General features: G+C 35.8%; 3 protein-coding genes across 4 annotated transcripts in view; all 3 read right to left on the bottom strand.

Moving 5' to 3' along the window:
• Positions 1-984, bottom strand: part of TMEM267 (transmembrane protein 267) — a 5456-nt gene extending 4472 nt beyond the window's left edge. Inside the window, exon 1 of the mRNA XM_044657756.1 lies at positions 673-984. Coding sequence (XP_044513691.1) covers positions 673-984 — 312 coding nt within the window. The remainder of the gene's footprint in view (positions 1-672) is intronic.
• A 20423-nt stretch (positions 985-21407) lies between these two features.
• On the bottom strand, positions 21408-51030 carry C1H5orf34 (chromosome 1 C5orf34 homolog). The gene is made up of 12 exons (XM_044657755.1): positions 50836-51030; positions 50583-50672; positions 40137-40789; positions 38816-38905; positions 38287-38410; positions 35362-35453; positions 34165-34234; positions 29772-29927; positions 28341-28435; positions 25837-25938; positions 24128-24168; positions 21408-21938 (listed from the first exon to the last, which is right to left on the bottom strand). The coding sequence occupies exons 1-12, from the start codon at positions 51028-51030 to the stop codon at positions 21736-21738; spliced, it is 1911 nt and encodes a 636-aa protein (XP_044513690.1). The 3' UTR covers positions 21408-21735.
• A 12006-nt stretch (positions 51031-63036) lies between these two features.
• Positions 63037-72089, bottom strand: part of PAIP1 (poly(A) binding protein interacting protein 1) — a 52270-nt gene continuing 43217 nt past the window's right edge. For both annotated transcript variants that reach the window (XM_044664052.1, XM_044664062.1), the window contains 5 exons: positions 70132-70238; positions 69152-69269; positions 68728-68782; positions 66078-66171; positions 63037-64359 (listed from right to left, as the gene is read on the bottom strand). In XM_044664052.1, coding sequence (XP_044519987.1) covers positions 64266-64359; positions 66078-66171; positions 68728-68782; positions 69152-69269; positions 70132-70238 — 468 coding nt within the window. In that variant the 3' untranslated portion in view covers positions 63037-64265. The remainder of the gene's footprint in view (positions 64360-66077; positions 66172-68727; positions 68783-69151; positions 69270-70131; positions 70239-72089) is intronic.

Genomic DNA, 72089 nt, shown 5'->3' with positions numbered 1-72089 from the left:
CAAACACATTAATAGACTTTTGTCAGAACAATGAATTTGTCACACCATTATGGAAATTAATTTGGAACTTTATCCAAAAGTTACAACACATATCCTTTAACCCACATATACCATTATTATACAACAATATATTGATTTGATTTATTTCTCCATACTTATTGTTATGGAAAAAAGGCTTCTTAGGGGAAAGATTTAGTTAGTAGTGCTAGAAATGAAAAAAAAAAAAGAAATCAGCATCAATAAAACATAAAAAATACACAGAAGAATCTATAGAAGAAATTCAGAGACTAAAAAAATAAGAAATGCAGAAGCGACATAAACAGGATGATTTTATTACTACCTTGTTATATATTTTTTGCAACAAGCTTGCAATTTTATATACTATCTTCTACTTTGTTCTTTGTATAATGAAATATTTGTTAAGTTGATTATAAAAAAGAAAGTGATGGGGTTGGATTTTTAAAGAAATGGTTCTTTGTGAGTTTTGGGCTTTAGAAATGTTGTGTAATTATTGTTTTTGTAACTGTATCTCATTATTATAAAGTAATTGAAAAGGAAAAGACAATCAAAATAAGCCTTAAATTTTTGAGAACTGATGTGAAGAATACATAGCTGAGAATATCTGACTTAGGTAAAGGAAAGGAGAATAGGAAACTGAAATATGTTTCCTACCTTTAAAGATAGAGATCCAGCTAGAAGAAAGTGGTCCACATCAATAACGGAGGCTAAAAATCCAGCCAAAATTATTTCTCCAAAATCATTCCTCTTCTTGAGTCCAATTACTATTGCCCATGACCACATTCCAATTATGCCATGCACTGCATTATCCGAGAGTGCTCTAAGCCAGTCATTTTGCTGAATGAAAGGAAACTGAAAAAGTCTATCTGCTATAAAGCAGAATAAACCTAAACCAAGGCTAGAAATGATAGAAAGAGTGCTAAATGTCTGAAGGAGAGCAAAGGTCTTTTCCGTCTCAGTTGCCATCACAAATGAAATAGTGGTGTATTTTAAATGCCATCAGGGAACTTAGTAGAGTCTATTGTTATTTACATACTCGTGTAACCTGTAACAGAATATACAAAAAAAAAGGATTAAGACTTGGGCCAATATTCACTGCATACACACAAGATAATATTACTATGATAATTACACATGTGAGAGTAGCAACATGGTATAAATGGATAGAGGGCCAGTCGGGAGCCAGGAAGACCTGAGTTCAAACGCCTACCCCTTACATGTACTAGCTATGAGATCCTGAACATAAATTTAATCTTATATTTTAATCCCTCAATGCTTCCAGGAAATACTCTAAGACTATAAATTGCGGGGCAGTTGTTGGTACATACTAAGAAAAGAAATGTCCTCACTAGAAGTTCCCTTTGTCAATTAAATCACAAGTACAGTAAAATATTCATATGTATAGAATATTATACACCTACCAAGTCTCTCCATTGCCCTCTGAGCTACATTCATTTTTAATTCTTCAAAGATTGTTGTATTCTCTATTTTGCTGTCCTATTACAATTCTGGTTCTCAGCTTTCTTCTGGCCTGTAATGGCCCTCACTGTGATCTTGACTTTGGGCTCCAAGACAATCTTCAGTCAAGTGGTATTTATTGGGGTTTTTTCTCCCCAAACAGCTGGGATTCTTGGGCAACTGAATTAAAAGAAGAGCTGGCCGAGCTCAGAACTACCATTCAATCAGAGGGGATAGGGTACTTTGACTAAACAGCTGAGTCAGACAGAGATCTACAGTTTCTTCAACTATTCAAGCTGAAAAATATGACTAAGGACTACATAGGAAGAAATGTAACATGCTAGGAGTGTAAAGGCAGCAAAATAGTTTATAATCACGAAAAAAATGTCTTTACTTTCCTAAAACTCAAGAGTCAATAAAGGAAATTTATAATTACTCAAAGGTAACCTACTCTACTCCTTCCTTTTGTTCAATTCTAGGCCCAACTCATTATCCATCTATACTGTCTGTCCCAGATATGTATAATGATGGGCAAGCTTTACAAGTTGTCCATCTGTACACAGGCAATAGTCTTCATCTGCTTGGTCTCTCCTGTGTGGATTGACAGGCCAAATGATTATAAATACAAATAATTATCAGGGAATTTTGGTCACTCTGCAGCAATCAAGTACAGAATACAGTTTAGGAAGTACACTGAGACTAACATACTTCTGAGACGTTCTCTTTTTTTTAAAACCTGTCTTAGAATCAATACTGTGTATTGGTTCTATGGTAGAAGAGCAGTAAGATCTAGGCAATGGAGGTTAAATGACTTGCCCAGGATCACACAGCTAGGAAGTGTCTAGGGTCAAATTTGGACCCAGGACATCTCATCTCTAGATGTGGCTCTTAATCCACTGAGCCCCCAAATCTACTCTTAGAAATCTACCCCCAAAATGTTATTACAGAAAGGCAGTATAGCATAGTGCAGCATTGGAGAACCTTTAAGGAGTTTGAGTGCTCAGGGGACAAATTCAAGTTATCTGTGAGCTCCAAGATTACTGGAGAGAGTTGAGGGAGAAAGTGCTTGCTTTGGGCTGCTAGAGAAAAGGGTCCTTTGAAGCTGGGAAGAGGGGAAATGGTTCCCTGAGTATCGGCTCTGTATGCATGCCACATCTTCACCAATGCAGGCCTAGTGGATGGAGGTAGGGTGGAAGGGAAGGGGATAAGCATTTTTATGGTGTCTACTATGTGCCAAGAACTAATGCTAAGCAATTTTTTTTTTACAAATATTATCTCATTTGATCCTCCCAACAACCTTGAGAGGTAGCTGCTATTATTATCTCCATCTTATAGCTGAGGAAACTGAGGCAAACAATTTCTGTTTGTGACTTGCCTAAAGTCACACAGTTGGCAAGTGTCTGAGGCTGAATTTGAACTCAAGTTTTCCTGACTTGAGGCCCATGACTCTATCCACTGTGCCTCTGGAGTAGTAGAATTAGAATCAGAGAGATCTGAGTTTGAATCCTGTCTCTTTTTAGACCTATCTATGTGACTTAAGAGGTTTAGTAACACAGGTAAATACTACGTGACAAAAACTACTTAACTTGAGCCTCTAGTTTCATTATCTATAAATGGTAATAATGTTAATTAAATAAATAGTTATAACACCTGTGAATGGAAAATATTTCGCAAAACTTAAAGTGCTACATAAATATCCCTGGTATCGACACTTATTTTCAAGGACCATTAACTTAGGGTAAATACTGACAAAGGGCCAGTGGACACTTAGGTTTACTTTGAAGACTGGTTCAATTCCATCTAAAAAACTTAAGAGTTTGTAATCTCTTTAAATTATGTCACTGGCTTTTACTTTAATTTATAATTAAATCTGAAACATGAAATGTATATAAAACTAAGAAATTAATTAAAATTTCATTGCATATATAAGATTAATTTGAACCACATCTAATGACTCTTTCAATAGTTTCCAGTTAGTGTCAGTGCTATAATTACACATTTTTTTTCTCCAGAGACAAAAACCGTTTGAGTGATCGGGAAAGTGGCAGCAATAGCACCTTAATAGTAAGAGGACAGTTTTATTTAAAAGGGAGCTGAGTCAGGGGATGGGGAAGTTTGATCCCAGAGTTCAACTTGTGTCTCTGTGAAGGGAATGGGATTAGGGGTGAGAGAGGAAAAACGAAAGCAGGGATTTTATGGTGATGGGTCCCTGAGAATGATGAAGGAGGACAAATAAGGGAACATGGTCTTGCCAGGTTGCATAAGCCAGAACCATGAAGTTTGGGGACAGCACTGTTTTTAAATCATCACAGGGAAGAAGTGCTCTTCCTCCACGTCAGTAACAAGAGGCAAAGCCCCAGCCACCTAGTCCTAGTTAAATCTTTAATGTGTTAGGCAAAGCAATTAAAAAAAAAAAAGAAACAAACCTGAATGACAAGTTTTTAATGTGACTCTACATATCTGTTTCATCTCATCTTATTTTTACTATCAATTATTTAGCAAACCATAAAGCTTATAATACTAACCTTACATCTATGTTCAGGTGGCAAATGCCAAAAGGGTCTGGTAGCTGACGTGATGTCATGAAGGCGGAAATGAAAACATCATTTACCATAAGAAACTGAAACCCCGTTTAATGGGAACTAAAAAAAAAAAGAAGAAGAAGAAAAACATGAAAATGCTTATTTAGAAGAACTCATTGACAGAAGAGAGCTGTCTAGTATCTGTGTTTTATGGATAGAGATAGAGATGACTTTTTCTTGCTTGTCTTGAGTTTCTACAATGACTTTTGTGGCCACCATTAGGGTAAACAGAAATTATAGATTAGTATTTGGACTGACTGGATAGTTGTAACACCACATAGAACTTGTGGAATAAGAGGAAAGAGTTATTTTTTTTTATCCCTCTTGCGCTTTCTCTGTTCATGGATGGGAAAAATGAAAGATACATTCTATACAGGGAAATTTGAGGAAGGGGTCACAGAACTTTGTAGCTTCCAGAAGGTGTGGAATTAAAGCTGTTAAAAGAAGATCCAGTGAACTGTTCACAAGTCTATTTATGTATTTCACAATTACTTATTAAGTAGCTACTATCTGCAATGTACTGTTAGTAGCATATAAAAATAGCAAAAGGCAGGACTCCAGCCTTTAAATGCCTTATAATCTAAAAGTAGACCCTAAATATTACAACTACATATAATTACAACAACATATAATGATGATCTGCATTATGGTTCTCAATGTGGAGAAAAATTACCTTTTGCATCCCATTACTATCTTTTCTCTCTGAGATGGTCACTGGCTTTGATAGTCTTTTGTGGCTCTGAATATAATAAAACAAGATTTATAATGAGAGTAAGGAAATTTTTTTAAAAGATTTTAGTAGTGTTAGGATCTTGTCTACCACTTTTCTTTACTCTCATTATAAAATAAATCTTATTTTATTATAAGCCAATGTGCTTTACTGGCCCTGGGGAGGTTCCTACGTGGGTTTTATCATCTCACATCCCTCCAGGACAGTTCCTTATTTCATGAAAACCCCAGAGAAAAGCAAATTTATATGAGCAAATCTCTGACCCATGCCCCAAAGTATCAAGTATGATGATTTTATTATACACTTTTTGAAAGACCATTTATCCATGAATCTTGAAGATTTTTCCAAAAGATCATTTTACATGTGAAGAGAAATAATGGCTCATGAATTTTGCACAACAAAATAGCTAATCATTAACCATAAAATAGTAAAAATTAATTTTGTTTTTATTTTAAAAGAATTATGATAATAGCACTAGAGATAAAAAAAAATCCTTATTGCTGATCTGAATTCTGACTTCAGAGGCACTTAATTTGTCTGACTTGGGGGGGGGTATATGTTTATCAAAAAACAAGGTTAATGGAGGCAGCTGGGTAGCTCAGTGGAATGAGAGCCAGGCCTAGAGACCCGGTTCTAGGTTCAAATTTGACCTCAGACATTTCTCAGTTGTGTGACCCTGGGCAAGTCACTTGACCCCCCATTGCCTAGCCCTTACCACTCTTCTGCCTTGGAGCCAATACACAGTAATGACTCCAAGACAGAAGGTAAGGGTTTAAAAAAACAACAACAAAACAAGGTTAATACCCATTTCCTCTACTAAGAATTACCCTTGCCTTTTTCATAATAGTCTAGTAATATTTCCTTTTTTCTTCCTAATTTTTTATCATGCCTTTCCTCTCCAATTCCCTGAAAATAGAGGGAGAATCCCTCTTTACATACCCCGATTCTATGTAATAAAATGGTGTATGGTGTAAATGCATTTATGTTTCTTTTGTATGCTCATATTTACTTTACTGGGAAAGGTTCCTTAACAGAAACTATGATTTTCTTTTTAAAATGTACATAATATAAATCAGAGAGGAAAATTAGTTAGTTTTTACTACATTAACACAAAATCAACAGGACAAAATATCATGTAGGCTGATTTACTTTGTAAGTGAGTAAGACACTAACTGAAGCCACATTCGACTCCCATTTTCATGAGTTGCTATTTGGGAATATTAACCTTTGGCCTCACTCTTGTCATGCCATTTTTAAAATGTTGCTGACAAAAACAAAAACCCCAAGCCTAAATAACTGGAAGAATATTACTATCAAAATTTAAAAAACAAAAAGATTGCCAACTTCAGTAATAATGTTATTGTGAACAGGGAACTGGAATAGTAACTTATAAATGATGCCCTATTGACTTGAAATTACTATTCTTTTGTTCCTTTATTCAATAGGAAGCCCTCTCCTAGATACTAGGTAAAACACAAAGATAAAAAACAATTACTGCCCTCAAGGAGTTTCAATTATAAGAGGGGACTAAAATCCATAAAAGAGTATGATACTCAGGAAAAACATTAACAAATTGGAATGAGAGTCCACAGAAGAGAGATGATAGAAGACTTCACATAAGTGGTACTTGACTTGGGCTTTAAAGGATGATAAGATTTCATAAATGGCGACTCACTGAGATTGGGGTGTGGTGGGGGAATGGTAGAGACAAGAAGCAGAAAAACTAAATGTGCTTTTTGGCAAGGATGAGTAGTCAAACTGCGCTGGAACACAGAGTACAGGAGAGAAGGTCCAAGAATCTTAGGCTAAAGTGTTTGGACTTTACTTAGAAGATAATATGACTTTTAGCAATCAAGTAATATGATCAATCAATCAATAATCAAACAATAACCATTTATTAAAGGCTTACTATGTGCCAGAAACTTGTACTAATCACTGGTCAGAGATATACCAGAGAAATGCATCCCTCCTATATGTAGGATGGGGAACATAGGGGAACAGTGGGGAGAAAAATTAAGTAACTGAAATCATTGAGAAAAGACCACAAATTTAGAACCAGATGGGATCTAAGAGGACACTTTTGAGTCCAATTCCTTCATTTCACTGATGAAGACACTGAAACAAAATGGTTAGTGACTCATCCAGGGTCACACTGCTAGTAAGTGTTGAGGTGGGATTTAAATTTGGAATGAGGGGGCAGCTGGGTAGCTCAATGGATTGAGAGCCAGGCCTAGAGATGGAAGGGCCTAGGTTCAAATCTGATCTCAGACACTTCCCAGCTGTGTGACCCTGGGCAAGTCACTTGACCCCCATTGCCTAGCCCTAGCCCTTGCCACTCTTCTGCCTTGGAGCCAATAAAAAAAAAATTAAATTAAAACTAAAAAACATTTTGGAATGAATCTTCTTGACTCCAGGTCCAGTGCTCTGATCCATTTTTTTGTGATGCCTAAAGGCATGAACTAGATGGGTTGGCAGTGAAAACAAAAAAAGAGGAGATGGATACAAGAGATATTTCAAAGATATGATAGAAAAAAAGGTGGTGATTGATTATAGAGTTCAGGATCATTGTGAGGAAGTAATATTCAACTCAGGCAAAGGAGTAGCTGACTTGTCTAAGCAGAATTAAGTCAAAAAAGATAATTATTTTGTCCAGACTTCTGATCTCACTGGTATAGGGAATTCCTGGTGATGAAACTTTTATTACCAATGTCCATTTGCAACTCTTCAACAGCTTAGTCTTAGAGAATTGCTTAGGACACTTATGATGGAGATGGGTTGTGATGGGCAGTGATAGAAACGGGACCCTCATGTTCTGAAATCCAGGATTTTTCATGTTAGAACTAGTTAAGCATAAATTGCAAAATCTGTATTACTAATCAATTAACCATTCTGCACAATCACTCATAATAGTTTTGTCCTGTTCTATACTTCTATGAGCTTTGTGCCGTTGTGTATTATTAATTCCTTATATTGTTCTGTATTTACCTTAGTTCAGAACTGTTGGGCATTATTAATCACCTATAGATAGTGGTCTTGGACTGTACTGTGTCGAGACCTCTCCTATGCTGACAAATGATGGCAGGTGGGAAAATGGAGGGAACATGAGACATGCACACTAAGGATTCTGGCAGGCCAGGGGAATCCCCCCAAAATGTGCATGTCCCTTGTTCCCTTTTTGGTATCCTTAAGTTCACCTATGAAGTGTCCGACCCAAAAATATACCTCTGCCTAAATTTGTACCCATCTTTTCAACCTCCATTTTCACAGGTTTTCAACCTGTAATGCCTTGTAATGCCCAAGGGTGGGCTATTTTGGAAAAGGTGTAGATTTCCTTAAAATGGGAGGTGAGTAGCCTCCAGATCCTCAATAAATATGCAAACCCTGATCCACAGCTTAGGCTATTCCATCAGCTGAGGAGCTATTCAAACAGTCACAAGGCTACTCTGCCAGCCCTGAGGTTATTCTATCAGCCATTAGGTCATTTCATCAGCCTAAGTTATTTTCCTATCTTAAACTTCTTTTTTAAATAAAATTCTTTCAAAACTCAGTATTGAATAGAGTTTTGAGCTCCCATTCTTGGGGTGAGACTCTGCTATACATTTTCTCATAACACTTAGATGTTGAATGGTTTACCTAACTGAACCTGGGATCACAAAGTCTATATCCAAGTCCACATTAGAACCCAGATCTTTCTGACCCCCAAGCCAGCTCTCAGATGTACTATTCCATGATTCCCCTCTATGTAATGCAAAAATATTCTAAATTCTACATGAGCACTATAACAATGAATACTACTTATGCTTATTTTATCATTTTTGGAAATGTGTACTAACAAACGTACCTATCATATTTCTTTTCATCGGTTGGTGTGGCCAAAGAATTCATCATTTAATGGTTAATCTAATGGGGATAATACTCTCTCAATTTAACAGATGCAGTCTATTGCTAAGATGGCATCCCAAGCCTTTCCAACTTGCCAAGGCTTGGACTCTGTTTAACCTTTTAGAATCTAGGGTTACCTCTACACTATAATAAGGCACTGAATTAAGACCTGTATATGTTGTTACCAGAAAAAAAAGGCAAGTTTTCCACCTGGTCATAACAAAGATCCATAAAAAAATGAGCAAACCTGGTATTTCCCATTGCTTTTTCACACTCTCTTTTGATGGATTATCATCTAGGCCCTGCCTCCTGACCATTGCTCTATTTTGGTCTTTATATATATATATATATATATATATATATATATATATATATATATCCATTCTTTTGCTGATCCTAGAACTTCCCCTAAATCTAGCTCTAAACACTTCCTAAACTCCTTAAATCACCAAATGTTTATTGAATTATTTCCACTTGTATTTACCATTAGCATCTCAATTTCAATATGCCTAAAATGGAACTTCCCTGATAAAATGGCCCCTCAATTTTCCCTAATTCTGTTGAAGGGGCTTCCGGGTTAAGATGGCGGCAGAGTAAAAAGCAGTTGTTTAACCTCTCCTAACCGAAACATATAGGACTCCTCAAGGGGACATAAAAACAAATCCAGAGGAATGAAGGGACCTCACAACAGGGCAGCATTGAAGATATGTGGAATTGGGGCATTTCCATGCTATAAGGGGGTGAAATAGCTCTCACTAAAACGTGAGCTGAGCAACCCCCTCCGCCCCTCCTCCCCCCACCCTCACCACCTACAGGGCCAAAACCAGCACACAAGAGCTAGAGCAAATTTGGGGCATCCATTAAGTCCTTGACACCTAATTCTGTTGATGGCATCTTTCTGCTCATTCCAATCCATATCATCAAGGATATCCATAACTTTTCCTTTTCACTGACTCTCTAATTCAAACAGTTCCCAAGTCCTGTCCAGTGCTATCCTCTCTTGCAACTGCCATTCTTTTTTCTACCCTGGGGCAACCACCCACCTTAGTTCAAACTGTCATTATTTTTAATCTGGACTAATATAACAGTCTCCAATTGTTTCCTTGCTTTCATTCTCTCCCCATCTCCAAATCATTCTTTACATTGCTGCCAAAATAATTCTCCTTAAGGTAGAAATCTAATGATATCATATAGCCTTACTCATGAATAGCTTCCTATTGCTTCTAGAATAAAGCACAAATTCTCTACTGTGGCATTGAAGACCCTCCAAAAGCTGGCACTAGCCTCCCTTTTCAGACTTATTTCAATTATTCTTTTCCCCTTAGTCTACATTCTACTCAAACCATTCAGTGTTGTTCCTTGAATTTAGCACTCTTTTGGCCTCTTTGCCTTTACATGGGCTGTCCCTCCAGGCCTGGAATGCACTTTCTTCTTATATCTACCCTTAACTTTATTCAAAGTTTTGCTTGGTCCTACCACCTAAATAATGTTTCTCTCTCTTTTTTATCATTATTTTGTTGATTTTTTAACATTTAATTTTCTTTCTTTTTTTTTCCTTTAAAATATTTTCCCATGGTTACATGATTCATGATTTCCCCCTTCCTTCCCCCCACCCCCAGCTGACAAGCAATTCCACTGGGTTATACATGTATCATTATCCAAAATCTATTTCCATGTTATTCATATTTGCAGTAGAGTGATCTTTTAACATCAAAACCCTAATCATATCCATATCGAACTAGGTGATCGATATGTTTTACTTGTGTTTTTGTTCCCACAGTCCTTTCTCTGGGGTGGATAGGGCAATGATGTTTCTCTTGATCTCTCTAGTTTCTAGTGTGGAAATTAACTTGTGCTTATGTATATATTTACATATTGTAGGCTTCACTAAAATATAAGCTCCTTGAGGACAAAGAAGGAGGCAGCATACAGTATAGTGTAGAGTACTGGATCTATTGTCAGAGGACCTAGGTTTCAAACGATGCCTCTGACACTTATTACTTGTATGACTTTGGGTTATGCTCCCTAGATCTCAATTGCCTTTCTTGCAAAATGAAGGGGTTGAACTAGATGGCTTCTGAAGTTTTGGAGAATCTATTTTCCTATAAATGTTTTTTGTTTTTGTCTTTGTATCCCCAGTGCTCAATGCAGTGTTTCACACACAGAAGGTGCTCAATAAATAATTGGTGAATTTAAGTTTATAAATATCATTTTCATCAACTGTTTCCAAAGGCATCTGAGCCTGAACAGCCTGAAAGAAGGCTTTTGAATCTAAAATTGATAAGCAGGTCATCCATGTACCTTTACGAAATTAATCGGGGTGTCCCAAAAGTCTTTGTACAGGCTGAAACTTGAATAACCTAAAGTTGCACAAAGCTTTCCCAACACCTCATTTATAAACAGAACAGAGTCAAATACAATCCCTGGATATTCTCAGAGGGAACTCCTTCCCAAAAATTCCTACTTGTCCTAGCCTCCTTTCAGTAGTTTCCGGGGAGAATAACTGATGAAAAGGTTATTTATAAACTTTGTGAGATTTCAGGGTGAAGGAGATTGTTCTCAGAGTCAAATCTCCTGAACAGCAGTGAACTTCGAGAATAATGAAGTTTAAGGTGGGGGAGGGGGCTCAGGAGGTGTCGAGATTCAATTAGCATTTCCACTCCCAGGAGAAAGGAGGACTCTGGGGCTTCTTACTCTTCGCACTCAGCTAATTAACTTCCCCAGCTTCTCCCGAAGCCTGAAGGAGAAACACAAGGCTGGAGATAGAGGCTGGGGCAGACAATCTTAGAAGCGCTCCCCGAGAGGTTGGGAGGGGGAGGGGGAAGCAGGGGGAGACGCGGATCTCGGGCTCAGCTCCGTCCATGCTGGACAGCTCCCGGGGCCGCGGGGCGGGGACCGGGACGCGGGATACCGGGAAGCCAGCGCAGCCGGACCGAGCCGAACCGGACCGAAGCCAGATCGGAACACGACCTCCTCCCTAAGGAGGGGCGGCGCCGAAGGCGGGGTTGGGACGGCTCAGGGGCCGCCCCCGGCCCCAGTTTAGGGGATAACCCTAATTCCCCTCCTCCGGGGCGGCTCCGGAACCTGGCTCCAGCCTTTCCTCTACCCCAACCTTTCCCCCCGCCCCCGCCCCCACCAGCCACCTCTGCGATCATCCCGGACCCATCCAGCTCGAAACCGCCGGGGTCCAGGAGGAGCCACTACCTGACCGCGCCCACCGACCGAATGACTCCGGCGTGGTCCGTCCGCCGGCCTGCCAGTCCGTCCGTCCTCGGCCCCCGGGACGAGAGCGACCCAGTCTGCGTAGAGCCGAACCCGCGGCTCTAGAGCTGCGCACCAGCGAGACGGGAGGAGTCGGCTAGAGAAGCTCTAGCAGCAGGCTGACGCTGCACCGCCCAGGGGCCGACGGGATACCTGACTGCACTCCCGGGAGGCCAAGAGGAGAGGAGAAGAGAGGAGGGGAAGGGAAAGCAGTAGAGGAGGAAAAGGGAAGGGAAGAAAAGAAGTGAAAAAGAGAGGAAGGAGAGGAATGGGAATAGGGGAAGGAGGGAGAAGGGGGAAAAAAGGGAGGGGAAGAGATGAGGAATGGAAATTAAGGGAGGAGGGGGAAGGAAGAAGGAGGTGAAGAGGAGAGGGAGGTGGGGAAAGGAGAGGGAGGTTAGGAGAAGAGAAAGAAGGAGGAGGGGAAAGAGGAAAAGGTAGCCTGGTGTAACTGAGAGGCTACAAACTTTTAACTCTTGTTCCAAATCCTGAATTTTATTTTCCAATAAATTCTCCCCTAGGCCTGCCTTTGCATTAAAGTTTCTAAGTTTAGTTCGAAGAATCTTAGCATCTTTATCAAGGAATTGGCAAACACTGAAAATTCTTTCCCTCAACAATCCGACTTTTAGCTGGGGAAGAGTACAGCTAGCTCACAGAGCAGTAAAAATAGACACAAAATACAAATTAAAGCATCAGTGTTCTTCCTGGCGGGCTTGTTATGTGTAGCAGGGAATACTGCGGAGTCCCATGAAATGTTTCTTGTTTCCCGCGGCCTCTGAAGAAAGCAACTCTGCCAGCTCTATTGCATGCAGGTGCTCTAAGGAGAGAACTTGTGAGCCATGGTCACCAAGCATTTTTTAAGAGTCTTGCTCTGAGCAGGGCACTCTCCATTAACACTTAGGGATTCAAAGAAAAGAAAGCAAAAAGTCTTTTGCCCTCCATGGGGTTCAGTCTAAGGAGGGAGACTTTGTGCAAACAATTATGTACAGACAAGACTGTAAATAGGACAAACTGGAGATTTTTCGGCATTTCGTTATATTTTTTGTTACTTTTATGTGCAGGACAATATTCTTATAGTTTAGTTCTTGAAGCATATGCTGACTTCTTGGTTATGAGATAGGACAACAGCTAAATCAGTGTTTACAACTGTCTAAAATCTCTGATCGTAGCACCCCTTACAAGGATTTCTAACATGCTATCATCATTGTAGAGTGATTGCACAGAACTGAGAGCTTTTACATTTTTTTCTTTGCCTAGTGTCCAGCCTACTGATGATGAACATTCTCACACTTACCTTAGCTGGTCTGAGCAGGTGTCTCTCACTTACCTCTTCTGCAGGTTGACATCCACAGTTGCTCCATTCCTTTTACTACATGTTTTCCAGGCTGGTTATCCTTTTCCATATAGTTTCAAAATGTGGTTCAGAGAATTTGAACATCTCATATATCAGGGCAGAAGACAACAGAACTATCGTCCCTTTTGTTCTGGAAAACAATGCCTCTCAATGCACATTACCTGATAGAGAGTTCACATTCCTCTAAATCTTTTTTTTTTTTTTCAAGTGAAATGTCTGGTCCTATCGCCCCCATCCTGTTTGTGAAACTTCTTTGAACCTGAGTGTAGAACTATATATCTCTTCCTATTTCAATTTCATCATATTAGATTGTTTTTATTGCTCAATCCTTGCTGAGATATTTTTGGATTCTGACTCTGTCCTTGAACATGTTAACTATTGCTTCTAGTTTCATATCATCTGACAAGTATTTCTCATATGCCTTCATCTAAGTCATTGACAAAAAATGGATCGACAGTCCAGAGCTAAGGTGATGACTACTTATTGGATCCACTTAAGCCATTCCAAAATTATCTCACTATAGTATATGTCACCTAATCCACATCTTTTCTTGAAGTCGGGTCTCTGAAATGTTTGTCAGACAGATAAATCTTATTTAACATGAGATCTGTATAACAGTGACCCTGGTACCCTGACACCTTTGAGGTATTTTAAAAATCACATTTCACTTGGTCTGAGCTCTCATCCAGAAAACAGACCATCTATCATACAGTCCTGAAGGCTACCACTACCTCCTCTCTATCAAACACCCAGGCCACAGTCAGTCAATAAACATTTATTTAGCACCTACTACATGCCAGGTAGCCAGGTGTCTTTAAGTGGATAGAGGGCTAGGCCTGAAAGAAAGAAGATTCATTTTCTTGAGTTCAACTCTGGCCTCAGACACATGCTAGCTGTGTGACTCTGGGTAAATAATTTAACCCTATTTCCTCATCTATGAAATGAGCTGGAGAAGGAAATGGCAAACCATTCCAGTATCTCTGCCAAGAAAACTCCAAATGGGATCTTGAAGAATTGGACACAACTTAACAACATAAGCCAGGCACTGTGCCAAGTCCTGGGGATACAAATGCAAATAAAAACAAAGACAGTCCTAGCCCTAAAGAAACTTACAAACTATCAAAAGCAGTTTAAGGGGAAAATTCCAATTAGTGGAAACCCCAATCCACAACATATAAGGATATAATTTTCTTTAAGGATCACTTGTAGGCTGAATACTGACAGCCTTTACATACCAATCTTCAGTGTGTTACAGTTCTGGTGTTCTCTTGTCTGAAGGCTTTCTGCAGTCAAGTAGGGACTTATTCAAGGCCACAATCTCTTTGTTACTCCTACAGAATGACATTCAAAGTTCTTTTGGTTTGTCCTTGTTTTGTCACTGAGTTAGTTATGTGTGTCTGGGGAGGGAGAAGATGGTTGTAGAATTCCTGACCCTAGAGTCATCTCAGCCAGATATGTGCAGGTGATCTTTAAATTACATCCTATTTGATATGTCCTCCAGAGGACTACACCCCCATTCTGTGAGAGTTGCCAGGCCATGTTGGTTGATTCTCAATTGATTTTTGTGAGATTCTGGGGATATATCATGTAAATAAAATAAATGGAAACAATACTTTCCAATAACCACCTTGTAAAGACTTTATTCAGAAACTGAAATTTCAAGGTGGGGGGAAAACATAGAGAATATCTTGACCTACAGGTTGCTCATGCCCCTATTGGGGGAAGGATGACCTCTAATAAGGAATAGCAGCTGGCATACTAGGTTCGTACCCCAAAGAGATAATGAAAAATGTTTGTACAAAAATATTTATAGCCATGCTTTTTATGGTGGCAAAAAATTTGAAAATGAGGAGGTGTCCCTTGACTGGGGAATGGCTGAATAAATTGTGGTATTTGATGGTGATGGAAAACTCTTGTGCTGTAAGGAATACTGAACTGCTTGATTTCTATATGAACTGGAAAGACTTCCATGAACTGATGCAGATTGAAATAAGCAGAATCAGGAGAAGATTATACATAGTAACTGAAACACTGTGGGATGATCAAATGTAATAGACTCTGCTACTAATAGCAGTGCAATGATCCAGGACAATCCAGAGGAACATGGGAGAAAGAACGCTATCCACATCCAGAGAAAGAACTGTGGGAACAGAAACAGAAAAGAAAAACATGATTCATCACTTGGTTCGATGGGGATATGATTGGGGGTTTTGGTTTTAAAAGACCACTCTATTATAAATATGAATAATATGGAAATAGGTTTTGAGCAACAATACATGTATAACCCAGTGGAATGGCTTGTCAACTCCAGGAGTGGGGAGGGAAGAAGGGAGAAAACATGAATCATGTAACCATGGGAAAATATTCTAAATTAATTAATTTTTTAAAAAGACTAGGAGCTGGTATATAATTCATTCCTATCAGGAAGAAGAGGAAGTATTCCACCTTTCATCAATTACCTAGATATAGCTTATTTCTCTTCTGTGGGGTAGCTAGGTAGTGAAGTAGATAGGGTGCCAGGTCTGGATTCAGGAAGACCAGACTTCAAATTTGACCTCAGACACATACTTGCTGTGTGATCCTGGGGCAAGTGACTTAACTCTGACTCAGTTTTCTCATCTGGAAAATGAGCTAGAGAAGGAAATGGCAAACTGCACCAGTAATTTGATAAGAAAACCCCAAATGAGGTCACAAAGAGCAGAACACAACTAAAGCAAATGAACACCTTCTCTAGGGAGGGAAAAAATTTCTTGAAGTAATTCAGTAGAGTAACAAATATGTAGCTTTCTTATTCTTCAAGGCTAGATTCATTCTGGTCCATGATTAACATGAATTTCTTTACTTACCAGTCCAAAATTTGCCCTGAGAAATTCAGGCAAGCTTCAGGTTATCTTGGGTACAGAGATAAGGTGATTTCTTATAGAAGACCCTCTGAGCCTAAACCCCTAGGCCTTGGCCAGATTTATACTGGTCTTTGTGTCTAGGGTGTATATGTGAATTTTCATCTAGGGATGTACCCTATGCATATGCCCTTTTATTGCTAGCTAGACATTCCCCCACTCTCTCTACTCCATTCTAAGAGTGATTCCCTTTACTTTCAATCCACCCAAAGAACCCTACCATACCATAACTATAGATATAGTTATATAAAAGAGTTATATAATAGATATAACTTTTACGAAGTCACTACTGACCTCTAAAACTTGTTCTTTACACAAATCTGAATTTCTCTATCTTGGCCTGCAGGACTCTCCTTATTTGGTTCTGCCCTATTATCCAACCATACATGGTGCAGTGGAAAGTTAGAGGACATGGGCTCAAATCTTGGTTCTTTCAAAGAAGCTCCCTTTCAGCTCTTCCTCTATGACCTTATGATCAAGGAGTTTAATTTTCAGTATGTTCTTCAACCAGGTGAATTTCTTCATTGCCATAAATAGGCCAACCACAGTGACCTTTGCTCATATTATTTCCTTGACTAAGTAGGGTGTCTTTTTTCCTCTGCTCAACCAAATCCCAGCTAACTTACTAGAGGCAGCACAAATCACACCTCCTTTAGAAATCCTTCTCTTTTTATTCCATTTCTCAGTTCAGCAAGTATTTTATCATATTCCTATGTTCAAGGATTTATGCTAGATTTTTTTTTTAAATGGTACTTTAACGTACAAAATGCTTTGGAAAAATTTGATGGAAAGTTGACTTATAGTAGGGGGCGGGGGTGGTTAGGGAAGGCTTTCATGCAGGAATGACACCTGCACTGGGTCTAAAATGGAGAGAACTATTTCAAGAAGAGATGAGTAGAGAATGTGTTTCACATATGAAAGAGAGCCTGCATAAATCCAAAGTGGTGGAAAAATACAGAACAAAATCAAGAAATAGTTAATAGTCTAGTTTTCCTGGAATGTCAAAGGGTAATAGTTTGAAATGAGCCTGGAAAGCTAGGTTGGAACCAGACTATGGAAAATCTATAAATACCAGGCTAAATAAAAAAATATGCTATACACAATAGTTAGCCATTGCGTGCTTTTGGGTAGTAGAATGACATGATCAGATCCATGTTTAGAAAGATTATTTTAGCAACGCTTTGAAGGTTAGATCGAAGAGGGAGTGACTAGAGGCAGAAAGACCAGATAGGAGACATATTTGTATGGAAGAGAATTATGTGCCTCAACTAGGGTATAGGCATGGGGAAATCACATTTATTTTCCCTTACCAGCACTCCTACAGCACTTACAGTTTGCATCTCCTACCGTGAGAACTAGGAAGTGTACTGTAATGTCTACCCCTCTCCCTAGCTAGATTGTGAACTCTGCAAGGTCAGGGACTTTGCCTAACTTTTCTTTATCGCAGAGTGCTTAGCACTTAACACATAGTAGATACTCAATAAATACCTGTTGATCAATAGACAAATCCCAAGGGCAACTGTAAAAAAAAGTTGACCTACCCATATTTGTCTTGAATGTACTGCCATCCCTTCTTTCTAAAAGACAAAGAATTTCTACAGGCATGTGAAGAAACTGAGATTCAGAGGTTAAATGACAATAACAAATTCAGAAAGTGGAGGCAGATGCAGTACTTGGTACTAGAATCAGAATTTTAAGAGATGAAAGGGGCACTGGAGTGCAATATAATTACTTAAGAAATATTCATTTATAAGCTCTCCCCATTTGGCTGAATTTCCCTTTCAGCCATGAAATTTTCATTTACTGTCAAATCCTTGGTCCTTCATCAACAGATTAGTTTATTCTGGAAAGAAAGTCAAGCATAGTTTAACTCAACGTGAAAAGTTGAAAAAGATATTGGACCAAATGCCAATTTGGAATTTATTAAACCAGAGTACGTACAACTCTATGACATGTTAGGGATAAGCAGAGAAGAGCTAATTTATTGGAAAACATTTTATTTCAGTAATCAATTTGTCATTGGTCTAATGGAAACTTGGCAAAATCCATGTCATAATTGTAATGGTAAAGAGTCTGAAACTAGGAAATCCCAATTCAGTTTGGGTGTCTTCAAGTCCAGAATGGAGGCAGTCCATTATTAGACTTCTGGCCTAGTACCTAGATGTTGGGCTTGTCTGGCCCATGTGTGCCCTTTGATGTCTTCCTTCATCACCTAGTTACCTCTGTCCCCATCATAATAGCTGTAGTTATCACTCATGGGTTCTTTACATCCTCAAGAGTCTGTCCTGATAATAACTTTGGGAAATTTCTACTGCAGTGACAGTAACTACAAGGAAATTTTAGCATTAGGAAGCATGCCCAATTCACTGGAATAGCAGCAAGAACAAAGAGCCCTTTTCAAGGGTGTAGCAGATAAGCTGGTACCTCTGGTTACTCATTTTGGACCAGGGCACCAGGCCTAAAATTCAGATTACCTACTAGATGTGCTGATGCTATTAAAAAATAACAAAACTAAGACTTATTTATGAATATTGTTTTCACAGGGAAAACTGTGAAATTGACCTTTTACAAAGCTTACTAAAATGTTTCTGTGAAATTGACCTTTGAAAGGCTCACTAAAAATCTGTTTTGTGTCTATACTCAATCCAGAGGTATTTCTTGAGTCTACTTTGCATAGGGCTGATTTCTGATTTGTTTCATTATTGTTATTATTTTGTGGCTTTCTGATTTCTCCAAATTCACCTTGAAATTGCTTTTCTAAATCCAGAAGTCAACAATCTGTTTTTAAATAAGAATTTCCCTATGTATTTTGTTAGAGTTGTTATTCCTAAAGTTTTAGATATGGATAAAAACAACCCAATTTAGTAAAATGGAATATATGTGCCAAAAATCTAATTTTGTCAAAAATGACAATCTAATTGGAGTTAAAGGAATCTGTTACTGTGACAAAAAAAGTCTTTTTGGAAACATCTTATTGAAAGACATTAGAAATAACACAAATGAAATCATCTTTGCACGAGTATGGTATAATGCATCAACAAATATTAAGCAGCAATTAGTATGTGCAAGGCACTAGAGACACAAAGTCAAAAACGTAGAGGTGCTAACATTTTATTGGAAAATGCAACAGGTACCCAAGTTAAGTGTTACACAAGGTAATGCGAAGATGGAAAGAGTACTTAAAACTGGTAGGAGTGGAAGCTTCAGGAAAGGGCATACCTACCTTGGCTGAGCCTTCAAGGTAAACAAGAATTTGGAGAAGCAACAGTAAATTTATGTATAAACAACAGAAAGAAAATATAGGCAGCCAGGTGGTGCAGTGCCAGGACTGGAATAAGACATTTTCCTGAGTTCGATTCTGGTTTTGGACACTAGTTGTCTGATCCTACACAAGGCACTTAATCCTGCTTGCATCAGTTTCTTCATTTCTAAACTGAGCTGGAGAAGGAAACAGTATCTCTGTCAAGAAAAATCCCAAGTGGGGTCTCAAAGAGTCAGGCATGACTGAAAACAACTAGCTATCAAGTATCAAATCCAGGTATCTAGTTTGGCTAGAATACATTAAAAAAAAAAAACCCTCACACACCTTCTGTTTAGAATTGATACTGAGTATTGCTTCTAAGGCTGTAAAGTAGTAAAGGTTAGGTAATTGGGGTTAAGTGACTTGCCCATGGTCATCCAGCTCAGAGGTATCTGAGGCTAGATTTGAACCCAGGATAGACCTTCAGTCTCAGGACCTGATGCTCTTTCTACTGAGCCACCTAACTGCCCTGATTCTTTATTATTAAATGCTACTTCCAAACAAATAGAAACTATAAAATTCATTTTTGTCCTTCAGCATTTAGTAAACTAAGGCACACACAGGATATTCTTAACAAATACCTATTGCATGAATGAATGGTGGGTGGCAAATTAAAAGAAATTAAGTGATTCAGATTTCTCAAAGTTTTTTTTTTTTTTGGCTATTAAATAATTTATTTTTAGAAAAAATTTTCCATGGTTACATGTCATATTTTTACTTTCCCTTTCACCCCCTTAACCCCCCCGCCCCTCTCTGCTGTAGCTAATTCACATTTCCACTGGTTTTAATGTGTGGTCAGTCAAGACTTATTTACACATTATTGACAGTTACATGGGTGTGGTCTTTTCAGGTCTACATCTCCAATCATGTCCTCATCAACCCAAGTGTCCAAGCAGTTGTTTTTCTTCTGTGTTTCTACTCCTGTAGTTCTTCCTCTGAATGTGGGTAGTGTTCCTTTCCATAAGTCCCTCAGAGCTGTCTTGTGTCATTGCATTGCTGCTAGTACAGATGTCCATTACATTCAATTTTACCACAGTATATCAGTCTCTGTGTACAATGTTCTTCTGACTCTGCTCCTTTCACTCTGCATCAATTCCTGGAGGTCTTTCCAGTTCACATGGAATTCCTTCAGTTTATTATTCCTTTGAGCACAATAGTAGCTTCCAAATTTCTAAAGAAGCTAGTGGAGCTTAGGGATGAAATAAGATAGCAAAACCATACTAGTGGGGGACCTGAACCTTCCCCTATCAGACCTAGATAAGTCAAACCAAAAAATAAATAAGAAAGAGATAAGAGAGGTGAATGAAACCCTAGAAAAATTCGAGTTAAGAGATATTTGGAGAAAAATAAATAGAGACAAAAAGGAATATACCTTCTTTTCAGCAGCACATGGAACATTCACAAAGATAGATCATGTAATAGGGCACAGAAACATGGCAAACAAATGCAAAAAAAGCAGAAATAATAAATGTAACCTCAGATCATAATGCAATAAAAATAGTTATTAGTAAGAATACATGGAGAGGCAAACCAAAAACTAATTGGAAATTAAATAATATGATTCTCCAAAATAATTTAGTGAAAGAACAAATCACAGAAGCAATTAAGAATTTCATTGAAGACAATGACAATGATGAGACATCTTACCCAAACTTATGGGATGCAGCCAAAGCAGTTCTAAGGGGAAAACTGATATCACTGAGTGCATATATTAACAAATCAGGGAGGGCAGAGGTTCATGAATTGGGCATGCAACTTAAAAAACTAGAAAATGAACAAATTAAAAATTCTCAAATGAAAACTAAATTAGAAATACTAAAAATCAAAGGAGAAATTAATAAAATCAAAAGTAAAAGAACTATTGAATTAATAAATAAGAGTAGAAGCTGGTATTTTGAAAAAACAGATAAAATAGACAAAGTACTGGTTATTCTCAAAGTTTTTTATTTCTTGAAGCAATATGCTATTCATGATTACTTTAAAAAATGCATTTCCAAATTTTAACTTACATTAAGTAGCACACTGAAACAAAAATATGTATAAGTTGTATGAAATACATTGACATTAAACTAGAAAATTTTCACACTATGTCTGAACAGCTAGCTCAAGAGGAACAAGTTTTCTCATTTTATTTTAATGATAATTTTGTATACAGATAATTCTATTACGGATAGTCATTTGTACCAATAAAATATAACCTTAAGAGTCTGACACAGTTCAAAAACCTTAACTTTGAAAACATTTTTTTTTTACTTTTTGGAACAGGCTAGAAGAGATTCAATATCCCGGAGAATTTCAGAGGTTTTTTTCAATGCTATAGATACACTCTTTTTATTAACTTCTTCAAAAGAGCTCCAGGGTTCTGAAGATCTTGATCTGGAAACATCAGAAGATGACTGCTCAGTTTTCTTAATAGAAATCTGATTTAGGATGCTGTCATTCTCCAGTAAAACTTAGTTATTAAATTAAGGAACTTTTTCTTCAGTAAAAGTTTCATTTTTATGTTTTGTGACTAGCAAACTGCCTCTAAAATAGGGAGCTGAAAAAGGTCTTATAGGAGTATTAGAGCAAGGTATCAAACAGTAGCCCCACTCTCCCTCCCCACTTCCAGCCAGAACCAGATTAAAGTATAATTGGGACATATTTAACAAAATAAATAAAAATACAATAGAGCACATATAATGTTAATATGTGATTTTCTAAGTCAAAATGTAATCCTCAGGAATTCTTATATGTACACAGTGAGTTTGAAGGTGGCACCTTGTATAAGTCAAACTGATAATGAAATTCTGAGGGCAATGGAAACTTAAGATTTTTGTTTAATGTTATATGGTATAGAAACTTTAGGTAACTTTGAAAGAAGCTGAAAGAAAGCTATGGATTCTGCCTATAATTTGTATAGATGCTCTTTTTTCTGTTAAAAAAAAAACACCAAAATTTCAGATTAGTGACCTGTTTTTTAACAGATGTAAAGGTATATTCTTAATTAAATGAAAAAAAAAATGTGTAAAGAATGTATTTTAATTTGCATGATTAGTATCAAGAGTACGGGAAAAGAGGTTGGAGAAAACAAAATCTTGAAAATCAAATATTTCTGATAAGGATATGATATCTAACAATTTATCAGAAACAAACAGAAATATTTAAGATTAAAAAGTATTCCCTAATATGGATATAGTTGGTCAAGGGTATGAAGAAAAATAAAAGCAGTTCCCAAAAGAATTGCAAAGTATTTACAATCATATGGATAATTGCTCTAAGATTGAGGTTGGCAAACTACAGCTGGTAGGCCAACTCTAACTTTCTATTGCCCAGGAGCTAAGAACAATTTTTATATATTTAAATAAGTCACTAATGATGATAAAGAAAAATGCAAATCAAACAACCCTGAGGTTTCACCTTATACCCAACAAAATTACAAAATTAACATAGTATAATAATAATGCTGAAAATGATGCAGAAAGAGAAGCCCAACAATGTATTTGTTGGTAAAGCTATGAATTGGTACAACTATTCTGGAAAGCAATTTGAAATTATGTGAAAAGAGCAGATTCTAATCATTAAACATATACTTCAAAGATGTCAATGACAAAAATACTTATAGCAATACTTTTTGTTAGTAGCAAAGAACAAGGCTGACTGACACCCGTAGTTAATGGAATAGCTAAACAAATTGTGGAACATGAATGTAATGGAATATTATTATGCTGAAGAAAGGATGAATTAAATATGATGAAGACAGAGAAGCATGAGAAGATTTCTATGAACTGATACAAAGTGAAGTAAGCAGAATCAACAAAACAATATACAATGATCACAATAAGGTAAGTGGGAAGACCATTAAAAATAATTCAAACTGAATGCCACAAAATTATGATTGTGCTTAGCTCAAAAGAAAAGATATATGAGACTTGCCTTACAGAGTTGGAGGACGATAGTGAGGTAATCTACAGATAATGTCAGACTTTTTCCATATGTTGGTTAATTTTTTAAAAACTTTTCTTTTTAGAGCTTTTGTTACAAGGGAAGAACAGGGGAAAGGACATTTTAAAAAGGAGACTGTGTGCATTTACAGATACTAAAATCACTAAAGAATGAAACATTTGCAAAGGGGAAATGAGCAGGAAAGGGAAAAGAAGCAAAGAGCATGCCTCCATTGGACTGCTGTCATCATTAGAATAAAAATATATATGTGACAAGTTTACAGCAGAATTAATTTCTAACTGAGTGTCTGCTTAACCCTAACTGAAAGAAAGGTATGGCAGTATTTATGCATCTTCAATAAGAAGACAAAAATGTTTAAGGAAAATAGTTAAAATGTGCACTTTATAAATTCCAAAACTGTTTGCTTTTTTTTCTATCAAGTCTAGCAATGTTGTGCTGTGGAAAGAATATTGGATTTGGTGTCAGAGGATGTGGATTTGAATCCTAGCTCTGCCACTTATCTGTATAACAGGTAGTTTCCTCAAGATGAGGGAATTATAGTACTAGATGACTTCAAAGTCTTTTTTGGGATTATAAAATCCAATAAAATATTAACAATAAAGCATTAATTTCAGAGTCAGATTCATAAAGTGTTAATTCAGCCTAGTTTTAAAAGGTAGTAGAGATGTACAATAAGAATTTCTTTTGAAAGGATACAGTTAAATTTCTGTATTTTTTCAAGTTCAGAGGTAACAGACCTACAACAAAAGAGAAAAAAAGAATAAATTAAGATCAGGTGGAATAATATTTGTATAAGTTATTTTTTTTTAACTTCTGTGTAATTCTGCTCATAGGTGGAAGAGTGGTAAGGGTGGGCAATGGGGGTCAAGTGACTTGCCCAGGGTCACACAGCTGGTAAGTATCTGAGGCCGGACTTGAACCTAGGACCTCCCATCTCTAGGCCTGGCTCTCAATCCACTGAGCTACCCAGCTGCCCCCTGTATAAGTTCTTAACAGAGTAGTTGCTTAATAAATGTTTTTCCCTTCCTCTTCAAGTTTGCAACTAAAAATGGTTCTATCAATAATGTGTTTTCTCCCAATTTTACTTATATGAAGTTTCAAACACATTATTATTAAACTTTTCTAAGTTCATTTTTCATCTTCCCAAGTGAACTATATATATAAGTCCTGCAAGGTCATATTTTATATGCCCTTGTATCCTTAGGAATGACTCATGGAAAGGTTTGTCTGAACAATAAAATGCCTAATATCTGGGACCCTCAGGAAATGCACTGTTTTGAACAGTTAAATTTTCTAGATAGGTATCAAAACTTTAAGAACCTTTTTTTGATGGAAATCTTTCCTTTTTTTATTAAACAGAATCTATGAAAATCTTTTTCTTGAGCTTCTCAGGGTTATAAAGTGCCAACTACTGTTGTGCAATATTGATGCAAAGTGGGAGATACTGACTGAATATATACTGACACCAGTATCTAATGGAATTTGCTTTCTTAAAAAATTTTTAATTTCAGCTTACTATTCAGTTATATGCTGCTTCCTCATAAAGATGAATAGTGTATATGCTCTAACAAGGTGTATATAACATTATAGTTGCCTTTCTGTTAAACTGATGAGTGAGCTATATTATATGGGTTTATGCAGACTTTTCCCAAATGATTTTGCTCACCTTTCAGAAAGCTATGTGATCCTTTATAAATGATTTCCATATCACTACACTTGCACCAGAGGGACATTTTTGTCAGGTGGTATCTAACATTCTATCTCACTTGTATTAAAGCTGAAGGTAGAACTTGAAAAGGGAATCTCTTTACTGTCATTATAGTTTGTGCTCAGCTGTTTAGGGGTAAGTGGATGGATGGCTTTCACATTTTCAAGCAGTGGCATAAGCCATTCACTCCCAACTCCACATGTGAGCACAAACTATAGTAACAGTAAAGATATTGGCACATGTATAATGATACAGAAGTCATATTTAATGATCTGAATGATACAGGGAAAAAAAATTAGATGTGTATAGTCATGATCATAGGATGTAGATCTCAAAGGAACTGTAATTTCTGGTCTAAAGCCCTTAGTTTACAGATTGTGTTTTCATAATCTCTTAACTTTTGACATAAAAATCATAACATAGTGTGTCACATAGCTTTATGCTACCAAGCATTTTAATGTGAGGATTCCACTGCAAAGACATATTAAATGATAGTATTTTTTAACATTAATTAAATTTCTTCTAGGCTCAATGACCAGTGAAAAATGATGAAAACAACCAGACTTAAATTAAGACTAATTAATTAAGATAATTTACTCAGGGAAAGGAAAATAGTTCATGAATTCAGATTTTCAGGCTTTCACTAGTGCCTACATGCTCTAGACAAATAAAATAGATAGAAAATTAGCATGAATACCAGTTTTCTTCAGTAATGGATGATGATGGAGGACATGTGAACATCTCCTGTGGATTGGCCCGAGTCAGACTCCTACACCAATCTATTACTGCTTTCACATACCTAAGTTAAATATAAATGATTAGGAAAATAAAATTGGAGCGATTATAGAAAGGAAAACTGAATCAAGCTTTTGGCACTTCAGACCACTGAGATGGATGGAGACAGCGGCTGGAATGTGACAGAAGGGGCAGTGACAGTTAGAGTGAGAGAAGAGAATTGTGGGAGTAATGGCTAACTTGACAAACTCTGTCAAGTGCGGAGCAACGTCCTGGAGCTGTGGAAACGCCTTGCCTCCATTTTCCCTTGCCCAGAAGAGAAGGAAGGTTCTTATTGTTTTAGAGCCTCCATTAGAGGAAGAACAAACAACTACAGCTGCAAAGAAGGGGCTGATCCCTTACTTCAGGGGGTCACCCTGAAAATCCTTTCCATCCCTTGACCTTCCCAAGAAGGACACTTGCCACTGGTTAAGGTAGGAGAGAGACTTTCACTAGATAAGAAGAGGAGAGTTAAGTTGCAGTGGAGCCACTTTGGCTCAGCTGAAAACAAGAAACCCCAAATAGGGTCTCCTCTTCCCTCAAACCTATCCCCCTCTTGATTCCTCTATCCTCTCCCTTCTCCAGCTACCTTGTTCATCTACAAAATAAACCAATTCGCAGTCAGATCGAGAAGTCATTCCATGAGGCAAAGAGGGGAAAAGGGGCTTGAGCAGTTGCTGTGCTCAGACTCCATTTTTTCTGTAAGGAGAAGGTCCCTGCTTGATCAACCAGCATTACCACCCACCTCTCCAAATAGGGAAGCCTTCCCTTTAGCATCCAGGTTTGGCTCCCTTTCTCTGGACATCCACCATTCCAGAGAGACCTTCTCTGTTGTCTTTAGTAAAAGTAGAGTATTGAGAGGGGAGGTGACAGATTCACATTAGGTCTGTCACTCTTTCCAACATCAAACCCTCATAAATATATACATATATTTTTATATCACAAAATCATCTATTTCAGAGAAGGCAAAATATTCTTGCAGACCATTTGGGAAAAGACTGGTAATAAAAAAGCAGATAAAGTGTTAAGTAAGGAAAGTTCTAAAATTTTAAACTATACCTAAACCTAAATTTAAACTCTTATTTTTATGCCTAGATAATAAAAGAAGATCCTCTTTCATCAGTAAAAAATTAACTTGAAATATCTAACAAATTTAGTTTAGGAATAAAAACAAAGTTAGTACATGGATTCCTTGAAATAGAAAATCCAATTTCATTTGTAAGGTCATCCCTCCCAAACAAAATTAATTTCAATTTACTTTTTATTTTTGTGAGAGTTTTACATAAAAAACTAAATAAAGGCTTATTTGATGAAATTCAAAAATAAACACATTTTCAACCAGTGCACATAAAAATCAGCAATACAAAACTCGTTGAATTTAATGAATAAATGTGGAGATATGGCCTGAGATATTGTTTGGACAAGGTATCAATTTTTTTAAAAAGTAATAGCATCTGAAAGCAACAAACTTGAACATCAACAAATGCTAAAATTAAAATAAAGTCAGTAGAAAAAATAGATGAACATTCTTTTGTGATTACTTAAAATGTATATTTTTTTGAAATAGGAGAAAAATGTCGTCATATCCAATGGTATTATGTAGAATAAAATAGGACAAGCCACAATTTTAAGAAAGAAGAATCTTTTTCCATTGTGACCAACAGAAAAATAACACCTCATTGGCCAATTTAGCTGGAAGAAACCTCAGACCATTCCTTCCAATACCTACTTTTTCCATTTTTTTCTACAAAAATAGGCAAGCTGAATTATGTAAAGTTTTATTAATTTAGAAATTCTAATAAGCCCATTATTACAAAATGGTCAACTGATATAAAAGCACAGATTATTTATACCTAATAGGTTGATGCAGGCCATTTCTTTCTATTATAGGCAAACTAGTTAGAATTCATAAAGATTTGCTTTTAGCAAGACATCAGTTATATTATCTACTAACTGTAAAAGTGAAATTTGGGAAATGTATCAAACTACATTTCCCGCGGTCCAACGGGTTTCCGTTTCCGGTTTTTGGGTTTGGGAAGGCTTACGTCTTGACGCAGGGAAGGGTTTAAATCTCCTGGGTTAGGAGGGAGTGGCCTCTTTGCGAGTAGGCTCTGGGCCAGGAAACAGGAGACAGTAATGGAGGCAGCAGTTTTGAATGCTTACAAGCACGTGGTCTGATAACTTTATCTATAAACATGGCTTTAATTAAAATACTAATTTATATATTTATACCAGCCTTTATCATTTTTCATATTTATAACTAACACAAGAGAAAGCTTTGCTGCTTAATGAAATGCTTCCTTTTACCAATATCTAGTTTGGAAAGCTGTAACAATTGAATGATAAACTCTTGCTTTTGATAGAAAAGTAAAAGAATTATTAATATTTCATTTCCTAACACCAACATATGGGGGAAAAGATAAGTACCTTTCAAATTGTCCAGGATGTTCAATTTGAATTAACTGATCTTGTCCATCTGGAAGAGTTAATTTACACCAACCTAAAGTGACTCCTTGATTTACCTTAGGAAAAGGAGAGGAGAAAGAAAGAAAAGCCTCATAAATCTAAAGGTGAAAAAAATACTCTTCTACTTCATGTAATACAGAAATATTCAATAATTGAATCAGCAAAGAATTAGCAGATAATTTAAATGCAATTAATGTTTTTACCTTGGAATGTGGATATTATTGTTACAAATTATCCTTGCATTCAGATAAATTAACAAAAAGAACTGAAATGAAGTTAATATGCATCATTCAATGTTATTTTTTTCAAAATCAAAAAAGTATAATCCATGGCTCTATATATTTTATAAAGGAAGTTGAGTCAACACCACAATTTTCTCCATTTTTTTTGTATTCTGTAGAATGGACACTACCAATGCACATTTCAAATGTGAATATACATAATCCCAATTTATAACAATAATAAAGGTTGAGGTTTACAGAGAGAGCACTTTAAAATTTGCAAAGTACTTTACAAATATCATCTCTTGATTCTTACAGAACCCAAGTAGGTGCTTTTAGTATCCCCATTTTACAGATGAGGAAACCGAGGCAGAGAGCAGTCAAATGACTTGCTCAGGATTAGACTGCTAATAAGTGTCTGAAATCAAATCTGAATCTAGATCTAATGAAAGGATGTTTGGAAAATTATGTGGGAATTAAATACTGAAAATAATTTGCCATAGAAATAAGTTATAAAAAATGTTTAGGCTTTCAACTGACTTACAGAAGATTATTTAACCTGATGAATTACATTACTATACTTTCTCATATGGGAAAATTAATCCCCAATTATTACTTAGAACTTGGAATGTGATTTTCTCTTCTACTGTCTCAATTAAAAATAACAAACCAGAACACCAAAATTCTCTTCTCCCTCCGAATTAGAAGGCAGAATTGATTCTTCTTCTTTTTTTTAAATTCTTAACTTCTGTCTTAAAGAGAAGTCAGGGCTGGGCAATTGGAATTAAGTGACTTGCCTACAGTCACACAGCTAAAACATGTATAAAGCTACATTTGAACTCAGAACCTCCCATTTCCAGGCCTTGCTCTCCATCCACTAAGCCACCTAGTTACTCCTCTCTTCCTTCTTTTTTGCTGCTCCAGAAAAGTAAGGGGCTTTCCCCTCTTTTCCAATGTGGTAATAACAAGAGAATGAGAAAACTGGTTTCAAAGGCATTTCCTAAGGGCTGGGCTACAAAGGCAGAGGCTGGAGGTTTTTGATAGATTTCTATTCAGTTCAATTAGAGGTTTCCATTGAGAGATAATGATGGGGAAAGATGCTCTATATTTGTACACACATAATATCAAAATTCCAGAATAAAAAAGGCAGGCTGCCCTGAAATATATTTACCTGTCTCTTTCCAAAGTTCCAAATTAGGCTTAGGGAAATGCCATCCAAAAAGATAGCATATACTTTATCATCAGAGTATACAAAAAATCTTCCTATCATGGGAATAAGGGTTTCTCTCAAAAGTACTGGTATGTTCCCTTCATTTGATCCAGAAACCTAAAACCAAGTACATTGGGGAGAAAAAGCAGTTATTCATTAATGATGTTTAAATAATCAACAGTAAAATATTTTTGTCAATGAACTTGACAAAGTCTTGAACTTAACTTTTTATACTTCGATGGATCCATAAATCTCATTAGTTGTAGGTACTCTTCATTAATGCAGATTGCTACCCCTCAATGTCTTTTTTTTGTTTTGTTTTTTAAACCCTTAACTTCTGTGTATTGGCTCCTTGGTGGAAGAGTGGTAAGGGTGGGCAATGGGGGTCAAGTGACTTGCCCAGGGTCACACAGCTGGGAAGTGTCTGAGGCCAGATTTGAACCTAGGACCTCCTGTCTCTAGGCCTGGTTCTCAATCCACTGAGCTACCCAGCTGCCCCTCCTTCAATGTCTTTTTATCTGCTATGGTTATTGTTCAAATTATATCATAGTCTTGAAAGAAAAACATTTTAACTTTCTCAAAACCTTCAATGGACTCTTTTTAGTATCTTGTGAGACTAGCTTTCTTGAAGGTTATTCCCCTAAAACACAGACTGTATGCTATCTGAAGACCAATCCCACTTAAGATGGAGAGGCTTAACTGAAATGTACAAAAATGCTTATAGTAGATCTTTTTGTAGGTGCAAAGAACTCTAAACTAAAAGGATACCCATCAAATGGAGAACAGCTAAACAAATTATGTTAAATGAATGCAAAAGAACAATATGTATTGTGCAATAAGAAATATGAAAGGGATAGTTTCAAAGAAACCTAGGAAATCTTTGATGAACTGAGAAGGAAGACAGAACTAGAAGAATTTATACAATTACAGCATTTTAAAGATAAATAACTTTGAAAGACTTGAGGACTCTGATCATAATAGACAACTGTGATTCCAGAGAATTGATGAAAGTGATGGGGTTTAAGATGCAGGATGAAATACGTATTTTTAGAAGTAACAAATGTGGGGATTAGTTTTACTTGGCCCTCCATTTGTACCAGAAGTCTGAATTTTCTTTTTTTTTTTACGGGTGGTTATACTACCTTAAATGCATTTAAGAATTATTAAAGTTTTTAAGATATCTATTTCTAGCCTTTGTGTCATCTGCTGGCTTTCAAGTTCTTTACACACACTTCAACTTTTTACTTATTTTAACTTTAAAAAAGAAACTGTGTGCATTTTTGTGGTATAAAAGATAAAATATATTGATATTACACAATACCATCCATATATTTTATGCATTTCTGAGTCTCTATACTTTTTCTGTGACTGCTGGCCTTTGCATGTCCATCTGTGGTTTCTGCAAAACTCCCTCAAAATTCCCATTTAATCAAATCCGGCCTCATACACTTCCCAGCTGTGTGACCCTGGGCAAGTCACTTGACCCCCATTGCCCACCCTCACCATTCTTCCACCAAGGAGCCAATATACAGAAGTTAAGGGTTTTTTTAAAAAAAAAATTCCCATTTAATTTCTTAGGCCAGTGATGGTGAACCTATAGCACAAAGAGCATTCTCTGTGGACACATGTGCAGCTCCCCACCCCCTGTTTGTTACTAGAAAGGCAGAGGGACCCAGATAGAGCTTCTCCCTCTTTCCTCTAGAGGGGAGCAACTCCATCTGTGTGTGTGTGTGTGTGTGTGCGCGCGCGCACACGCACATGTGTCCTGGGAGAGTGGGGGATAAGGTGCATGCCTGGCACTCAGGGTTGGGGAGGGACATGGCACTCCATCTCTAAAAGGTTTGCCATCACTGTTATAGGCTGACTGATGATACACTGAAAATGCAATGGGGAAAATTGAGATGCAGAAAGTATATCTGCTTGTCATGACCTTTTTAAAAAAATAGTTTTTTTTTAACAATTTGTTTTTACGTTGCCCACAAAAATCAATTTTTTCTCCTTCCTATCTCAACATTGAAAAAGTAAAATCAAAACCCTTATAACAAATGTATATTCAGGCAGGAAATCTAAATTTCTGCATTGGCCATGCCCCCAGATAGTCCATCATTGGTCTATCAAAAGCTGGGTAGCAGGCTTCTTCACTAGTCTTCTAGAATCGTGGTTGGTCATTGCATTGCACTGGACAGAGCTCTTAAGGCCTTCAAAGTTGTCTACTTTTACAATGTTGTTACTGTATATATTATCTTCTACTTGATTCACTCTTTATCACCTTATATAATCTGTAGTGAGAGGAAATATGTAAATTTAGCATAACTAACTCCATTTTGTTTTAAACCTCTATTTTATGAAAGATGTTTTGACTAAGTTGTTTTGCTATTAGGTTATTTTTCAATAAGTAAAGACATTGTATAGTAGTTAGGTAAATAATGTGTTTCATAAACAACTAACACGTGAAACTCCAAATATAAAAAGCTACCAATGAGAAAATATTGTAAACAACTTTGTTAATAGTTGATATATCTACCAATCAAAGTGTATAGTAAATAAACTAGGTAATAGACCATCAATCAGAACCTGAGAGGAATTAGTTAAAATCCATAGCTGGAACCATAAAAACAACCTTGAGGTCTCAGTCATTGGCCTACTCCTTGGTTGTGCTAAGACAAACTGCCTTCTCTGAACAGTAAACAATGCTGGCTTGAGGGCAGTACTCACTGATGGAGACTAGGCAGAAACCACCCCAGAGACAGATATACACACACAGCCTCTAGCTAGGCACTGAGACAATTTTGTCAAGAGCCCTGCTAGGAGACATGTTTACTGGGAATTTTAGGAATCAGGTTGGTGATACACTTCAAGAAGGTTTGTATTGGTGAAGAGACGATTACATGTTCTAGATTACTTAAGTTTGACTGTGCATGTTAAATTTGACTAAGTATTTCTGTGGGACTAAATAGTAAATGTAATGGTAAATCAGTTTTAAGCATGAATTGTAGGCTAAAGCTTCACTGAAACCATCCTTTCATCATTTTTTATAGTACAACAGTATTCCATCATATTTATATATCATAATTTGTTCAGCCATCCTCCATTTGATGGAATCTTAGTTTCTGGTTCTTTGTTACTCCCCAAACTCCTCTGAATATTTTTGTACATATTGGTCCTTTTCCTTTCTTTGATCTCTTTAGGGAATGGGTCTCATAGTGGTATTGCCTGGGGCATGGTGAGAAATTGCTTCTAGAATGACTAGACCAATTAACAGTTCCACTAAGTGCATTAATGTATCTCTTTTACTGTAGCCCCTCCAACATTTATCATTTTCCTTTTTCTTCAACTTCACCAATATGATGGGTTCAAAGCAGAAGCTCAAAGTTCTTTAGTTTGCATTTCTCTACTTATTTATAATTTGGAGCATATTTTCATATGGTTAAGTACAATAAAAGTCAGAAGGCACTGAATATGGCAAGCAGTAAACATCATCACAAAAATTTTCTATATTTTAACAGAAACAAGCTGATTGATTATTACTTTGGGAATCATTTCCATGAGCTATCTGTGTGAAGACAAGACTGTCAACTGGTTCAAGTTAAGATAAAAATCTTATCTAAATTGGGATAAAAATGAAAAGTTGCCAAGTTTGATAACAGTAGTTCCTATTCAATCTCTTCACACAAGCTGCAAACATTGAAAAATGGAAAAATATTCAAAAGTAAAGATATTACTACAAGTTCTCATAATAAGGGCAAAAGATCCCAAATATTGTCTAATATTTGCTCTTTTTGTCTAGTGGAGAGATGTAGAAGCCAAAAGCAATACACATCTGGAGCCCAAGATTATCTGCAAAACATTATGGAGGATAAGGACTGAAAATTATATCACCTTTAAAAAAGCACCTGAAAACGACCCTGAGGACAACTATATAAAAATCTAGCTAAATCACATTTACCTGAGATGATTGTGTATGAAACTAGAAGAAAAAATAATGTAACAGAAAACTGTTCCACCAAGCATTTCTATAGTATTCTTTTCTTTTTGGTAATGGAAATGATCATCACCAGAAATAGAAGCTATTCTGTACAGACTCTACCTCTTAGTATTTGATGTACTAGATAAGAAAATTATTATAGCACTTCAGAAGATAAAAAAGACTAGTGGTTAGACCTGACTAAATACACATAGAAGGAATCTGAATCAGAGAGCAAAACAGTTTTAAAGGTACTGAGAGATTTATCTGCAAAATATCACCAAAAGGGGAAGATTCTAAAAGAATAGAAAGGGTCAGAGGTGGTAGAAGCCACTTTGCTTGAGAAGGACTACTGAGGTAATATTTTGTTCTGCTGAGCCAAGTACATACCATTTTCCAGCAGCATATATTATAGTTATGGCTTAAGGAAAGTCTAGTTTTGACACAATGTTGAAGAATTCTGCAAATGTGAAAAAAACTAAGTTAAATACTAGCAATTAAAGTGGCATATTCTAGCTCTTAATAATAGCTTCAATCACAGGACCATGCAACATTTTAAATCAAAAGCAATATTCACTTGTATTAAGGTTTGCCATAATCTTTCTTCTCCCAGTGACTGATGCTTAAAGGCCCTGTGGGTGAGCCCTTGTTCCTACCCTTTCACCTAATATCTCAGTTGGGGGTGTTTCTCTTTGATTTCCTTGATTTAAAAAAATTTTTATCTGGGCCTGTGATTTCTTTAGTATGAGGAATTGCCAGCATAGAAACTCTCTCCAACAATAGGGAGTAGCTGTGCTACTCCTCTATAGTTATAGACTTGAACAGTTACCTGGGATGCTGAGAGGTTAAGCAGCTTATCAATAGTTACCAATAGTTTAACAACTTTTGTTAGAGGAAGGATTTTGAGTTAGGTCTTTCTGAGAGTAAAACTGCTTCTCTATGTCCTTTGCCTTGCTACCTCTCAAATCCCTAGGTCTAGACAATCAGACACCTATCTCTTCAAGGAAGAGCCACATAGATTAAGGGAAGCAGGAGCTGCTGAAGTGTAACGATGTCCAGAGACAGTGGCAAAAGTGTTCTCAAAGCACCTTTAGCCTTCCCTATGCTATAGTTTATTACATAAGAGATCATCAATGTGAAGCATAAAGAAATAGGTGTCTGAAACATGCATTAGGTTTTGGGTCTCTTCCTAGTTGAATAAAATGTAAAGATAATGGTTAAAAAGTATGCAGGACGAAATTTTATTCTCACTATGATTCCACAAATCAGTAAAAAGCTGTAATCACCAGTGACAAAGACATAAAAAGATACTGGAAGCACCCCCTCCCCCCATGTCTTTTTTCTACTGGCATGCCAAAAAGAATGTATTTTTTGTATTCAAATGTATCTGAAAATACACCCAGTCACAGAATGTTAGAGATCAGAAATCAGTGACTCCAGATCTTTATCTACAGCAAAAAAGTTGTTCACCTAAGTTTACACAATTTCAGAGTGCCTACCAGCTCATCTTATTCCCTAAGTAAAAGAAAATGTTGTAGCATTTTTACACACACGGTATTTCATAAAGCTGAAAGTTGTACAGCTCACCTGGTAGCCTGTATAATAAGGGAACGCACAGAATATGGACTACCTGGTCGATCCAGAGGAAGATTTTGTATTGAATACATTTTCTCTTCTCTCTGAAAATGTAGTTAGAAATAAATTAGTTCTAAATTGGTATAACTAGTAACTTTTATTTTTTTTTTAGATTTAAATATTTTATTTTTTTAGAAAAATTTTCCATGGTTATATGATTCTTGTTTTTACTTTCCCCTTCATCCTCCCCATAACCAACTCGCATTTCCACTGGTTTTAACATGTGTGATCAATCAAGACTTATTTACATATTATTGATAGTTGCATTGGTACAACTAGTACCTTTTAAAAAACATGTGATTATCAGGTCATCACTGCCCTCACTGTATTTTAGAGGAAATGAAGAATTTACCTTATTATTATATAAAGACAAGGCAATAGCTGCTACTTAATCTATAAAATAGTAGCTATGTCTAGTAGGTGTGAGCTGGTAAATGTTTAACAATTGGTTGTTGAAGAATTCACTGTAAATTAAATCTTCAGTATTACCATTTTCTTTACTTTTAGTTTAGACAGTAAACGAAACAAGAAATCAAACCCTGATTTGTAGTGTTGGCTGATTTCAGGGGAGTAAATGCTAACGCTGAAAATTTAAAAATTGGCTTTTATAAGCTGGTGAGAGTTTGCTCTAGCATATCCCTGGATTTATCTCTAATCACGGCTTATTTTATTATTTCAACTCTTTCCTTCTTCCTCCCGGAGCTGACAAACCATTCCACTGAGACCCTCTTCTCTTGCTACACTCTCTCAGCAACCTCACTATTTTCAATTTGAGTTTAATTATCTCTATACAGATGACACATACTTATATATCCCAATTTCTCCCGACTTACCCAACTGGACATCTGAAATTCAACATGTCCAAAATTTAACTCATTATCTTTTCTGCTAAAACTCATCCCTCTTCCAAAGTTCGCTACTTCTATGGAAAGCCTCATCACTCTTCCAGTTGGTTAACTCTTCCTCCTCCTTCAAATTCAAACGGTTGCTAATTCTAGCTGTTTCTACTACTACACACATAGCTGCCATCTTACCATAGCCTAACTGGTTTCCCTGCCTTAAGCTGCTCTCCACTTTTGTTCATCTAAGACACCATTACTGAAGTTTGACCACGTACTTCCCTAGTAAAACCAATTTGTCACACCCCTTTGTCTTTAGGATGAGATATAAAACTCTTCCATTTGGCTTTGAAAACCTTTTACAGCTGTGCCCAACCTATCTTTCTGGTCTATCAGATACCATTCCCCACCCTGCACTATGCAGTATTGTCAAAACAGCCTTCCCTCTGCTTGGCACATAAAATGCCCTCTACTTCCTGTCTCCATGCCTTTGCATCAGCCATCCCCATATTCATGGAATGAACTCTTCTTATCTCAGTCTCTCTCTTCCTTCAAGAAGTAGTTCAAATGTCAACTACATTAAGTTTTTCTTGATCACCCCTAATTGCCAGGATCCTCCCAAACTATCTTGTATCTAATCACTTTGCATCTATGTTCTTGAATAATTTTAAACATTGCTTACTTAAATCCAGTTATTATGCCAGAGCATTGTTTTCTCCTCATCTCATCCTATTTAAACACAAAAGTGAATTTAATGTATAGGGAAAAAAAATTTGACCAAAATTGCTTTGTTAGTTTGAGCTCTGCATAAAGGGGGAGACATTACTACAGACAAGAATACGGTTTCTATCTGTGGTAGGTAGGTGGTACAGTGGATAGAGTGTTGAACTTGGATCGGGAAGTTCAAATTCTGTCTCGGAAACATCCTAGCTGTTTGACTCTGACCAAGTAAATTAATCTCTGTGTCTGCTTCAGCTTCCTCATCTATAAATGGGAATAATATATGCTAAGTGCTTTGCAAGTTTAAAAGAGTATATAAATAAGAATATAGCTAATTGTTATTATATGTCCTAACATTTTTCCTCCATGCTTACACACTGCATGTTAAGATTGACTTAATTTTCAACTGTCTTGCCTGCCCCCTGGCTTAATTAAGCAATTATGCCATTTTTTATTCTATTGTAGATAGGAGGAAAAGTCTGTTTAGTACAATCTATCCTGCAAAGAAAAATGGGATACTATTATGATGTTTCTTAAGGGAGAGATGTCAAGTACCAGTACCCCAAAGTAAATTAAAGCCCATCGTTATCAAATTATGTCTAGCAAGTCAAATCACTTTGTTAATCTTCCATTAACCCTAAGCATGATTCATAGCATTCTTCATGCATCCATTTGGCCAGAAAATTTAAACTCAAAAGAGTAACATTTATTAATGTCTAAAAAATTATAACCAATTTAGTTATTAAGAAAAACATGATATACACTTTGAGCAAGTGAACAACAGAAATAATATGTGCTCAAAGTGCTCAAGTGCTATTGGCTTCAACTTTCTTTGTCAAAAAACTTTATCAATCATATACTGGAAGAAATATAGACTATCTATATTTTATTTTATTAAAAATAAACCATAGCTTCTATCTTGGAATGAATACTATGTATTGGTTCCAAGGCCAAAGAGTGGTAAGGATGAAGCAATGAGGGTTAAGTGACTTGCCCAGGGTCACACAGCTAGGAAGTTTCTGAGGCCAGATTTGTATCCAGGACCTAACTATATTTTAAACCAAGATTGCAAAGACAAATTGAGGACAGTGGGGTGAAAATACATTATAATGGAATATAGTATAATGAAACTTTTCAAGTTGGATAATAATGCAGTCTGTGCCATGACTGGGCAGTATATTATGATAATTGTATTTCAAATCAATTTATTTCATGAAGCATATCCTTGCAATTTGGAAGGCTAAACTAAAAGCATCAAAAACATCTATTCAACCAATAGTATTGTTGGATGGAGATTATATTATTATTATAGACCTACTTGTTCTGATCCTTTGTGTACTGAAGACAATGTGAAATAGTTCCCCCAAAAAGCTCCTTCTGATTTGAGAATGGATCCATCACCAGGGAAAATTTGTATTGAGTTCACAGTTTCATGAGTAAGTCTAGAAAAGAGCAATGTTAAGTTCAAACTGATTTTTTTTTTTTTTTGCTATGTATACGAATACATCTAAAGAAAACCATGTAGGGGACAGCTGGGTAGGTCAGTGGATTGAAAGCTAGGCCTAGAGACAGTAAGTCCTAGGTTCAAATCTAGCCTCAGACACATCCTAGCTGTGTGACCCTGGGCAAATCACTTACCTCTCATTGCCCAGTCCTTACCACTCTTCTGCCTTGGAATCAGTACACAGTACTAATTATAAGGTGGAAGGTAATGGTTTAAAAAAAGAAAGAAATTCTTTTATTCTGAGAATTTCAATACTCAGTAAGAATGAAATTTTGATTCAGAGGATGCTCATATGTGGGTAATGTTTTTTAAAAAAATAAACTATGTCACATGAGTTTCTTACCTAAATACAGTACCTTTATACCACACTACTTTTATTAGTTCAGGATAGGTGTATTCTTGTTCCTGTAAAGATGAATCAGAGAAATTCCACCTGTTTACAAAATAAAAACAAACATGGTATTTATAGTGGTATTTTGATGTTTACCTGAAAAAAAAAAAAAACAACAAAATACTATAATCATGGAATGATTCCTACCTCCAGTCCCAAATTTAGAGTATGAAAAATAAAAATAAATTTTTTAAATTCCAGTGGAAAAACATTTATCTAAATTGATCAAGTTTTTTTAATAATTTTTATTTTTTTAAATTGATAAACTTTTTTGATGGTTTTCTGCAATACTCTGATAATAAATACTAAAAAAATCATTCAGAAATGCCGATTCAGCCCAGTGTGGAATTTTAATGACTAAAATAGGCACCAAAGAGATCTGAGAATGTACCACCTTCCCTCTTTTGTAGAGGTGAATGGACTACATACAGATTTGGAATATAGTATCAGACTTGATTAACAGTGGTTCAAAATGGAACTTTCTTCCTTCTTTTGTACTCTTTGTTTTAAGGGATGACTCTTAGGCGTGGGGGGGTGGGATACTGGGAAATATAGTTGATGTAAAAACTAAAAGTATCAATAACTTTAAAAACATTAGTCCAGATTATTAAATTATTTTAAGTTTTTTAATGAATTCTTTTATTCTGAGAATTTCAAAAGTTTTGGTCCATTATTGTTATAAGTACTAACCAACATTTGGGGCATTAAAGTTTTGCCTGTATGTTTTCTGCAATGATGAAATTTCTTCAGGTCTACCATCATTTTTGACTCATATCTTTTAACACTGGTGATGGGTAGGCAATTCAACTATCTAGACATCTTTCCTCGTAAAAAAGAACTGGATTTAGATTAACATTGGAAAAATGACACTGAGATTCAAGTTGCCTCATCTGTAAAATGGGGGTACTAATACATGCACTATTTCAAATAACTGTGATAAGGATTGAACAGGACAACATGTATGATGCTTTATTTAACTTCACTGTTATATTTATTTGACATGAAACTGAGTTAGGGTCTGAGGCTAAGCATGAATGGTATGGGATAGTTGGCTGGTTTGGGATTTTTTATGTGTGCACACAAAACTAACTGGACTTAACTGGGAATTTGTGACTAAAAATGAATAAACTAAGAAACAGAGGTATATCCCAAAATTTCTATAAAAACAATAAATTCTATTATACCCATTTTAAGAACTGAAACAAGACTTTTTGAAAATATCTTTAATTTTGACAGTACACCTTTTCTGAAAAATAAATAATTCTTTCATTACCTGTGCAAATGTGGATTATGACAGCTGAGGGGAAGAGCTCTGGGAAGAACAGAAACCTCGTCACCCTCCTTTGAAATACCAGATGCTAAGACTGTAACCTGGCTAGCAGTCTGATCAGCTTTCAACGTGTTATTAAGTTTATGAAGAAAGTTAAGTGCCAGAGATAAAGGGTATTTCCATTCTTCTGGACAGGAGTCCACAGACCAGCACTGCTTCACCCATATGTACACAAATGTGTATTTCTTGTGATACAAAGGTGCCAGCTCTTTCCCTTCAGATCCATTTACAAATTTATTTGCCCCTAATACTTCCTTGGATTTGGTGATATGGCAATATGAATCATTTTCCTTATTCTTCAAACTCTGTCCAACAGGAGTTGTTCTAAACATACAGTTTTTGCTTGCTTTTCCACAGTGTTTATCCACTTTCTTTAAATTATTACTCTTCTCTTCTGATAGTACCATTAGTGAGTGAGACCTTTGGCTGATCTTGCATAAAAACTGTATAGTAAATTCATGTTGCTCTTTCGGTAGGCAAAGAGAAGCATAACCATCTAAAGATGAAATCTTCACCGTGCCATCATCCAGAGATATCACTGCATTATGAGTATCGTGACTGGGCCACCTGACTTCTGAGATATTAGTGAAGACAGACTGTTTAAAAATAAAATAAAATAAGGATTATACTAAACATTTTCTGCAAACAATTCAACTTTTTTGTTTATTTAGAGGTGGTAGTTTAAGCAATATTAGAATCAAAGGTTGAGAGACTAAAGATCTTGCCTCAGCAACAGTAGATTATCTGAGAGATGCTTATAAAGGAAGCACTGGTACTAATTCAGCTTCCCGTCTGAAGCCAGAGTCGCCATCACTGGTTAAATACAGGCCACTAGGAGCCACCTAAAACCACAGGGCTCTATATAAAGCTCTTTTAACTCTGACCTCTCCATGGTTTAAGATTACAAAATCCCTTCCTATACTATCATTCCAGTTGATCACAGTATTATTCCCAAACCTTACTGTCCCTCTGCTCACCTTATTTCTTTTGGATCCTCAATGCCAGCACATTCTTTCATCCTTGACCTTGTCCTCTTATAGTCCTCCCATTTTCTTACAGTGACTAAAATTATGATTTTCAGGAAATTTCTCTATTTCTCTCAGAACTTTACTGCCATCACTGATAGATAGACAAAGGAGCTAAGAGGAAGTGCTAGCACATTATTCACTCCCTCATCACCACTTCTAGAACATTATCCCACCACCATAATGCAACAACCTTTTCTTACATCAAATAACCAGTTATAAGTCAAAAGTGATCTAGCTTAACTTCCTTTATCTTGCAGATAGAAAACTGAGGACCCTTGAAAGTAACTTGCTGAAGGTAGCAACAAGTAGTAAGTGGTAGATCTGGGATTTTAACCTGGGTATTATGACTCCATCTTCACTATCACTGCATCACACAGGCTATTCACACTACTGATTCTACAACCCTTTCCCCAAACTTTGTTCCTGTCATCTTTTGCTCTCTACTCTCTCCCACATTTTTCAGTAAGCACTTAGCTTACAGTCTTCCTGTCCTTCTGAATCCTATCTTTTTCAATAACTAATATTCTCACTTCTAAGTCCCTTCTAATAATCTAGCCTTAACTTCCCCAACTGTTATCATCCCTACCCACACTCTACTTCTGCCACCCAGCATGTTTAAGGTATACCCTAGACTTCATCGTCACTCAAACTGCTCATTGCCAAGACTTTTAACTATAAAACTGCCTTTTCAGAGCATCATTTTGTCTAACTAGCCTGCAGCCTCAATTGTGAATCTATAGTTAACATCAATCATGAAGGCATATTCTCTTATTTCTTACCCTTCTCAGTCTAACACAGCTGCTCAGCTTCTCTTCAGAATCTTGACTATTTCAACAATATGCTCTTCTCCATTCTTAAATCCCTTATGCCCTGTATTGCCTCCTTACTGCATAACCAATTCCTTTTCTTCCACTATCAGGCAGCTTAGCCACTAGAGGTACAAGCCCATTCCTTCCTCTTTCATAAGAAATAAAGTTGGGACTATGGTCCTTATTTTTCATAAATTTTATTAGAATTTACTTAGATAGGTAAAGGCAGAGAGTTAGAGAGAAAGACCTATTCTATTTAGCCACATGGGTGGTCTCAATATGGCTACCTCAGCCACCTTTCTCTTGGCTGGTTACTGAAGTAAAAAAAAAAAAGAGCCTACTTCCATGTCTCCAACCTTTTAACCTCCCTCCCCTTTCCAGGTCAAATTGAATCACATCTGGGTCAAACTCAGTCACATAACCTTACAATAGATGATGTATGTAGGAGTGTAGGGATACAGGTAAGACCTCATGCATGATCCTGGGAAAGGGTTCTCTTCACATGATAATTCAAGAACCAGTGAAGGCAGTTGGGTGAGGATCAGCAGAGAGGAAAACAAAAGGTATATTGTTCTGATAAACTACTGTAAGGATGGGATTTGTGCAAGGGGGATGGGGACAAAAGGAGCCAGAGAAGGCAGTTGCTGACAGTTGCTGACAGTTGAGACCAGAGAGAATTCTGGGAATTTCTCTGGGGAGGAAGAGAGGAAAGGTCTTCAGTTGGAGGACTGGGAGAAGAGAGAAGTAGGACATCACAGCTCGGATCCAGTCTTGAGGGCTTCCTGAGGATCTTCCTTTGGAAATTGAAACCCTGATTCCCTGATCAAGGCCATTCCATCGCATCTCACCCATCAAGACTTCAACCAGTCAGCTAAGTTTTTGGACTCCATTTTGGGAGTGATCTCTTAGTCTCCTTCACTCATCACCCAACCTTGCTGAGAGACTCCGTTTCAGTCAAAACTTATAATTATAGAAAAGGATAGAAACAGAAAAATAGAAATAGAAACAGAAGGAGAAGGGGTGGGGGAAGAAGCTTAGGAGTGGGAACCCCAAAGGTTCCCTCCTAAGTAACAGACCCCATAGAAATAGAGAAGAGGGCACCCCAAAATCCCTCTGCCCTTCACCCCTTTCCCCAATCCCTGGATTATGAATAATAAAAGCCATTCATCAGTCAGATAGCGTTCCAGAGTGCCTGAGAGACAACAAGGGAGAGGAAAACCACAGCTTGGTCTGGCTGCCTCCATCTTGAAGCCGGACCACCCACTGTGAATTTAACTGATTGGAGGGAGGTTTGTGTGAACCTCTTCCTTATTCAGAATCAGATTGGGGTATCTCATACCTCATCTTATAGGGAAGTCTCACCCCCAGCTCCTATGGGGCGGTATGACCATCCAGTTCACCCAGTTTTGGGGTGAAACCCCCTTAAAGTCTCCCAGTGTATATTCCAGGGGAGAGCTGGAGGAGAGACGCACCACATAGACTTTCTCCATCTCCCTTCTAATATTCATTTCTTGCTGGCCCTTTTAATTGTTACACTACCCAGCCAGAAGAAAAAATAAATGAGTTCATTAAACAGATCATAAGGCTGCAAGGAGACATATAGTAGCAACTGGGAAAATTTACTTATCTGAACATCTGCTAAGATACTCCTTAAATAAAAGTCAATCGACTAATTTCCTTCAAATAACTGAGGAAATGGGGAAAGGAACAAGCATTTATTAAACACCTACTATATGCCTGTCCCATGCTAAGGAATTTACATACTACATATCTACATTATTCAATGACTTTGTGTATCCACTACTTTATACATCTATTATTAGATATACTATGTCATTTGATCCTTGAAAAAACCCTGGGAGTAAAGTGCTATTATTATTCCCATTTTTATAGTTGAAGAAAAAGAGACAGAAGTTAAATAACTTGACCAGGGCCACGCAGCTAGTGTCTAAGGCTGGATTTGAACTATTCTTAACCTGCCTGAACTGCTATTCTCAGATCAACAAGGAAAAACTGGTTGATAAAATAGAAACAATAAGAATAATTGAGGAAGAAGGGGAAAATGATCACATGATCTTAGAATTCATGACAGAAAAGGAAGCAAAATCCATGTCTGACATGTACCCTACATTATGGGAGAGTAGACTTCAAAAGGTACACTGAAAGGACAGTTAAAACTGCAAGGTATAAGATTCAACAGAGGAAATCAATGCAGAAAGAGTAAAAAGTTCTCAGGAATTAAAGTTGGGAATAAATGGAAATTTCAGTGAGGAAGAAGATAAGGCTATGCAAAAAAGGTATGATATGAATGCATAAAGTCACTGAACTTAAAACACAAAAAGAGGTGGATATAAAAGAGTGGAATGGTTCTATAAGAACATCTGGAGGGGGCAGCTGGGTAGCTCAGTGGATTGAGAGTCAGGCCTAGAGACAGGAGGTCCTAGGTTCAAATCCAACCTCAGACACTTCCCAGCCGTGTGACCCTGGGCAAGTCACTTGACCCCCATTGCCTATCCTTACCACTCTTCCACCTACGAGCCAATACACATAAGTTAAAGGTTTAAAAAAAAAAAAAAGAAAAAGAACATCTGGAATCTTAAAACATGACATGAGAAGTTAGTGATGAATTCAAAGAACAAAAAGTTGTATTGGGTTTTTTTCAAGTCTTATTAAGAAAAAGAGAAGGTTCAAAGAAGGGATAGTAGGAATTGTGGTGGATGTGATAATAGGCACTGAAAAGAGGCAGAATAACTTTATTTTGCCCCTATTTTCTCTCCCAAAGATCAAGATTCCCAGACAGGAAATGAAAGAACAAAAAAATGATAGAACAAAAATTCCTAATGGGTAACTCAAGATAGTTAATGAGCTATTGAGAGAAGACTGTAGCTAACTAACCCTAAATAAGTTAAAATTGTCAGGTCCAGATGAATTATATCCAAAGACACAGAAAGAATTGGTAAGAAGGATTCCTGAGCAGTAATCTTTTAAAAGACTTATTCAGAAGGCAGCCAGATGGCTCAGTAGAGGCAGAGCCAAGCTTGGTGACAGAAGGTCCTGGGTTGAAATCTGGCTTTGGACACCTCCTAGGTGGGTGACCCTGGGCAAATCATTTGACTCCCATTGTCTAGCCCTTATTGCTCTTCTGCCTTGGAACCAATTCACAGTTTTGATTCTAAGAGGAAAGGTAAGAGTTTAAAAAACCAAAACCTTCCAGATCTTTTCTAGATGAACTGCTAGCTAGACAAGTCTTTCTCATCTTGTACTTGAGATGTTTTTTAAACCCAAATGTAATGCTTCACATTTATCCCTATTAATTCTGTCATTAAGAACATTACAGCATTGTAGCTTTAGAGTTCTTTTGAATCCTGACTCAGTCATCTACTTCAGCTATCCAACCTTTTGTATCTTCTGTAGATTTAATAAGCATGCTATTTATGCTTTTATGTAAGTCATTAATCAAAATGTTAATCTCAAATCTGAAGTAGAGGCTTCTCTCCAAGCTGGTATTGAACCATTTATGACTGCTATGTGGGCCTGGTTATGTCATTAATCCCAACTGCACCTGTCTAGCCCACAACTCTTCATCTTTTCCATAAGAATTGCCCTGGAAATGTTTATCAAATGCTGTGCTAAAACATAAGTAATCTAACTAAATTTATCTAATCTTATCTCTGATTTAGGAGTCTAGTAGTTATAGTCAAAAAAAAGGAAATGAAGCAAGTGAGAACTGTTTTTGATGAAGTATGTTGGCTCTTGGAGATGACTACATTCTTTGCTAAATGCTCACACTAACCATCATTCTTTTAAGAAAACACTCTAGAGGGGCAGCTAGGTAACTCAGCTAGGTAAGCCAGACCTAGAGATAGGAGGTCCTAGGTTCTAGCCTATACCCACATATGGTAAAAATGGATATGATTTAAACATGAGTGATATTAAAAGTAAATTGTGGGGGGGGGGGCAGCTGGGTAGCTCAGTGGATTGAGAGTCAGGCCTAGAGACAGGACCTAGAGGAGGAGGTCCTAGGTTCAAATCCGGCCTCAGACACTTTCCAGCTGTGTGACCCTGGACAAGTCACTTGACCCTCATTGTCCACCCTTACCACTCTTCCACCTAGGAGCCAATACACAGAAGTTAAGGGTTTAAAAACAATTTTAAAAAGTAAATTAGGGGGAAATAGAATAGTTTAATGTCAGATTTGTGGAGAAGGGAAGAATATGACCAAATAAGAGATAGAGAACATTACAAGATATAAAACGAACAATTTTGATTATATTAAGTTAAAAAGTTTTTGTACAAACAAAACCAGTGCAACCAAGATTAGAAGGGAATCAATTGGGAAAAAATTTTTCATAACAAATTTCTCTGTAAAGTTCTCATTTCTCAAATACATAAAGAATGAAGTCAAATTTATAAGAATCCAAGGCATTCTTCAATTGATAAATGATCAAAGGATACAAATAGCTAGTTTTCAGCTATCAATAATCATATGAAAAAATACTCTAAATCACTCTTGTTCAGAGAAATGCAAATTAAAACAACTCTGAAGTACCTCTTAGATTAGCTAATATGAGAGTAAAGGAAAATGATAAATATTAGAGGGGATGTGGCAAAATTAGGAACTAATGCATTGCTAGTGGAGTTGTGAAATGATCCAATCATTCTGGAGGGCTATTTGGAATTATGCCCAAAATACAATAAAAGAATGTATACCCTTCCTTTTGATCCAGTAATGCCACTATTAGGTCTGTATCCCAAAGAGATTTTTTTTTTTAAATCCTTACCTTCCATCTTGGAGTCAATACTGTGTATTGGCTCCAAGGCAGAAGAGTGGCAAGGGTAGGCAATGGGGGTCAAGTGACTTGCCCAGGGTCACACGGCTGGGAAGTGTCTGAGGCCAGATTTGAACCTAGGACCTCCTGTCTCTAGGCCTGGCTCTCAATCCACTGAGCTACCCAGCTTCCCCCCCAAAGAGATTAAAAAAACAAGAGGGAAAGGACCTGTTTGCACAAAAATATTTATAGCTGCTCTTTTTGTGGTGGGGAAAAAAATTGGAAACTAAAGAGATATTCCTCAGTAGGGGAATGGCAGAACAAATTATGGTATATGATGGTGATGGAATACTACTGTGCTGCAAGAAATGATGAACAGTATGATTTCAGAAAGAACTGGAAAGACCTACATGAACTGATGCAGAGTGAAATAAGGAGAATTGGGAAAACATTGCACACAGTAACTGAAATGTTGTGGAACAATGAAATATGATAAGGCTTTGCTACTAAAAGTGATACAATGATCCAGGACAATTCTAAGGGATGTTTGAAAAAAATCTATTCCAGAGAAAGAACTGTTGGAGTAAGAATACAGATGGAAGCATATGATTTATCACTTCTTTATTTGGGTAGATGTTTTAGGGTTTGGGTTTTATAAGACTATTCACTCATAAAAATGAAATAATATGGAAACATGTTTTTTTGTTTTTTTTTGTGATAATACATGTAAAACCCAGATTGAGCTGCTTACCAGCTCCAGGAGGGAAAAGGGAAAAAAGGAAGAAAACAATTTGGATAATATAACTTTGGAAAATTCACGTGGAAATTTATTAAAATAAAAATTAGAAAATGAAAGAATAAAAAAAGGCTCTTCCGCCTTGGAACTGATACTTAGTATTGATTCTAAGATGAAAGGTAAGGATTAAAGAAAAGAATACTACAGACAAATCTGTTCTTGATTCTCTTCCCTTGGATTCCATAAATTTGCTGTCTTTTGCTTCTTTTTTTTTCTACAAGTTGCCTTTTCAATGTCTTTTATCTAATTAGTCTTTCTCTTCCTCTGGTTCTCTGTTTAGCCCCTCTTTTGTTCTCTGCTTTCCAAACTTGCCTGCTAGGTTTCAATTAACTTGATAGAGGTCATTCCAAAGTTGATTCTTACTACCTGGCCCTTCCTCTGAGCACTAGTTTTGAATTTCCAACTGCCTGATCTACCTAGATATACCTACCTCTGCATCTCAACACTGCAAATTAAATGACTGAAGCTGAGCTCACCTTTCCCTTAAAATCTACTCATTCCCTTACTATTAAATTTCTGTTAAAGGTAACATTCTTCTAGACACTTTGTACAGAAATCTTAGTATCATTCTTGACTCTTCATTTTTTCTCACACCTACACCTTCTCCTCTGAACCAATCTAATTTAACTGCTTAAAACCATAGTCAGGTCCAAGTCACACTGGCCAGCACTGTGGGAAGAGAGGTGGAAAAGAAAAGGAAGAACAACTGGGTTAGTACAGTGGGGTAGACTTGCCAGCAGAGGAGCAGGACCTTCAAGGTTCAGTTTCAAAAGGCCAGGCAAAGAGAGGGAGAAGAAAGAGGAACCTGCTATAAGGGGTAGAAGGGTTGTACAGCATTGGGATGGGAGGGGAACAGGATCCTCTAAGACAGTGATGGGCAACCTTTTGAGTTTGGTGTGTCAAAATTTGTCAAAACCGAGTATAACTTGGGTGGTGTGTCACTTCAAGAAAAAAAAAACACATAATTTTGCGATATTTATAAATAACAAAAATGCATAATCGTAGTATATAACTGTAATTAATAAACCAAAATAGGTAAATTAATATAAGTAGAATTGTCATCTATAATGCACAGAGTGTCTACACTACAGCAAATGTTTCATCCTTGGCATGGGGCCCCATACTTCTCTCTATGAGCCATGTGTCATTGAAATTGGCTACGTAGTGTCAGTGCTGACACGTGTGTCTTAGGTTTGCCATCACTGCTCTAGGAGATGGACTACTTGGTGATTCTGGATGTGAGAATCCTAAAAAGTCAGGAAGCACTGGAGGATAGCGGGGATGGGAGGTGGAGTTTGTGCCCTTGGGAAATTGCAATATGGGAGAACCTTGGCCTCTCCAACCTAATTACAGATATGACCATAGGAAATGTCCTAAGAAGCTTTTGAACAATTTTTGTCAACATAAGGAATAGCAGCATAAACAAGACAAGGAAAATACAAGGCATATTTAGGACACAGAGCCAGTCACTTGAACTGGAATGTAGATTGCATGAATGGGAGAAATAAGAGAAGTAAGAAATAATGAAGGTAAAATTTCTTCTTTTTCAGGTACTGATTGGTCAATCACTGTTACCTAATAAGCCAACTACAATATATAGCAATAATTACTCTAGAAATAATATCCCTGGAATGCTGCCTTTTAAGTTCAAATGGCCTTCCAGAAAATATATATTAAGAAACAAAAAAACCAAAAAAACACTAGCCTACATTTTTCTTTTGGCAGGCCCTTTTACATTTCACAGTACACTGTCTATGATCCATATTCAATTTCAAGGTCTCAAATCTCAAATTGAACTCAGCTTTGCCCCCAAATCTATCTTTTCTCCTGATCTATTTATTTACTCTTATACTTCCAATCACCTAATATTAAAAGGTTAATTACCTTTCTTTCTTTAACCTAACATTCCAAGGCTTCCAGAGTCTGGTTCTCACCTGGACTTCAGGATTCAGAAGACCTGAGTTTCAGTCCTAATTCTATTAGATACTGTTCCTCTGGGACCTTAGGCAAGTCAACTGATATCTCTGAGGCTCAGTTTATTCAGTTGTAAAATGAGAGGTTTAGAGTAGAAAAAATTTCTATAAGGGTCTTTTTAGGTCTATATTTATAATCTTTTCTAGCCCTCAATTCTAGGACATCATCTTCCTATACTTATCTCAGGCTATTCTCTTCCCATATTTTTTGCTTCAGACCATTCAATGAATGATTGAACCATTCAATCTTTTTAAAACTAATTGTAACCTCTACTATATGTATTTAGTATATGTATGTACTATATGTACTATATGTATTTAGATTGTTTCTTATGTTTGTAATGAACTTTTTCCCACCAGCACTTGTAGAAACTACTTAATGCTTGCATGACTCCTTCTTTATGAAACTTTTCCTTACCATTTCTCTGAACTCTCATGGTAATTTGAACTTTTCATACATTATCAGATTTTAATTTGTACTATATTTATTTGTATCTGTGTATTATTTCCCCTGTTAAACTGTAAGTTTCTTGAGAAAACAGATTGTATCTCATTTGTTAGCCTCAGGGCTAAGCTCAGTGCCTTGAAAATATTAATTGCTTTATGGGGGTTGAATTGAAACTGTAAAGTTAATACTTTCCAGGAAAATGTCACTGCTAAAAGCATTACATAAAGAACAAGAATTATTATATTGTAAATGGCATTTAAAAATACATATAATGGTTAAATGTCAAGACCTTACAATTTGCATAGATTTTAAGAACTAAAAGATAGTCATCCATTATAAAAAGTTTAGATTTGGTCTGTAAATAAAAACAAATTATCTAGTTCTTCTAAATATTAAAATATTCAAAGCTGTTATCACATGGAATCTATAGACTTATAAATACCATACATATGATTCTATTTCCTGGTGCCATAATAACAAACTAAAACAACTGGATCCAAAGTTATGATACATAGTTTACTTTTTCAGATTACATTTAAGAAAATTTGACACAAAGAAAAGTCTACCTGTTTTCTTTCAGAAGGTATGATGCTTTCAGGTAAAAAAGGACGACTAGAAAAGCAATTTCTAAAATCTAGAGCCCGCAGTAATTGTTCCTATGAGAAAGAAAAACAAAGAAAAATAATTAATTTCAACCATTTTTTAATCAAGAGAGAATGACAGTTATCCAGAGCACTAATTATTTTTCATCTTCACCAACCTCCCTCAATGATCTTTTCATATTATAAAAAATAATTGGAATATCACACACTCACGTACTCTGTAATTACTAATAACAAATTGGGTCCTTTGACGAACTCTTTCTGGTTGCTGCAAAGGGTGTGCTGAAATAGGAGGTGCCTTTTCAAATAGGTATTCAGAACCACATGGAGAAAGCTGTAATTTGGAGCCATCAACATAATGTACTTCTACAGAATCATCTTCATAAAGCACCATGCGAACTTCAATCTCCATTGCTAATGAATGTAAGAGTTTTCCAAAGACAACCCTATACTAAATAGGCCATAACATGGAATAGTTTTCTCAAAGCATGTTAGTCCTGTTAAAATAAAAGAACAGATCAATTTTACAAATTTAGAGCTATTTGGGACCTGAGATTTAGTCTAGCACCCTCAGTTTACAAATTAGGAAACCAAAGCCAGAGAAGTTAAGGGACTTGCCTGTGGGATACCAAAGTAATAAATTGGCAAAACCAGAGAAAAACTAAGTATTTGGACTCCAAATTCAGTACTATTTTCTGCTACATTACAGGTGCTACATTCAAATTAGGGATTAAAATTTTCCATGGAATTATTTAATCACTCAGTCTTTAACATAGAAATGCAGCAAGGAGGTACAATCTCTAGTCAGCTGGTCAATAAGCTGTGTCTACTATATCCTCTGCACAATGCTAAGTGTTAGGGACAAAAAGAAAGGAGTGAATCCTCATTAGCATGTAAGTTTACATTGTTACTATCCTTTTTTGTGTGCTCATTTTACTTCTAAATTAAAAACTCATTAATTTCTCAGTATGATAGGCAATTTTAAAAAATCACAATAACATTTTCAGAACATCATTTTTATCCTCCCTCAAACACTGTTATCAAAAATATTTTCTGAAATTCTGTATCCTTTTTCACAGAATTTATGGATATGTGAAATGATGTAAGCTATTTTCTCTCATGATCATATGCACTCAAGTGGTTTGTTCTTGAAACCCTGAAGAAAAGCTTTTTGAAAGTAACTATCATTTTGAGTTAGCTGACTTGATTTATTCCACAAAGTATACACTTTTCCCTTTGTGGCTTTTAAAAAAAACAATAAAACTACTGTTTAAAAAACAAACCCTGAACTATTATACAGAATATCTGTTTAGATTAGAACAAAATCTTTTGAAATTTCAACGATCAAGAAAAATACTGATCAGAAAGACATTTATAGGACATGTAACATATATTTCATACAAAGGCAGCTAAGTATGTTATTCCAAGGCAATCTCATTCCTGGGCATTTACTCCAAGGAAATCAAAGTCAGAAACAAAATTCAATATATATTAGCATGCAAACAAAGTGGAAGGCCTAATGCTTGGGCTAGAAAAAGCCATGGAATAAGAATTGTAATGGAATTTTATTGTGCAGTAAAAAATAATGAATTCGAAGAAACATAGAAGGCATGATGCAGTAGAAAATAAGTTTTAACAGAATCTAAGATGCACAACAATGTAAAAAATATCACAAAGGAATTCAAATTGAATTACTTTTTTTAAAAAATGAAGGTCATGGAGAACAGAGAAGACATACTTTCCCCACTTAAATAAAAGGACAGAGGCCTATTAGAATGGAATGTCATCTACACTGTTAAAAAGTTACAACTAGATTTTTGGCTTTTTTTTTTTTTGACACAAGGTAAGATTCAATTTAGAAGGCAAGTTGAAATCATGACAAGTAAAAGGCATCAATAGAATACTGAACAATAAATAAAATTTAATTTGAGTGTTTGTTGGGACTTGAACCTTATCACTGTTCCATCTGCTTTTCCATTAGGGCCAAAGATCTCTTAAATGAGGCAAATTCACTGGGGGGAAAAACTATTGCTTACTTTACCCTGGCAGTAGACTTTTACAAATAAATGTTTATATAGTATGACCTTTTACAACAGATGATTTCTATGTTTTCAGATAATTAGCATTTTTTTTAGTGCTCAATAAATGTTTAAAGAATAGCAATGAGTATCCACAGATAAAAGTTGAAAAAAGTCACTTTCTTCTTTAGAGTCAGTGTATAAAACGACAGAGTACAAAGGGAGGCCTCTGAGTGGGGGAAAAGAAGTGAAAGCTGACTTACTCACCCCTCTATGTAGCTGATGTCATCATTGTACAAGGATTTAACTTTTGAACAGTACAAAAGCTTTGTACACAGTTTATGTGTTGGTTTAGCTTGGTTACAAAAGGAATGGCTTGCTTGGTATAGGAGAAGAAATATATTTTGCAATGGAAGTTGCATATGCAAAAATATGATTAAAAAATTAGTGTTGAGAGAAACCTTAAGACTTTCCACCAAAAGCAATTAACAGATCACATGGAAAAAGCAAGCTGACAATCATGTCATTGTTTTTAATGTCTGTTCAGTAATATCTATGTTACATTTAGTAAAATTGGTCAATCTTTCTGGGTTGCATTTCCATCACCTGTAAATTATAAAATACCATACTTCATCCAAGGAGTTATGAGAATTAAATTAATTTCTCAGGCTGCTTTTTCTCTCTACACTTATTTTATGACCTGGCTTCAACTATTATATATATCTATGCACGTTTGACCCATTTCTAAATGTTTATTGAATAACTCCAAATGTATGCCCAACTCCTCCAACACTGCCACCTGCATTTCCTTCTGATTATTTCATTTTTGTCAATTGCATCACATTTCCAGCCTTATGGAGTAAAAACCTGGGAGTTATCTTTTCTTCTCAGGCATCAAATTCTAGTGGTTACCTCTACCGAATTATCTTTTACACAAATGTCAACACTACTCCCTCAGTTAAAGCTCTTTAACTCCCGCCAGAACGATTTTATTCATTTTCTAATTAGTCCTACTCCAATTCCAGTCACTCCTTATCTTGGCATCCACAGACCTTTAACCACAAGCTCTAATTTACCTTTCCAATTTTCCATGACTTCCTTTTCTCGTGCCTCAGGGCAGTAAATAAAACTCAATATAATTTATTAGTGTCCTGGGTTCAAACCCCTATCCTCACCCATACCACCCCTGGGAGCCTCAGTCGGCACCACGACAGTCCTTAGATAATAACTGCGGAGCTAGTTTATTTTTGGAAAGAGGATATAACTCTAAATAAACCAACGCAAGTTACTTCTCCCGCTTCCCTTTTACATGCAATTCCTTCCGGAGTCCAGTCAAGGCCAGGACCCCCTACAAATGCCTTCTCCTGCCACCTCCACTATCCTCCCCGTCAACAATCATTTCCGCTTAGGGCCCCCTGGTCGGCGGAGCCCCCTAGTCCTCCACGTCGGCACCCATATTATTCGTGAATTTGACTTTCGTGGTAATTCTTGCTACCGGATTACTTCGCAAAGGTAGATGGAGCCCTGCCCTCCCGCCCGCTCCTCCAAATTCGGAAATCCAAACTAGTAATTGCCAACAAGAGGAAATAACTGCAGCAACAGAGTCCGCCCCCGAGGCTCCCGGTACGGTTAGTCGAGGAAGTAGGTGGTGGGAGTGACCACGTGACTATCCTGAGCCTCGGTTTCCTTCCCCGCAAAGACAATGGCAGCCCTGCCTACCGTACAGGGTCTTCGAGAAAACTCCCGCGAAAGAATTTTGTACGCTGGCATAAATAGAAAGTACCAGAAATAGGAGGAAGATATAACCCGTAGAGGAAGAACACTCTTGAGCCCAGAACCCACAAGTTACTCCGATCTTCTTCGAAACGATTCAACAGTCCCGGGGTTGAAATGAGGAAGTCCCGCCTCCCCTTCGGAGACAAGCAGCTCATTGGTTAACTCGAACAAGGGGTGGGGAAACATCCCAAGGGAGGGGCCGTTTGATGGCGAGCAGGAAGAGAGGTGAGCGCCGGGAACACTAGGGGATCGGCGTCCTCCTTTCCCTAAACCCAATTTTATGCAGCTCCCTCGCGCCAGGCCCTTTCTTTATCTCCACTTGGGAGCCCCGAAAATTAACTGCAAGCGGCTTTAGCCGATCACAAGTGTTTAGTGTTCATGGGTGTATAGATTCGGCCATCCCACCGAAAGAAGGCTAATAACGTTAATAAATACAGCAAGTTTACTTTAAAACAATAGTGCATTTCTCTTCTAGGAACTATTTAATGTAGGCATTCTAATTATACCCTATTTGGACTTTCTTTTTCTGATTAAACAGCAAAACAAAATGCAGGCTTCTCTTTTTTCTTTTCTTCACTGGGAACAGCATCTACAGAAGTTTGAGGTTGGTAAAAAGTAGAACTCTTTAATTTGCCTCAGATGAACCCTCTTCCCAAAATTAAACAATTTGTTCAGTCGTTTCAGACTTTGTGACCCCATTTTGGAGTTTTCTTGGCAAAGATACCAGAGTGGTTTGCCATTTCCTTCTCCAGTTCATTTTACAACTGAGGCAAAAAAAGTTAAGTGATTTGTCCAGGGTCACACCAGCTAGTATCTTAAGCCGTATTTGAACTTGGGAAGAGTCTTTCTGACTCTAAGCTAGGTCTCTTTCCGCTGTGCCATTTAGCTACCCAAAATTAAACAATGCATTTAAATCAAATAAATTAGTAGGGCAGGTGCAAGGAAAAAGTTTTTCCTAATATTATAAAACTTCAATTTCTTGTTAATATTACATGGAGAAAATGAGGAAATCACCTAGCCTTGCTATTATCAAGACCTTCTGCATAAATTAAACTAGCTGCTATTATGAAGAAGACACCTAAAACAGCTCATTTGAAATATAAACAGTAGACCTGGGTTTTTATTAAATTTCTATTTTGAGATCAGATCTTGACTTCCAATTCAGAGCTGTAGGACTGGTCTATCCAGACAGGAAAAATTAAAATGTCCAGAGAATGATATGCAAGTTGGATAGACAGTTACTGGTGTTAGATTTATAGACACACATAAAAGCCCCACTAATAAAGAGGGCAGGGTTAAGTTGTTTGTTGTAATACTGGAAACCTTGGGACAGAGGATACAGATGTAGATGAACTGGACCCAACATTGAATTAATGAGTGTGACAGGCTGAAATTGAGAAATTGAATAAACTCCAGATTCTCTTCTAAATAAAAAAACTCATCTTTTAAATATCAGTAAGTAATACAGTGTTATGTGATAGTGAATCATGGAATAGAATTTCAAAGGAATCAGTTTTTTACCCAAAGGACAAGGTAATAAGAGCCACATGGTGGGTATAAAAAAGCTGCAGTGTATGTTAATGAAAAATTACATGTAAAAAATCAAACAAATGTGTGACAGGAAAAAGAAGTGGGTTGGTTCTGTAATAAGTGATAACAGGTAGATAGCCAGAATGCTATAAAATGATGTAAAAAAAATCTATAAAATGGGGATATTGATTCTGATGTAAACAAAGAACAATTAAAACACTCAAATTCACTATTTTTGAATTTCTGAATCTAAGTTATAAAAAATTTTAGTGGTCTCTTCCCTCCATCTATCAGAAACATTTGAACAAATGTATAAACATTTAGGTACAAGGCATTGTTTTTGGTTCTGTAAGCATTAAGAAAAAGAACTAATATTTATGTAATGTTAACAGTTTATAAGGTGCTTTATTTGTTTTTCTTTTTAAACCCTTGGATCTTCTGTCTTAGAATCAATACTGTGTATTAGTTCCAAGGCAGAAAAATGATAAAGGTTAGGCCACCAGGGGTTAAGTGACTTGCCCAGGATAATTTTTTGACTTTAGGTTATCAAGGGCAATGAAGTGCCCCCCCCCCCCCAGGTTAAAAAAATGGAGTGGAGTTTTGATATGGATTAAAAAACAAACTCAAATAGAAGGAATATTTAACCTTTGTTAGGAGGTTAATAAAACATGAAACAGTGTCACACAGGAAAGGAAGACCATTGCTCCCTTCAATTAAAAAACTGTTTCTGAAGCTCTTTTTAAAGAAGAGGGCACTGGATGCTCTATGAAAGAAGTGGGTCTTTGAAGCTGTGAAGTAATGGATCATTCAAAAAGCTTCTGAGAATGAGAAGAGTAGTGGTAAGGGTTATTCCCCTAGTGAAAGACAGTAAAAGAGTCATTAAAAAATTTTTTTTAGTTAGAAACATTAGAAAACTCTGTTGTCTTCCTAGATCTAAGTAGCCACACTATAACAGAAATTTTACCAAGACTTTTCAAAATTTCGGACTAATACCTAAGTCACAGACCTTGGAAAACAAATAACTATCTTGTGCAAGAAAATGAATGATAGAGATAGTGTTTTACTTTCTTCTGCCCTTTGAAGGCAAGGAAAGAAAAGAAAAATTTATTGAAAAGAATATAGTGTTTAAGAAAACAGTGACTGAAAGTAAGTTTTAGATTTCTGTACCATAGCTTAAAATATAGAAATGACAGGTTCCTGCAAGTAAGTGTAGAGAAAAGCCTACTACAGTTCAAATTGGGCCCTAGATTTTAGGAAAATGGATTTTTAAAGTGTTAAAAGAACTAAAAGTATTATGGTCACACTCAAATTACTTGAGACAGGTAGTATTATATTTTAATTTTGTGATAAATTTTATTGAGTTTTGTTATGGTAATACACGTGTGCTTCTGTCACTAGGCTGAATCATAATTCCTGACCTGGATGAGATGAAAACTGGATTGAGTTTGTTTCCCTGCCTTTAATTCATTCTATAACATGAGTGTATTATTTGGATACAGCCACATGCCCAAAATGGATAAATTATAATTGTGAAATAGTCTAATTAACCATTGGAAAACAAGCAAAGCCATCCAGAAGGATCAGACAGTTTGAGGTGTTGTTAATGATTCCTCTACATCAGGCAAAGGTTTCTTGGAGCTGGAGGAGGCAAGAAGATTGGGGGGAGGGGAGGTTAGGGGAGAGAATGACCCCTCATAGTAAGAAAAAATGTGGCCAAAATGATCCAAAGGCTAGAATTCTATAGAGTGAAAAAAGTAATTGTTACTGATGAAACTCAAACTCACTTTTTCATTCAAGGTCATATTAAAACCACTGTAACAAGTAGTTTTGAGTGAGCCTGTAACTTCTAGGAATCTTCAAATTAAACCATATAGCCCCCAAATATTTGGGAATGTACTTCTAGAGATTCTGAAAGTCTTGTTCCCGCTGAGGAAATTATGAACTCTGGCAAATATACTGATATACTGAGTATATAAATTCCTTAATGAAGTTGGAGTGCTACAAAATGAACTTAGACCATGCCACTCATTACAAAAGGTTTACCTAAAAGATAAGGATATAAATATGCTACAAATGGTATAGGGCAGTGATGGGCAAACTTTTTAAAGAGGGGGCCAAAGGAAAGGAAATGCTCATCTGTCAGTCTATTTCTAAGGCAACTCTTTCCAAGTTTCATTGTGTTGTATCCTACTCATTGTATTCTTCAGATTAGGAATAATATTGCGCAGCCAGATAGAGCATTTCAAAGGGCCACATCTGGCCCCCCGGCAGTAGTTTGCCCCATCACTGGTATAGGGAATTCATGTAATTTAAATCCTAATTGCCAGTATGAATCTAATTCTGACTAGACTCAGAAATACAATTTCATGATAAGGAATTTAAAAACTTGTCAAAGTATTGTAAACTTAGACCAAAATCATGCAAAACAAGTGATTGTAGTAAAAAGATATATTTAAAGTCAATTTTGGTATGTGCTACTAAAAACCACCCTCCTATGAAAAATCATGCTCTAAAATCACAAAGCTCATGGAGAAAAGGGAGTTAGAAGCAAAATACTTAAAATCTTTGAAACACATTTAAAAAATAATTTCCTGGTTATGTGGACAAGACAAAAGCTCAGACATTTTCTCTGATCCCCATGACTTCTCAAATCTCTCAGAAATTATGCAGCAAAGAAAAAAATATCTCCATGGTCTAGGGCAGTATTGGCAAACCTTATAGAGATCATGTGGCGAAACTGCACTTTCAATTTGCCTGACCACACCCCTCTTCCTGCATCAGCCCAAACAGCGGAGGAAGTACTAGCATTGGGCAGCTGGACGGAGAGGTGTGACCCAGGGAATTTGATGTTTGGTAGGTCTATTCATCCTATTCCAGGAGGGGTGAAATAAGAACTCCTTAAGGCAACTGGCACCTAGGGGAAATCATAGACCCAGAGAGCTTTTAAAGCAATTAAGAGAAAAAAGATAATGAGAGATATAGACCAGTGATGGGCTACATAATCAAGGACATGATGGGGGAGGGCCCCATACCATGGGACTGTGTCTTTTCTGACATCTGCAATGATTAGCATTGTTCTGGGAATAAGGAAAAATGGAAAGGGAAATCTAGGGGGCAAGCAGAACAAGGAGACTAGAATAGATACTTTGTAAAGTTTGATTTACAGAGAGACGAGATGATTATAGGTGTTACGAATCAGAGAATGAGTCTAGAATAAACAGAAATAGAGGATAATGAAAAGAATGAGAAAAACACTTTTTGAAAAGGGACACAATTGAAATTTATAAAATTTAAAAAAAGGACTAGTCAAAGGGGAGGAAGAGGAGATATTAATTTGACTGAGAGGAAAAAGGGAGGGACGGAATTATGTAACCAAATAAAAACAGGAAAGAAAACCAAAAAAACTTAAAGGTGAGATAGGTAGAAATGATTGGGCATGGACCAGCCCTCCTTTGCCCACAGCAACTATTGTACCAGAAAAGATACAATAAATATTGCACTTTACCTTGAAAAAGACCTGATGTTTGCTTATAGGCATGGGTGTCAAAAGGGTCATAGCTTTTGAATTATTATGAAGTGGTGCAGTTTTCTTCATTCTCACACTTTGTTGAGGATGAAATTGTACATTAATCCAAATTTCATGTTATGTTCTAATTGTTCTTAAATCTATCAGTCAATCACATTGGAATAAATTTGCATTTTCAAAACAAGCATTACAGAATGGAATGAATTAAATACTAAAAGTTCTTTAAAATACATAAGTTTTAAGGTTATTTCTAGTGATAATTTGAAATTGTTTGAAACAGGCAAATGTGGATACACATGAAACTAATCAACCAAGATTTAAAAATCATATAGTAGAAAGAGTATGAATTTTGGAGTTAGGATCTGGGTTCAAATTCCATCTTTTCTTAAATTTTAGTTTCTTCATCTATAAAATATGAAAGGGAGGTGGGACAGCTCAGTGAAGGTAAGAGCTAGGCCTAAAGATGGGAGGTCCTAGGTTCAAATCTGGCCTCAAACACTTCCTAGCTGTATGATCGTGGGCAACACTTTACTCCCATTGCCTAGCTCTTACCACTCTTCTGACTTAGAACCAATACACAGTATTGATTCTAAGATGGAAGGTAAGAGTTTAAAAAATAAAAATACAAAGGCTGGACTAGATGTTCTCTGAAATTCCTATACTCTATACTATGATTCCATGATTCTAAGATCAGGGACAGGCAAAAAAAAGAATAAATATGAATACAACACAGCCCTGAAAAACAGTATAAGAAATGATGAAGCCCAGAATAACCTGAAAATGGGGCAAGAAAAACTATAGCCAAAAAAAGTTTGTTTGTTTTTTGGTTTGTTTTTTAAATAGCTATATGAGAGAAAGAGGAAAGAATCAAACAGATAGGATTACTGCTTGGGTGGATAGAATGATAATTATAAAGAGGGAGAAAGCAAAAGCTGGTTCACTTAGGTTCATAATATAGTTAGAAGGGACTTCAGAGGCCATCTAGTCCAATTTCTTCATTTTAAATATGAAGAAACAGGCTTACAGAGTTGAATGATTTTGCCCAAGGTCACACACACAGCAGTGTCAGGACTAGAAATTGAATCTAGATCCTTATACTCCAGTCATAGCTTTTCCCTCTATACCTGCCTGACTTTGTTTTTCCTACTGAGAAGGACTTCTGCATTGGAAAAGATTGAACTGCAATAGCTAAAAGGGTGATATACAATATAAGAAAGATAGTAAGAATACTAAGTGGCCTTTGATGATTTTAGGTCATTTGGCCAAGATGGAACTACACTTGAGTAATTAAAGAATTATTAGATGACAGCTAAATTAACACAATATCAAAAAGATTGTAAGAAAATGGGAGAGATAAGGGCTAGGCAACTGGAGACAAGATAAAAACTGCCTGAGGACAGATTTGAACCCAGGCTCTCTAACCCTGTTCTTGACAGGATTACAAAGCTGGCAGGTCAGATGAATGCTAAAGATATTTAGTACATCTGAGGCTTCAGCCTCCAGCTGTCCCCACCCTCCCCCCACAAAAAAATTCTTATGAAAAATGTGGTAGAAATGTGGGCCAAAGCAATAGTATGATTAGATGGATACAGAACTGGTTCTATGGCTGGATTAAAAAGAGTGATATTTAAAGGTTTGATGTCAATTTGGAATATTCTCAGATGGAGTGCTTCAGAGATCTGAGCTAGGCTCAGAGTTGTTTTAACATAGTTGTCATTGGCCTTGGATAGTAGTGCCATTCTTATTAAATGTGCAGACAACAGAAAGCAGAGAAAGACAATCAATACAATGGATGACAATCAAGATTAATAAATCTAGTTAATAACACTATAATAATAATGTAGTAATAGACATTCTAGAGAATTGGGTTGACTTTATTTAAGATGAGACTCAACTGAACTAAGAGTAAAGTCCAATACTGATCTTAAAGATCAACTTTATAAGTACAAGGTAGGAGAAGAAGCATTGTTTCAAAACAAGTTTGTCTGAAAAAAGATCTGGAGGGTTTTGGTGACTGCAAGCTCAATGAGTTAGCAGTATAGATATGACAGCCTGGAAAGTTAATGAGATCTTGGGCTGCATTATGAGTAGTTTAATGACCATTGTTACAGAAGTACTGAACTCCTGCTATACTTTGACCTTGTTAGGCCATATATTGTGATACTATAGTTTTGAGTGCCTCATTTAAGAAAGGCATTGACAAGGTGGAAATTCTGATTTAGGAAAGAAAGAGTTTTATGAAGTGGTAGTGGAAACATTTTTTTTTTAAAAGTAAAGAAGGCAATGGATTGAAGAAATTTTTTCTGGCAAAGAATAAATGAAATAAGTATTTGATTGTTCACAGGGAGGGAATAGGGGAGAGGAAAGTTTTGAGGGCATTTGGGGATAGCCAAATTTAGTTTTAGACATTTTAAATTTCATCAAGTTCTATGGAACATCCAGGTAGAGGTAACTAGCATGTTCATGAAATTGTAGCCTGAGGGTAAAGTTGGACCTAGAGCTATTATAGTTAGAATCTGATGAACTAATGCTAAGGGAATTAAGAAGAACCAGAACATTATATATAGAAACAGCAACATAGTGCAATGATCAAATGTAATAGACTTTGCTACTAACAGCAATATGATGATCCAGGACTATTCTGAGGACTTATGCAAAGGAAAACTATCCACCTCTAGAGAAAGTAGAAATACAGATGAAAACATATGATTTATCACTGGTTTATTTGGGTATATGTTTGGGGGTTTTGATTTTATAAGATTATTTGCTTACAAAAATGATATGGAAATGTTTTGCATGATAGTACATGTAAACAGATTGAATTGCTGGATAGCTCCAGGAGGGAGGAGGGAAAAAGGGAGTGAGGCAATATGGATCATATAACTTTGGAAAACTTATGTGGAAATTTATTAAAATAAAAATAAATTCCTATAGTTAGAATCTTAGAAAATTATAAGTCATTTTAACAGATGCAATAACGCCAAAGATCTACTTGAAATGCTACACTTTCCTGTGTGCTAGTTAAGAGAAATACTTCCTTTATACCTAATACTATTAATTTACATTTTGAAACACTGTTAGAGTGCTTCATGTTTCTTTTCTAAGCTATGTGCTGGGGGTGGGGGGAACCCCCAGTTTTAACTAAAGGGTTTTCTCCCCATATAAAATTTTTGTTTTAGATGATCAAAATAACATTAAAAAAAAGGATTGAAAAGATCAATTTTGACTTCAAAGGACTGAAAGAGAAGCTTGCTTCAGAGTTAGTGGAATTATCAGTTTGGAATGAGGCATACATTGTAAAAACATGGCCAGTGTTTTGCTTAAAACTATTCTTCTTTGTTACAAAAGGGAGTTCTTATTGGTGGGTGATGGTCATGGTCTGGAGAAATAATTGGAAAGTAAAGCAGAGAATAAACATCAACAGAACATTTAAGAGATAAATAAAAATAAATGTTTCTCTTTGGTCAGTATAAAAGCTTACATTTGAGAATCTTACTTATTCTCACAAATGTCATAGGTGAGACAAACTTTGAAAGCAATTTAATAAATAAAAACCTGGTGACCACTACAAGACTTCATTTAAAGAGACCCAAATTCTTCTTTATTTAAAAAAATTATTTTAAACTAAGATGTTCAACAAATAAACAGGCAGAAAATTTAGTCAGAAAGCTAACTGTATTAACTGACACAAATGTTCCAAATGTATTACAGTGCATTATTAACATAACTATTTACATGCATATTTACAATCTTTTTTATACATTAAGTTTTTGTTTTTTATCTACTTTTAGGAAGCTGGAAATAAGTACAGATTCAAGTTTGGTAGGAATTTTACTTACATTACTCATCAATACAGAACCATACCAAAATGAAAGAAGTATTTGGAAAAAATGACCCTCTTTCAAAATTATAAAGCAGAAGAAAAATGAATCTAGAACTAGTAGGTAAATAAACCGGTTAAAATTCGCACGTACAAAATTTTCAATACTACAAAATAAAACTGAAGAAATTATATAAATTAAATCAAAGACAATGTTCCAGTTCTTTTCTGGAGGATAATCAAATTAGTGATGTGAAAAAAATTAAGTCTGTAGATCTAAAAAAAAAAAAAAAAGCTACAAAAGCAGCAGAAAATGTATGCTTGACTTTGTTTTTGAAATAATTTTTATCACAGAAGCACTATGGCTGTTTGAGCTTTCTCCTATAAAATGCTTTAGCTGTAATTTTCTTCCACAAACTAATAATTTTTAAAGACCTTGGTATCCTAAGTAATATTTAGTTTGTATATGTAACATCAGTTGTTAAGAATGATTTTAAACTCTGAATGCTAAAGCTTTTCTCATGATTATTATATTTGAGACCCAATTTGTTAGTGGATACTTCTTAACCTAAAATTGTATTATTCATAGCTAATAAAAGGGTGCTACATTTATGTAGTAATGTATAAGCTAAGGTTTATTTTTTTTCTCAAGGAAAATAGTATTTTAGTAAGATAAGCTTCTAATCAGTAAAATTTTCTTTCAACATGTCACTTATTTCAAATCAATTTTATTGCAGCCAAAACAGTTTATAATATGTACATAATAAACTATGATATATATACACAATTTAAGTTATATGAAATAAGTTTACTTTTTTTTTGGCAGATATTGGTTAAACAAAATTAAAGTTGCATACATTAGTAACTTAAACTCAACATCCTTAATTTGGTATAAATGTGACATGTTTCCTTGCTTCCTTCTATTTTGCTAATCACCATACCTAAACTGCTTTATAAAGATTTCTTTTTATCTAACTTTACTGTTTTCTCTTACGCTCTGATTCTAAACAAAATTTTTCATAGGCTTCTTCTATTTCTGGGTCCATCTCATCATCAATGTCATCCAAGTATCTGTAAAAGAAGCAATGATGATTCTAAATTATTTATATACCTATCATTTATTCAGAAAGTAGCTGCTTCAATTCTAAGACACTGAAACAGTTGGTTTTCTACTTCCTGAAGTTCTATGCATCTCAGATTCTAAGTATGGTAAAACCTAAACTGCATTAACTTTTAAGAATGTTTCAAAGAACTCTCCCTCCAAAGTGTTTTAAAAAAACAAAACCCATATGTATCTGAATTAATAACAATAACATAAACTACTATTCCAAACACAGAATTCTAGATTTACAATAGATCAGATTTAGCTCTGCCATTTGACTTTTAATATTTTAGTAATTAACATCTTGTACATATAAATATAATCCCATAAAAGACCATTCCACCAATGATATAGCTGAATTATATAGCATTTACTCAGAATCAGAATTCTAGGGCAAGAAGTAACCTTACAAGCATCTTAGATCATTCATTGGCCCAAACCCATTTTATACAAGTAAACTGAGGCCTGGAGCAGTTAAACGAGTTGGCCAAGGTCACACGACTTGTTAGTGGTTGAATAGGGCTAGAACTCATCTCTTGGTACCTACACTGTAGTGATCATTGTACTTGCTATACAATGCTTACTGTTATTTACTTTAAAATCTATCCTTCATAACAAATCTTAGTGCATAAGTACATTAAATAACAGAATATTATTCAAATTCTAGCCCTGATAATAGCTATGTAATCTCTGTGTGTCTCTGGAAACTCCCTAAGATTTATCTAACACTAAGACTCCTTATTTTCTCACATAGGGACACTAATGAAATCACAAATGCTTTGTATATTAATAAGATTTCTCTAAATAACCATTCTGCTTATTTTAAGTGTGAGACAATAGCTCTATGTATCTGTTTTATGCAATTTAAAAAGTATTAGGTACAGAAATATAATGTTCTTGAATGAACGCTGTTGGAGTAGAGGGGCTCAGATCTGAAGCATCGTGATTTTGACGGAACATTTGCCTTTTTCTAAATAAAATAAAGAAAGTGCTACTATCATATAATAACTAGAAAACTCTTATATATCTTCTGACCCAGTGAACCCAGTACTAGAATTATACTAAGGTAAGCTAATGGTGGGAAAGGGTCTCTTTGTACAACACTTTTTTTAGCAGCATTATGAGTGCTCACTAAAAACTAAGTCAAATGGCTGAGAAATGGCTGAATAAAATAGTGGCATATTAATGTAAAAAGCTACTATTTTGCCATAAAAAATTATAAACATAAAGAATCCAAAAGAATATATAGACTTACAGGAAATAATGCAATTGAAGAAAGCAGAATGAAAATAATTTACACACTTGCTACAAGTTATTTAGACAATAACAGCTATAAAGTCTGAAAATACAAACAAGATTTTAAAGGAAATATGGAAGCAAAGATGTTTGTCTTGTTAAAGTTACTTTTTTAAACAACTGTAAATGGGAAATATTTACAGTTTTATAGTTTGTTTTTAACTGATAATTACTAAGCTTAGAATTTTAAAAAATTGTATTGCGTCAAATGCCAGGAAACAAACAAATGCAATCAAAGTAATCAAAATATATGGCCCCTCAATATCTAATTTTTTGAACGACAAATTCATCTAGGAGAATGTTTTTCATAAGAATGATGGAATATTTTAAGAAAGCTCTGCCATAGAAAGATGTTTTATAGAAAGAAAAATCAGCTACAAATGAAACATACGGATCTCCAGCCCCTGATAAGTCTGTTCCATTTTCCTCATAATCTGGGAAGAAATTCTCTCTGTCAAGTAACTCCTGATACTTTTCTTGGTAATCTATATAAAAAAAAGAGAAATATCACAGCTTAAGATATTTTAAAAATTTTTTACATACAAATAATTCTATGTAATTTACCTATAATTTATGTGACCTACTGGGTTTCTTTTCCTCCTAATAATAATGAAAAATCTAATCAATTCACACCCTTTCTGCCCATCCCTTTGGTGAGTGGTCTCTAGGTCTGAGTCTGGGACAATGGAGTAGCAAAACTAAACAGCTTCTATGGGAAGAGAATTCTAATCCCAAGTTATTTATTATATCCATTTTTTAAAATCAAGAGAGCTAAGTGAAAAGGGATAAGATTTTGTTGATCAAAGATTATCTACTATTTATTTAATTCTGCTATTCAAATATGGATTATGTTAAATATAATCCATAAATCACCTCACTGAAGTCAATAAATAGTAGCTAAAGAAGAGGGACAATGATAACTGTGGAATTCACAAACCCAATAGACCTGGTAGACAATATTGCCAAGACTGACAAGGACTTCTAGCCCTGGGGTTCTTGTTTTTAATATTTTGATTATAGCATTTCAATGTAATTGGTTTCTCTTGTAATACTATATATTTGATGGATTTAAACTGAAATGGACTTAAACATTCAGAAATGGGATCCATAGGCTTCATCAGACAAATAGGTCTAGATCATGAAAAGGTTAAGAGTCTCTATAATAAAAAACGTATGGTCTAAGAAGCAGCATGAGAATAACGGCTGGTGATGAACTCGGAAGCAGAAAGCCTGAATTTGAATGCTGGCTCAGACACAAGCTTTAGTAAGTACCTTGGGCACCTCAATAAGGCTCAGTTTATCAATAAACTAGTTTCCATTAAAAAAAATTACTTCAGTTTCTGACATGAATGAACAAATTACTTGTCTCATCAAAACAAGCTACTAAATTCTGGAAAAGCTAAAGTGTCAAATGGGATGGGTGAAAAGTTTTTATTATAGTCTTTTGCTCTAGCTTCACTTCTTCACTTCAACCCTATACCGACCAATGTCCTAGGCTCAAAAACTATTTTTTCCATAAAGTCTACCTGATCCCTCAAAACATTTTGCACATTTCTCATTATGTTCCATTTTATTGTGTATTGTTTTATCCTTCCTTCTAGATGAGAGGTTGGTGAACTACAGTCTTTAAGCTAGATCTGGCCTGCTACTGGATTCTGCATACCACAAACGTTATTTGAAAATATAAAAACCATTTCTAGTTCCCAGACTGTACAAAGACAGGTGGTAAGGCTGGACTTGATCCTCAGACCAGTTTGCCAATTTCTGTTGCAGTCAATAAACTTCATGAAGGTAGAAACCACGCCTTATTCTCTCTTTGTATCCTCATAACTAACAGTGCCCTGAATTGTTTTTTGAATGAAATAATACATAGGACAAAAGCTATATTAAAGTGCATGACACAAAATAAAGATGAGAGAAGAGGATCTATTTAATAAGGCACCCTTGTGCTCCTAATTCCTGGTTTTTTGTATTATTATTGCTTTGAATGGATGGCCACATTATTTCTGCATCAGAGCAAACCTATACTCAAGCTACTATACCTACACTATGATATATGCCTACAGGTCTTAGTAAGAATCGGTTACTATTTTGGACTAGTTTTAGTTTACCAGTAATATAAATACAGCATACTCTACTTTCATGCACTTTAGTGAGTGGTTTACTAGTAGTCCATCTCTGAAGAAATAAAAAAAATAAAACATTATGTTGTAGTGAATAAATTTGAAGTCCAGAAGATTGGAAGCCAGGAAGAAATGGGTTCAAACCTTGACACAGACCTTTAACTAGCTACATAACTCTAGGCAAGTCACTTAATCTTTTCTGGCCTCAATTTCCTCAGCTATAAAATAAAGGAGTAGGACCTGATGACCTCTAAGGTCCCTTTCAGCTGTAAATCTACAATCTGATGAACATCATTTCCATCAATCCCAAACAACAGACCAATTAAGTACATTTTTCTACTGATCTCCACAAATTCTCATTCTTGCTGTTAATGGAACTCTCCCAAAAGTTAAGACTGTTAAGACAAATGCTTTTATGGCAGTTTAACAAGTGTCAAAATAAATGCACTTAAGTTATCTATCTGGCTTTGCTTTTGTCCCCCTGAATGCCAATGCAATGCAAAATAATTTTAATATTTGTCTTCTACAAAATATAACTAGTAAGATAAACCTGCATCTAGAATAGTGATAAATATTCTACAAAGACTAGCAATTCTTTTTATATTCTTTATTGTTCTCCTTCAATAGCAGGATTGTGTTAATGTATATATTCTTTTACATCTTACTAAGGACCAGTTAAAATAGGCTTATAAAATAAAAATTATAAAAACTAGCTACATATATACAATTTTAAGTAGTAATCATAACAAATATTGGAAGATCTTTGGGTTAACTAATAATGCTATCACTTCATAAGACACAGAGGTCCCATGCCTTCACCATAGATGATAGTTAAGAGTTCTTAAAAAATATTTGATTGGTTGATTTAACACATTTTATCATCTACTTCAGAGGAAACTTACTGTTAAAGCAACATACCTGGATCAGCAGCAGTAAAAGGTATGCCATCAGATGTATAAAATGTTGGTTCATTCTAGAATTAAAAGGTTAAAATATTATGGAATACACAATAATTTGTTGTTTTTGCTTCTTAAAAAAAATTGACTAATGACAAGTTACTGACTATCTACATTGGTAAGCTTGCAGGAGAGCACAAAAAAATCCATGTGGTCCATAAAAATGTATTGAGACTTTATAGTTCTGGTACCCCACAAAACTGAAGTATATTCCCCATATCTAGGACATTCCTTCTTTTTCATGTATGGTTTTGGTTGCTAAGTTGGACATAAGGAAGTAGCAACTGTTGGCGAGCATAAAATTTGGAAGACAAGCAACATAGCTAAATATAAACTTTTTGATTCATACCCCAAATAAAGTATTTCTATTTTGAACACTGTCATACCATAAAATAATTAGGATCATTTTCAGGTGTGGCTTCTCTATATGTGGAGGTGGAATGAACTCTGCCCCAGTTACTTGATCGGAGTTCTACTAGCTTCAAAAGCATCTGCTTTACATCTCTGCAGTAAAAAAAAAAGTTCATAAGTACATTAGAGCAATAATGGAAATTTTCTTGCAATACTAGTAACACACTGAGTTTCTCAAAGTCCTTAAAATTTTAGGGCTTTTATTTGGCCTTGCTGATCATAATCCTTACCTTGTGAATTTTCCAATATAATCAAATAGTTATCTCAATTTCTAATATTTGAATGAACATAAGGCTTAAACTAAATCTTGAACTCTGTGCTAGAATATCAACATCACTAGTTCACATTGATTACATTGTTTTTTAAGTCAAAGACTGTGTCTCATATATATATTGGCTAAAGCATCATAGACATTCAAATATGTGTTGTATGAATGGGAAATGTTTAGCTTATTTCCCTGTGTTACATATTTGTGAAAAATGTATAAGAATACTATTTTCTTGGGAAATTACATTTACTCAATTTCTAACAAAAGGTATATATCTGACTACTAGATATAACAACACCATCCTTGATATTGGCAAATGTGGTAGTCATAGACCCGAGAATAATAGAAGTTGCTAACTAAATTATTATAAGTCCAAAATTAAGTTATATCTGCAATAAGGCACTTTTACCTTGTTACCACCACATTAATATACACCTTACTCTGTATAGTCAGTTATCTATAAATCTTGAGTTTTTTAAGTGATTCTCTTATAGAAGGAATATAGCACAAAGAATTAAAGCAAACTGGCCAGATGAGTAAAAATCAATAAGGTAGTAATCATTTGAAGGAAATATTTCGGTATCTCTGCAAAATACTTAAAATAGGAAAACAAAACACCCCACAAATAGAAAACAGGGATGAATTGCATGAAAATCAGGCTGCTATCTATATCACTTCTCTTCCCACCTGCTGCAATTTGCATCTAGGACAACATTTTCAATTCTCTGAATCATTTCTTCCATATCTGTCTTTCCTTTTTCCTTCCATGCATCTTCCAAAACTGACCCTGTCAACTAAGAAAGCAAGTTATTAGTAAAAATAAAGAATTCAGTAAACTACAGAAATTCTAAAAAAGCAAGATTATTAGTTGCATTCCTAAAATTCTCTGACAAATATCATAGATTCAATGAGCTAGAAGCAACTTTTTACAGAGATGATCTAGCCCAATCTAATTTTATAAAACGAGGAAACAGATAACTTGAAGTGAAGTGGCTTGCCCAAGATGACATTGCTAGTTAATAGCAGATAAAGTACTAGTACTAATCTCCAGTGCTTCCATTACTTCCATTACTGCAAGCCCATTTCCCTAATTTCTTCTTTATGACTATAAAACATCTAATACTATTTGGGGATACTCAACTGGCTATGGTTCTATTTGTTTTAGAGAACAGCTAAAGCTCTCAACTTTAGCCAAGGCACAAATAATTAATTGTAAATATACAGTTTTGCTTTCATTTTTCTTATACCTAGTTTTTCAGGTCAGGAACCATTTTGAAAGGGTTAAATTTTTTCTCAATAAACTTTAAAAATGTATTTGGCACCATGAAAGGCATACTCTTTCAAATATAACCACAAAATTAAACTTCGTTTATATATAAATCCAAAAATTAAGTGTCTAGAGAGACCCAATTCTTATAATGAGAAAACAAATACATTAGATAGCATTTAATTAAATTTGGATGCACCTATACTCTTTAATATAAGAATGTATAACATGATCTTTTCTGTATCTTAAAATTTCTCCTCTACTATTTCAAAAAAAAGAAAATAGGTTTTCTATGTATATGAAAAACCTAAATGAAAAACAATTGGCACAAAGGTGAAATGTCCTTTCTGTATTTTCATTGATCTTTTATTTACATTGTTCACATCAAGATCTTATTTTGATAGAAAGGAACTAATTACTATTTGATAAAATTAAGTGTCACGATTACTTTGTGACATTTTACAGAACTACTGCTTGACAGTATTATGAACTGCAAAACTTAAGATCAACACCGTACAATTTAAATAAAATGAACAAAAATTAAAGAAAACTCACAGAACATTTCATTAAAGATTTAGAACCCTTATATTTGCTAAAAAGGAAGAGATGTTTTAAGATGTCTAAATATATAGATACACATATGTAACAGACTTATGTTTCTGAAGTTCATTTTAAAAGATGTCCCAAATATAATTTTGTTTCTATGGGAAAATTTAAGTGCTAGGTAAGTGCCTACTTGAGTCAACAAAAGGTCCTCCAAGCCTTTGTAAAGCAGCAATACCCTTATTTAACACAAGAAAGAATAGAAAAAATACTAGTAAAATAATAAAACAAAATTGAATAAAAGGTTTTTATTTTTCTTGAATGCTAGTGCTAGAGGACAATCAACTTTAATTGAGGAATGAAAAGGCACCTTCTGGAAATTTTTTAGTATAGATTTCTGAAGGGGATTTCTGGGATCTTTTGAAAGCTCAGGCTCTAAAGAAGGCTAATGGTATTAATTCTTATTCTAATTTGATTAGGCTCACAAACTGGATTGGCTCACAAATAGAAAAGAAGGGATAAAGAAATGAGATTTTTCTAAAGCAACACTACCTAAGGGGAAATACTGAACTACAAATAATACAGAAAAAAGAAGTAGGAAAGAAACAGGGTAAGACTGACTTTTTGGTATCTGAAGGGTAAGAAATGATACAGGGAAGAGGAGGTAAATGGGTAGGAAGTTCTCTCTGGAGCATAACTGGCTAAGTATAAGCTTGTTGTGTCTGCAGATGTTTCAAAGTGAAGAGGTTGTTAGGTTGATCCTATATACAGGATGTTCATAATCATATATTTTGAACTCAAGGGCCTATATATGAAAATAAATGTTTATGTTAAA

Source organism: Gracilinanus agilis, chromosome 1 (assembly GCF_016433145.1).
Source record: "Gracilinanus agilis isolate LMUSP501 chromosome 1, AgileGrace, whole genome shotgun sequence".
NCBI lineage: Eukaryota > Metazoa > Chordata > Mammalia > Didelphimorphia > Didelphidae > Gracilinanus > Gracilinanus agilis.
Note: the sequence above shows the minus strand (reverse complement) of the source record. Positions and strands in the feature narration are given on the sequence as shown.

What these genes read in the sequence shown, in the direction of transcription:
- C1H5orf34 (XM_044657755.1), bottom strand. Translation starts at nt 51,030, where the DNA reads ATGGAGATTGAAGTTCGCATGGTGCTTTATGAAGATGATTCTGTAGAA. An exon ending in TCCATTACTGAAGAAAACTG is followed by an intron (nt 24,169 to 25,836) that starts GTATTCATGCTA and finishes CTTTTGTTGTAG; the next exon opens with GTCTGTTACCTCTGAACTTG. An exon ending in AAAAATACAGAAATTTAACT is followed by an intron (nt 21,939 to 24,127) that starts GTATCCTTTCAA and finishes TTAATAACTAAG; the next exon opens with TTTTACTGGAGAATGACAGC.